The sequence below is a fragment of the Nicotiana tabacum genome, chromosome 4, assembly GCF_000715075.1.
Source record: "Nicotiana tabacum cultivar K326 chromosome 4, ASM71507v2, whole genome shotgun sequence".
Classification (NCBI taxonomy): Eukaryota; Viridiplantae; Streptophyta; class Magnoliopsida; order Solanales; family Solanaceae; genus Nicotiana; species Nicotiana tabacum.
In genome coordinates, this window is record NC_134083.1 from 22,856,504 (window position 1) to 22,926,525 (window position 70,022).

Genomic DNA, 70,022 nt, shown 5'->3' on the forward strand with positions numbered 1-70,022 from the left:
AATTATTTCTAGGAGATGTCAACTCAACAAGCACACGGAATTCACATAAAAATTCAAAGTAGCAATCACACTAATTTATTGTCACGACCCAAATTAACCCTCCGTAAGGTGTCGTGATGGCACCTAGTCTTTACGACTAGGTAAGCCTAACATTTGCGGAAAATATAAAGAAAACACAACATTTTTAAGATAAACAGTATATTTTAAATAGCCAAGAGTAGTACCACTCGGCATATACAAAATAATTTTCCAAGACCCGGAATATCACTAAGTCACAAGCTGCTATAATCTATGTAGCTCTATACAAAAGTCTGAAGATAATAACGAAAATCTCTAGACGAGGGAGTAGAAGGGGACTCCGAAGATCTGCGGACGCAAGCAGAGGTACCTTGAAGTCTCCTAGAATCATCAGCACGTACTAACCCCGAGGCTGATATCTCGCACCTGGATCTGCACACGAAAATATGTGCAGGGAAGGGCATGAGTACACCACAATGGTACCCAGTAAGTGCCAAGCCTAACCTCGGTCGAGTAGTGACGAGGTCAGGTCAAGGCCCTACCAGAGTAAATATAATAAATTAAACAGTAAAAGATATAAGTAGAATTTACGGTAACACAGTTAAAGAAATTCTCGAAAATTTAACAGTTAAGGGAGCCCTCGGCTCAAAACAAGGTAAACACAGTGAAAAATCTCTCGGGATACCGTCCCGTAGTTTCAAATGAATATGTAGTACAGGGGGATCTCCCAGAATACGTCCGTTGTCCCAAAGTTAATATGCAGTACTGGGGGATCTCCCGGAATACGTCCGTAATCCCAAAATAAATATGCAGTACAGGGGTATATCCTGGAATACGTCTGTAGTCCCAAAGTAAATATACAGTACATGGGGATCTCCCAGAATACGTCTGTTGTCCCAAAGTAAATATGCAGTACAAGGGGATCTCCCGGAATACGTCTGTAGTCCCAATTTAAATATGCAACGCAAGATGAAATGACAGGTATGACATCGAGTTATACAGTTTATACTGGACATAGATAAGGCAAATAAGGACTTAACTAAACATGACGCACAGAATATCAATTAGGCAGTTAAAACACGTAAGCATGCTTTTCTAGTCTAAACTACACAATTAAACATATTAGTACAATTAATAAGAGAAGAAATTTATGATTTAAAAAGGTTAAACATGATTTTTGCAATAATAGCCCGTGTACGTACTCGTCACCTCATGTACACGACGCCTACACACCAAATAATATCAAGATATCTTAAGGGGAAAGTCCCCAACACAAGGTTAGGCAAGCTACTTACCTCGAACCGCTCAAATCAACTTGACATCACATTCTTACCACGAGTATCCGACTCCCAATGTCCCGAATCTATTCAAAACAATACAATACCATCAATACGCGCTAATGGAATGAATCCCATAAGAAAAACTAAAAAATTAGGCCAAAACCCGAAATTGGCTCAAACCCGGTCCCCAGGGCCCACGTCTTGAAACCCGACAAAATTCATGAAACTAGAAAGCTCATTCACTCATGAGTCTAACCATATCAAATTTACTAAAATCCGACACCAAATGGTCCTCCAATCCACAATTCAAACTCCCAAATCCCTAGTCTCCAACTTCCAATTTTTACCTTAAATACACATTAACTAGGTGGGAAAATATATGGCAAGGCAAGATTATTGACCAAAAATAAGCACAAGGAACTTACCTCAAGAAATGCCTCGAAATTGCTCTCAAAAATCGCCCCAACCCGAGTTTTCAAAGCCAAAAATGATAAAAATCGCGAAGCCCTTCGGTTTTAATCACTGCCCAGGTATTTCCGCACCTGCGGGTGCGCTTGTGCAGAAAATGTGCGCATCTGTGCAACTCACTTACCCCCTCTGCCTTCGCACCTGCGACGAAAGGGCCGCATCTGCGCCCTCGCGCCTGCGGAGTCCCTTCCGCTTCTGCGCATGTGCGAACATCCTTGCGCATTTGCGGGCATCGCAGATGCGGAAACTTCCTCGCACCTGCGACCCCAGGCCAACTCTCGATTTATTGCATCTACACTTCCATCTCCGCATGTGCGGCTCGCGCACCTGCGGTCTCTTTTTCGCAGGTGCGAAAACGCCAGAACCAACAAAGTTCAGAAATTCCTCTAAGTCCAAGTTTTCACCCGTTAAGCATCCGAAACACACCCGAGGCCCCCGGGGCCTCAACCAAACATACCAACTAATCCTAAAATACCTTACGAACTTAGTCGAGCCTTTAAACCACGTCGAACAACACCAAAATCATGAATTAATCACGGATTCAAACCTAAGAATTTAAAGTTTCCCAAATTCTACAAACGACGCCGAACCACATCAAATCTAGTCCGGATGACCTCAAATTTTACACACAAATCACATATGACATTACGAACCTACATCCACTTTCGGAATTCCATTCCGAGCTCGATATCAAAATTTCCACTATCGACCGACATCGCCGAAAAACTAGCTTCCGCCAATTCAAGCCTAAATCTACTACAGACCCCCAAAATATATTCCGGACATGCTCCTAAATCCAAAATCACCTAATGGAGCTAACGGAACCGACGGAATTCCATTCCGGAGTCGTCTTCACACAGTTCTGACTACGGTCCAAATCCTAAGGCTTAAGCTCTCATTTAGGGACTAAGTGTCCCAAAACACTCCGAAACTCAAAACCAATCATCCCAGCAAGTCACAATAGTAGAAAAATATTTGGGGGAGACAGTTAATAGGGGATCGGGGCTATTACTCTCAAAACAACCGGTCGGGTCGTTATATTTATCATATAAAACAAATTCGACAACCAGAGAACAAGGCATGACAAATAAGGATTTAATAAGTGCCAGGAATTTCTAATTTAATACTTAAAAATGACTACGACATAAACCAATAAAATTTGCACATATAAGCTCGAGTACGTACTCGTCACCTCGCGTACACGGCTTTCACATTACACAAATGGCACATACAACTCAATACCTAAGGGGTAATTTTCCCCACTCAAGGTTAGGCAAGATACTTACTTTTTTGAAGTTAGGTCGATATTCCAAAATTGCTTTCTTTCTTGAATTGACCTCCAGACAGCTCAAATCTAACCAAATTAGTTGTATAACTTCATTAAAATTCATCGGAAACAATTCCGGATAACAAAATATCAACTTAAAATTTTACATTAAAAATTAACCAAAGGTCAATACGGGGCCCGCATCTCGGAACCTGACAGAATTTTTATGAAATCCTAACACCCATTCCGTTACGAGTCCAACCATACTAGTTTCAGTCAAATCCGACTCCGAATCGACATTCAAATCCCAAAAATTTGTTTTATGAAATTTCTATAATTTTTTCCAAATTTTCATCTCAAAATACTAATTAAATGATGAAAACAATGATATATTCTTGTATATTAACCAAACCCGAGTAAGAATCACTTACCCCGATGATTTTCTTGAAAATCCCACGAACAATCGCCACAAACCGAGCTCCAAAAGTCCGAAAATAAAAAATAAGATAAAAACCTCATTTATATGGTACCACATCTGACTTCTAAAGTGCTGACCGCACATTATTTTGTGCGGTCCGCACATTTAAGGTCTCTGCGGCCGCACTTCAGCAACCACTACACTACCTAGCTTTAGTAAACTAGCCATAACGTTTGGTACATATGTCCAAATGATAATTGGTTTACCTTTCTGAAAACTAGACTCAAAGGGCTACAACTTTCATTTTTAGATCATCTCCAAATTTCTGATAGATCAAAAGATTTAAACTTCCGAAATCGGACCATCTAATCTGCAGAAATCTCAATTCTACGGCCGCGAGAGGAATTCTGCGGTCCACACAATTCTTCTGCAGTATGCACATTTCCTCTGTGGTCCGCACTTTTCCTTTGTGGTCCACATGTTTCCTTTGCCTCAGCATTCCAAAATGTGTCCCCCGCACTTTCAAAGTTCCAGAACAACATCAGAGTGCCGAAATGGCCAGACTCGCTCAAAACTCACTCCGAAACACACCCGAGCCACTCGGGACCTCAACCAAACATACCAACAAGTCCTAAAACGTAACGTGGACCTGCTCGAGGCCTCAAACTACATCAAACAACGTCGAAACCACGAATCACACCACAAATCGAACTCATAAATTTCCACATCTTCCAACTTCCAAAACTCATGCCGAAATATATCAAACTAACCCGGAATGACGTCAAATTTTTCATGAAAGTTCCAAATGAAATAACGAAGCTAATCCAACTCTCGGAATCATATTCCGACCCCTGTATCACCAAAGTCAAGTCCCGATCAAACTTTTAAACCTTCCAATTCCAACTTTCGCCATTTTAAATGAAATTAACTACAGACTTCCAAATAAATATCCTGACACACTCCTAAGTCCAAAATCATCATACGGAGCTATTGGAACCATCGAAATTCTATTTCGGAGCCGTTTGCTCTAAAGTCAACTCTCCAATCAACTCTTTTCTTTTAAGCTTTTTAAATAAGAATCGTTCTTCCAATTTGATCTTAAATCGTCCGAAAACCAAACTCGACCACACACGCAAGTCATAATACACTTCACAAAGCTATTCGGGTCCCCTCCAACCTCACCTCGAGTCGGGTAAGCCCTTCCCCCATCATCCTTACCTCCTCGGCATCCATGTCAAAGCTCGTCTCGTAACCTTCCTCGACTACGCATTTTCCTTTTAAGTCGGCCCTCGAAGAAAGATTCTTGGCCGGTCGCGAGGCTGAGGGCTTGTCCTGCCACAAGTCATCAGGGACTCTCGCCGATGGCCCTTCAAATCTCATCACGATCTCAGGGAGAGGTGCACCCTCTTCAGCTTAAGACGATGGCGGAATCACAAGCGGCAATTCAGTGTTACCTCTAAACTCTTTGGTCGCCGATTCTCAGACGATGAAATCCTCCATCACTGATCTCCTCTTACGGGGAAGCAAGTTACCTCCACTCGGCGACGATTCCTCTTCATCATCCTCGTCTACTAGATGATGCAAAGGGGAAGTCGGGAGTTCTACTGCAGATGTAGTCGACGACCGGCCATACCTAGCCGAGGTAGAAAAAGAAATAGAAGCGGACAATCGGACGGGTCTGGTCGCGGTCATAATGGGAACAGGCCCCGAAGAAGAAGCAGCCTTTCTCTTACGAAATGAAGGAGGAGGGGCCATCAGTCTATTCGAAGGTCCTCGGGCTGAAAAAGAAAGATTAAGAGACTGTCACTTAGTATTCAAAACTATAACGAGCAAGCGACCATGAGGCCAGAACAGTCTAGATATAAAAATTAACAAAAAAAAAAAAAAATAGATGAACTTATCGTTCGCGGAAGACGCGGGCCCGAACCTCTTGAGAAAGGCCGGCCATTCACGAATCCCCACTGTGTGAGGCAGAACCTGACAGACCCAGTCATGAATATCCCCGACCAGAAGAGGGGGCGTAGTATCGGCTGCACAAAGAAGGAACGGAATGTCAGGCTACGACTGAAACAGGCAAACAAACGGGCAAAATCTCAGGGAATCCGCTAGTGTTGGCCACCACGTCCTCGGTTTTGATGAAAAAAGTAGTTGAGCCAGAAATGACGATTTGCCTTATCGTCCATCATCACCACTAGGCACTTAATTCCTCGGTGGCGGAGGTGCAGCATCGTCCCATTATAGAAACTGGGAGCGAAAAGATGCATCAGGTGGCGGAGTGTGACCTCGACCCCAGCCAATTCCGCAAATTTTGTAAGCATGCGGATAAGGGAGAGAGTTGGGCCGGGCAAACACCGTAATAGAGACAAAACTCCTCTGTCAAGGGGAGAAGAGGAAAGGAATAGCCAACGTAGAAAGGATAAGCATAAAACGCGCAATACCCGGGGCGATGTATTTGTACCACATCGGGCTCCGCTGGGATCAGATCGATATTGGCAGGAATTTTGAACTTAGCCCTAAGCTTGGCGAGATCGATCTCCTTCATCGTTGATTCCGGGACCTCAGGGTCATCCTCAGGCATCTTCGAGAAATCGAACCTAATTTTCTCATTACGGGGAATATTTCCTCCACCGTAGGGAAGTTCTCTTCCTCAGCGGCGATAGAGATCCTATCGGCGTGAGGGGGTATCAGCACCGCCAAAGGGGTAGGATCTATTGCCATACTAGGAGCAGAGGATGCCTTAGTCATGTTAATTAAGGGAAGATGTTCGAGTAAGGAAATTTTAAAAGCATCGAGAATCGTTAAAACCAGTAAGAAGTTTCAAACAATGGAGGAAGAAGAAGATGCAGGGTTTGCTGGGTACAAGAAATTTCGTAAATGTTAAAACGTTACCCACACACCCCTATTTATAAGGGTGCAGGCATCGAAACCAAGAAACTAGCCATCATTACATGACACTATAACCGAAGCGGCATGCCCTATCAGGAGGCGCGCGCGAAACGAAGCAACGTCTCGGGAAATTACGCCATAATGACGTCAGCCGCCATGACGTCACCTTGATTCGTGGGATTTGAAACCCCAAAACTTACGATTCACAATGGGACACGTTGCCTACTCACCTTAACCATCACGACTCATTCATCTCGTCTAAACACTTCGATCACGTTACGCAAAGTTCGCTCATCAAGGTCGTCTGGTGTCGGCCTTAATAAGCGGAGGGGCTAACTGTATAGGCCAAAATCCGCCCTAAGGATATTTAGCGTAATATAGCATTAAGAAAAGAATCGGTCGAGGTCACCCAAGTAGCAGCAAAGTCATTGGCCGAAGTGTCGACAAGAGCCATAGTCGAGATGTCGACAAGAACCGTAATCGAGATGTCAACAAGGGTCGAGGTCGAGGTTGAATATTGATGATAGGAGCTGTAACGGCTAGTTTGTCAGGATAGGATATTAAAGAGAATATTCTAGTGGATATTCTCTGCACTTATACTATTATGGTTTCTTAGAAAAATGTCACGTATATATATAAAGAAGAGACAATGCTAGGGGCATGTAATATTCATTTTGATAAGAACACTTTTCAGAAGAAGATTATTTCTCTCTTGCAAAAATACAAAGATTACCTTTTGATAAAGATTTTTACTCATGTCAATCCACACTTTTCCACCAGATCTGAGGATTGTTTAAACAAATCTTGGATCTTTCTGTCACTCATCATTGTCAGAAGTAACATTCGTCTAATCCATTTATTATTGGGTGAATCATTCTCCCTATTTATTTAAATATCATTTATTGCTATTTATTGCTAGTTACACCTCCAGTATTGCTCATACTTTAAGGATATTTTACACTTATTGTCATTAATTATTTATGGGATTTGTCCCCATTTCCCACACGTTTTCAAGATTTGTATTTAGAATTATTATCTTTAACTAGATTTAACTCATTATTACATAAATTTAATAGTTTAGCCGAAAGTTATATTTTTTGGTCAAACACGCAGAGGCGGGATCGTTTAAAAAACGAACTTGCGGCTTATCACTTATGCAATTTGCAGCCATCCTTTTAATTCTTGATAACGAAAGTTGTAGATACTAAAGTGATTTCATCATAGCGTGCCCCAAAAGACTTTACCACCCCGCCCTTAGAATTATATAAAAGTGATTAGTCATTAGAGTACGTAAAGTGGAAATGCAGGCCGAGAGCCTGTTTGAGCTCGGTGCTGCAATAGAAAAAATGCGCAGAAGGAATTACTAGTCAAAATAGGAAAATGGAAATCGGAGGTGCGGTGGGAGAAACCGGCGATGGTCCCGCTTAGACATTTTGGAACCATTTTTATACATTGTTCGATAGACGTTTGGCTATAGCAGGTGTAATTTTGTACAGCAATTCCACTACCATTATTTTAAACCAGATTCAATCTGAGATAACTTATACGGAATAGTGATAGCAAAATGGATTAAAAAAATAGTTATTCATTCATATTTTTCATCAAAAAATGAATTGCATAATGAACTTTTTAAAAAGTGAGTCAAATATATATGAATAAGATTCATATTATCCACTCAAACAAAGATGGATAATCAATGAATGACTAATGAATTTAACTTTTACATTTGCAAAGACTCAAAGTGAAATTTTTCAAGTTTGGAAAACTAGAAATTCTCTCAAAAGTGATATATTCAAGAAACCACGGATATTATCCGCCGGTAAACTCATTTTCTATCTGTATTAAATATTAGTCGGGTTTGATAATTATTTGTTTTTATGTTACTCGTTTTTTATTAATTCATATCTGATCCGGCCCGCCCATTTACCACCTCTATATCAAAATAAGGTTTATGAGAGAAAAATATCTAAAAGACCAAAATAACGTTAATTTCATCTTCCGTCCCGGCCCTGGCAGCAGTAACGACATTCATTAAGTTGGCGTTAATTAAATCGCCAAACACATGTTTGAGATGATCATACATGATTGAGGTCCCAGTCATTTACTTACTAAATTAACCATAGTTAGATCAATCCCGCCTGACTTGCAGGGAAATTATAAAATTATAACTTGCGAATTGTCATAAGGATTAATTCGGAAGTTCTAAAACAAATTATATAAGCCCAGTGTCACGACCCCAATTCACCCTCCGTAGGATGTCGCGATTGCACCTAGTCTCTAAGACTAGGTAAGCCTAACAAATTGCGGAATAACATAATAAGAGTCTGAAACTGAAACCTCAATAGTTGTAATAAATAAAAACTGCAAGTCAAAGAACTACAATCTCCCAAAACCCGATAGAAACAAGTCACAAGCTTCTAAGAGAAATACTAATGTCTCTATACATCAGAGTCTACTAAAACAAGGAAACAACATGATAAGGAGGGGGGGACACTCTGAGGTCTGTGGATGCTGGCAGATATACCTGGAAGGCTGGAAGTCTTCATTTACAGGTAGCTCACTGATATCGGGGCTGGTAAGCGGTACCTGGATCTGCACAAAAAAATATACAGAAGAGTAGCATGAGTACACCACAACGGTACCCAGTAAGTGCCAAGTCTAACCTCGGTAGAGTAGTGACGAGGTCAGGTCAGACCCTACTGGAAATAATAGAAAAATTAAGACAGAGGATATAATAATATAATGAAATAACTGAGGAGTGAACAACACAGCAAATAGAGGTAAGCAATAGGGGGCGCTCCCGAGATACCATCTCGTAGTCCCAAAAGTAAATGCTCAACAAGGGATCTCCCAAGATACCGTCTCGTAGTCCCAAAAGTAAATATGCAAGGGGATCTCCCGAGTTACCGCCTCGTAATCCCAAAATAAATATGCAGTAGAGGAAAATATCCCGAGGAACTGCCTCGTAGTCCCAAAATAAATATGCAGTACAGGGGGATCTCCCGAGGAACCGCCTCGTAGTCCCAAAATAAATATGCAGCAGGTAATCGGAGGAACAATAAATTTTCAGCCAGAGATCTTACAGTTAAAGATTTAAATCAAATCGAGGAAAGCATGTAATTCAACTAAACATATTGCACATATTGCAAGTAAGAGTTAAGGCACGTAGACATATGATACTAGGCTAATCATGATCACTACATATACTAAGGCAACTCAATTAAAGAATTTTAAAGAAGATTACTCAGTAAGAACCAATATTTCCAAATTTAGCCAGTGTACGCGCTCGTCACCTCGCGTAGACGGCGCTCACATATCACAAAATATTACAACAGTATCAAATCCTAGGAAAATTTTCCCCACACAGGGTTAGACAAGCCACTTACCTCGAATCACGCTCAATAAGTCAAGTAGAATGTCTTTCCCTCAATTTTCCGACTCCGACCAGCTCGAATCTAGTCATAATTAATTCGATTCAGCCAATACAAATTATAGGAATAAATTCCATATGAAAATACAAATTTTCCAACAAATATTCGAAATTTAACTCAAAAATCTCCCGTGGGGCCCACGTCTCGGAATCCGACAAAAGTTACAAAATATGAACGCCCATTCAACTACGAGTCCAGCCATACAAAAATTATCCAAATACGATATCAACTCGACCTCCAAATAATCAAATCTTATTTCCAAATCCCTAGGCCCAAATCCCCGATTTATACCTCAAAAACACGTAATCTAGTCGAATTATTCGATGATAATTCAATATTATGGAGTAAAAATAATCACAAGTGACTTACCTCAAGAATTCCCGCGAAAACCTCGTTCAAAATCGCCCATCCCGAGTTTGAAATGCCCAAAAATGAAAAAAAACTCAAAACCCTATGTTTTTGTACTGTCCAGGGGTTTCCGCTTCTGCGAGATTTTTAGCCGCATCTACGGTCTCGCAGATGCTAGAATTCCTTCGCTTTTGCGGCTTCATCGCTTCTGCGGACTCGCTTCTGCGAGAAGCTGTCCGTTTTCGCGAAGCCGCCTGGCCCCCCTCATTTCCGCTTCTGCGATCGAACCTTCGCAGGTGCAACGCCGCCTCTGCGCTTGCCATGCTCGCTTATGTGAGCTCGCACCTGCGAGCCAATTTCCGCAGGTGCGATTGTATCAGATGGCAGAAACTTTCAGATTTTCTTCTAAGCACGAATTCGATCCGTTAACCATCTGAAACTCACCCAAGGCCCCCGGGACCTCAACCAAATACACCAATAAGTCCTAAAATATTATACGAACTTAGTCGAAGCCTCAAATCATAACAAACAACGCTAAAACCACGAATCATGCCCCAATTCAAGCTTAATGAAACTAAGAACTTTCAACTTTTACATTCAACACTGAAACCTATCAAATCAAGTCCGATTGGCCTCCAATTTTGCACACAAGTCGTAAATGACATAACGGACCTATTCAAATTTTCAGAATCGGATTCCGGCCCTAACATCAAAAAAGTCAACTCTCCGGTCAAACTTCCAAACTTAAATTCTTATTTTCGTCATTTCAAGCCTAATTTAGCTACGGGCTTCCAAATAATTTTTCGAACACGCTTCTAAGTCCAAAATCACTATACAGAGCTATTGAAATCTTCAAAACTCTATTTCGGGGGTCGTTTACACATAAGTCGACATCCGATCACTATTTTAACTTAAGCTTTAAACCTTAGAACTAAGTATTCCAATTCATTACAAAACCTCACCGGATCCGAACCAATCACCCCGGCGAGTCACATAACAATTGTAAAGCATAAATAGAGCAGTAAATGGGGGAACAATGTTGTAATACTCAAAACGATCGGTTTGGTCGTTACACCCAACAGCATAAGATTTAAATGAAACATTGAATATTTTAAAGTTTTAAGAACAATGATTATTTAGGACTTATCCTTATTGTAAAAAGAATAAGAAAACGTCTTAGTCCCTTGAAATTTACGTAATTTCCAAGGAAAAAGATTCCGTCCACGCCTAATTCTTTTCAGATTTTGATTATCATTTGAACCTAAAATTCCTTTTTATTTTCAAAAAACAGGAAAAAAATTCCGTGCACGCAGCCTAATTCTTTTGAGGATTTGGTTGTCATTACAACATTGAATTCCTTTTTATTTAAAAAAAATACTTGGAAAATGATGGAAGCGGATGAAAAGAAAAAAAGGAAAAGGTCCAGATTTAGTCATAAAACAAGTAAAAATATAGAGAACGATTAATATTATTATTACTATTCATATATTTAATTTATGATTTACTTTTATTTTATTTGGTATAAAGATAATATGAATTGAGCTTAAATGGAGAAACACAGTCGTGAGTATTCATATAGTCAACCCCTAACTCTTTTAAAATTGAGGCGTAGTTATTGTTATATTATTTAAAGTTGTTCAATTTTATCCTCCGTTAGATTTTTGTTCTATTCCTACCCTTGTTATTAGTAATTTTATCTCATATTCTCATATTTGCTTTTGTGATTAACTGACCTCCAATCTGACCTGTTCAAGTTTTTTTGATAGAGAAGAATCACAACAACAACATCAACCCAGTAGTAATCCCACTAGTGGGGTTTGGGAAGAGTAGAGTGTACGCAGACCTTACTCATACCCGGGGGTAGAGAGGCTATTTCCGGGAGACCCTCGGCTCAGAGACAAAAGATCTGTAACAACACAGAAACCAAATAATAGAATCAGCACCGTAAAAGACAACAAATAAGTGGAAGGGCAATAAGTATGTCAATAATAAAATTGAAAAATAAATTATGGAAATAAAAATCATGTGATGAACAACAACCGCTAGCAGACCTAGACCAAACTCTATCAGACTAGCTGGAAAAATGCTCAACTACCCCCTAACCTACAACCATAATGCTCGACCTCCACACCTCCCTATCCAGGGCCATGTCCTCAGAAATTTGAAGTTGCGTCATATCTTACCTGATCACCTCGCCCCAATACTTCTTAGGTCGCCCTCTACCTCTTCTCATACCTGTCAAAGTCAACCATTCACACCTCCTAACCGGGGCCTCTAAGCTCCTCCTATGCACGTGCCCGAACCATCTAAGTCTCGCTTCCCGTATCTTGACGTCCATAGGAGCCACGCCCACACTCTCCCGAATATCTTCATTCCTAATCTTATCCAACCTAGTGTACCCACACATCCATCTCAACATCCTCATTTTTGCTACTTTCATCTTCTGGATATGAGAATTCTTGACTAGCCAACACTCAGCTCCATACAACATGGCCGGTCTAACCACCGCTCTATAGAACTTACCTTTAAGTTTCAGTGGCATCTTCTTGTCGCACAGGACTCCAAATGCTAACCTCTATTTCATCCACCCCACCCCGATATGGTGCGTGACATCCCTGTCGATCTCCCCGTCTCCCTGGATAATTGACCCTAGATACTTGAAACTCTCTCTCTTAGGGATGACTTGCGAGTCAAGCATCACCTCCACGAATGCTTCCCACGACCCCTCGCTGAATTGACACTCCAAATATTCCGTCTTGGTCTTACTCAACTTGAAACCTTTAGACTCCAGGGCCTGCCTCCATACCTCCAGTCTATCATTCACACTGTCTTTCGTCTCATCAATCAGAACTATATCATCAGCGAACGACATACACCATGGCACCTCCCCTTGAATATGGTGTGTCAGTGCGTCCATCACCAGAGCAAATAAGAATGGGTTGAGCGCAGATCCTTGGTGTAACCCCATAACCACCGGAAAAGGCTCTGAGTCCCCTCCCACAGTCCTTACCCGAGTCTTAGCTCCATCATACAAATACTTTATTGCACTAATATAAGCTACCGGCACACCTTTCACCTCCAGGCATCTCCAAAGAACGTCCCTAGGGACCTTGTCATACGCCTACCGGCACACCTTTCACCTCCAGGCATCTCCAAAGAACGTCCCTAGGGACCTTGTCATATGCCTTCTCTAGATCAATAAATACCATGTGCAAGTCCCTCTAGTCTTGGTGACTCTCGGAGTGCCCTAATTCCCCTAACTTGATGTTTCTGTCTCCCTCTTCATTCAGAAGTCTATGAAAATACGACTGCCATCTCTGCTTAATTTAGGCTTCTTTCATCGATACACGACCTTCCTCGTCTTTGATACACCTCACTTGCTCCAGATCACGAGCCTTCCTCTCTCTCGCTTTGGCCAGCCGAAATAACTTCTTGTCCCCACCTTTACCCCCCAATTCCTCATACAGCCGCCCAAACGCAGTCGTCTTAGCCTCCGTGACTGCTACTTTCGCCTCCCTCCTAGCTTCCTTATACCTTTCTATGTTCGCTCTCATCTGCTCCTCGTCGGTGCTCTCCACTAACTTAAGGTAAGCCGCTTTATTTGCTTCCACTTTACTCTGGACCACGTCATTCCACCACCAGTCGCCTCGGTGCCCACCTGAGTATCCCTTCGAGACCCCTAATACCTCTCTTGTCACCTCCCTTATACAATCCGCCGTCGCCGTCCACTTACCGCTAGCATCTCCACCACTCTTCCAGGCTCCCATCGTCGCCAACTTCCCCTCCAACTCCAGCGCAGTATCCTTAGTCAAGGCTCATCACCTGATCCTTGGTTGACCCCATACAAACCTCTTCTTTCTCTTTATCAAGATACCGATGTCCATCACCAAGAGTCTATGCTGTGTCGCGAGGTTCTCACTCGGGATCACCTTACAATCCCCGCACAACCCCTTATCACACCTCTAGAGGAGAAGATAATCAATCTGAGTCTTAGCCACCATATTCCGGAAAGTAATCAAATACTCCTCCTTCTTTGAAAAAAATAGAGTTCACGATCACCAACTCAAAAGCTCTAGCGAAATCCAACAGTGAAGTGCCTCCTCCGTTCCTAACCCCACAGCCGAAGCCACTGTGTACCTCACCATAGCCACTACCAGACGATCCAATAGAGAAGAACTAAGTTTGTCAATTTCTTACTATGATTTAAAACTCTCTCTCATGTTGAAACTTTATTAGGGGTCAAGGGTAAAAACAAAATAATTTTCTAATGGGATAATACTAGACCAAAAATTTTAATTTTAATTTTAAATAATATAGGAGAAATTGACTATTTTTCCCAACACACACACAAAAAAAAAAAAAAAAAAAAAAGAGAGAGAGAGAGAGAGGAGGAAAATGATGGAGGCAGCGCAAGTGATGGGAGATGGGCCCTTCAGGGTCTTAATGGCCCACAAAAAAGTGGTTTCCCATTTTTCTTTTCTTTTTTCTTTCCTTAGTCGAATAAAGGTTATGGCCCTTTCAGGAACACTTTCTGGCAATTGGCATGGCGTCTGCGTCAAAGAAATGGGCACGGGACGTCTATTTCGTCGCTTCCCGGCTATACTTTCTTCTAATACTGTTCCAAGTCCCACTTTTCAGGTTCTAATAATACCTTCTCATTTGCTTCTGCACCAAATATTTCGTGAGTTAGGGATCGCGATATTTTCCCTTATTGAATCAGTTGTCAATTTGAGCACATGTTACCTTTTCAGATGGACGCCCAATGCCTTTTCTCTTAGATTAATTTGATAAAAGCTCAACAAAAGTTCTTGATTAGGACAAGTATTAAAAGAAGCAAAAACAATATTAATAATGGGGATGCGGTAGATTCGCCTTATTATTTGGTTCTCCCTTCAATAAATGTACGTTAATCATTTTGTGAATTCGAGTCTAAACATTTTGTGAAAAATGCTAGCATGGTTACTCAAGTTCAAGAACAATTTATGACTTTTGATTGTAATGCTTTGCAGATTTCCATGTAGAATTGGTACATGTACCACACCTATTGAGGTGTCCCTATCTCTGTTATATGCAAATGGAATTATTCCTGGAGGTTTGGTAAAAGCCCTGCTTTACCCAGGAGCCGTAGTAAAGGCCATTTATAAGAACAACACCATCCCGAGTTATGACAAGCTTCTGAAAATCTACAAATTCACCAACATGAAGCAATCTCCTGTAACACATGACCTCCAAAACCTAGAGGTTGGTTATCAATTTATGCTGCTTCTTTGGGCAAGGGTGGAGTTAGTTCGGACAAGGGGTTTAATTGAATTTCTTTTATCAGAAAATTATACTGTGCAAATAGGATATATAAACTGTTGAATGAATTACGGGCTCCGAGTTGTTCTTCTTTAATTGTTCTGCTTTATGATACTTGGTTTTGGATGTCACAGGTTATAGTAGGAAGTTATTTGTCAGTGGCAGGAGCATTTTTTGGACTAATGAAATCAGGGAGATTCAGTCTTATTGGGGTCCTTCTCATCACATGGGGGCTTGAGAAGCAAGTCCTTTTTAGGAATTCCAAAAGTGTAGTCATATACCCAACCATGCTAATTGCTTTGCTTTCTGCCTTCTTTTCTATCAGAGCAGATGTCACAAAGCTGATTCGCTTCTCCAAACCTAAGGCCTCTCTCAGAAATGAACAAAAGCAGAGTTAGATTTGCTAGCTGATTTCATCACCTTTTTTTTATTAACGTTGTCATATATTTAGGTTGCAATACATTTTTATAAGCATATTTTTGTTCCCATGCTCTCAAATCTCAATTCCCGTCACCTGGCTTCCAAGAAATGAGATGTTACTTGTGGGGTTTCAACATTATTGTAGCCTGTAGGAGTGACATTGAACAGTTATTTCACAGTAGGATAGAAAAACGTCAAATTTCTTCTTCTTTTACTTCTAATCGTCCATTTCCATATCAGCATTATTGTAGCTTGTCCAAAAACAGTATGAAATAGAACAGCTATACATCATAAAGTTTTTTCTTTAAATATATATATTTTGGAACATTTCTGACGCATCATGCCATCATCCCAGCTTCATACATTTCTTCGTACAATTATTATATCACAGCAATTTTAATGCTGAGTCAGCGGCACTTGTAACAGTCATAGGTGTATTAATTTTCATACCTCAATCATGGTAATTAATATTGTTTCTATAAGATTATCATTGCTCCTTTAACAAAGAAAGAGTGATATTTTCAATAAAGAAACTACTGTGGGACTAGCCTGCACTTTGTGATGAATCATATGGGGGGACCCAGAAAGACAAGCACCAACCTACACTAGGTAACAAGGATTTCTGTCTTTTTGTTTCGTTCCATGGAATAATTATTTGTTCAGCAATAGAAAAGCGTGATAGAGAAAGATAAAACATAAAAAGAGATTCCTTTGAAGTAATTGATTGGTGAATAGTGATTACTGGAGCCGACTCACTTGCATATATTTCCTTCCAACTAGGTATTCTTCTCAATTACAAAGAAAAGTGATTGACTTTTCGTTTCATACCAGGTTTTGCATTTTCTGAATTTCTTTTTGGGAAAAGCTTGTTACTGACTTGGAAAAGTTGGTGCCTTTTAGATTAGATTCTTCTCTGGTACAAAGAATCTCGAACTTAAGAGTTCCATACACCCCAGCCCCCCAACTAGAGGAGTGTGCTACATCCATGGAAGCTGATATTAGCAGAATCATCAGAAGATTTGCATTTGCAGAGGTGTTTTTTTGCTTCTAATGGCTAGCCAGTGTAAATCTAGCTGATGTTGCGTAGTTTCTAAATTTGCTGCAGAAGTCCTCTTCTCTACCTTGAGGGTAAAGGAAGATTTTCTGAGAAATCCAAGATTTCTTTTTCAGGTAAAAGATTGGTAATTTTTACATTGAAATCAGATCTAAGAGGACTACCCCTTCTGCAGTTTTGCTAAGTTAATGTACATTTTGAACCAACAAGAAAGATTTATTCTCTTAGGTCTAACAGAGTTGGCCTGAACTTTGTAGAGAACAATGATGATGTCTTTAAACTCATTGAATTATTCAACATGTACATTGACTCGTATGAGCAGCCACCATAGCCATAACAGAACCAGAAAAGGTTCAGTTCTGGCCACACCACCTTCATCCATAATCTCACAAACTGAAGAAAGCAGCAATTTAGCCCATACAACGGAGAATTCTCCTTTAGGTGCCGCTTTAAAGCGTCCTGATTCTGCTGTTCTGCTCACCCAAGAAAATGCGGTAGGGATCATTGGGGGGTTATCCATTGGAACCACTCTCAATTTTGTGAGAAAACTTGTCACATGGAGTTCCAAAGATGGAGGCAATGGCCTTCCTTTTGTTCTTTGTTCTGATCCAGTTCTTAACAAAGAGCTTTCATTCCATGAAAGGGGACCTAGTTTGTTACTCGTTGGTAGAAATGAGAACTTACAAAAGGATCATGCTTTAGTTGTTAAAAATCTAAGTGACAAAAGGATCTTTCTTGAGAAATCTGGCGCTCGATGCATTGTCATGCCTTGTCACATATCACATTCTTGGTATGATGAGGTTGCAAAAGGTTCTTCAGTTCCTGTCCTTCATATGGGCGAGTGTGTGGCCAAGGAGCTCAAAGAATTAAATTTGCGACCACTAGAAGCTGGGAGTACTCTGCGAATTGGAGTTCTAGCTTCTGATGCAACTTTGAGTGCTGGAGTTTATCAGGAGAAGCTTCAAAATGAGGTATTGATAGTGGTTCTTGGAACTATTTATGTCATACTTTTATGTGATTGTTTCAACAATCTGAAAATGTCTCTCTTGTTTCAGTATGTGACTAGTGTAAGAAACACCCAAGTTTCCCATCGTCTGTGTTACCAACCATTATTTACCCTGTTTTAACAACCATTTAACTTGTGAATTTGTGGTGCTTCAAGAATTTATGTTCGATAATTGGGACTGTTGGGGTCTGGGGGATGGTATGTTATTGGATAAGTTGTCTGTCAGTCCTGTGCTTTGAGTGCCATGAGATAGGAAATATCCATTTAGCATCCCTTGTTATCGATCTGGTTGTGCTGAGATATATCAATTCCACTTGTCAAGATGAGATTCCTGTGATCCTTGTCAAAAAACCATTACAATGAAACTATTCGGCTCAGCATCTTTTACCATTCCGGCACGTAGTCTTATGCGCCTCTTCATGTGATAGTGTATAGGATACCAATATTTCAGCAGTTTCATTTCATTTATTTTCCTTCGGTGCTATAGAGCAGTATTTTGCAAGTTCATAGGATTTTCTAGTCCCTCAGTTTGTAGACTGCCGGCCCTGCATGAATCCAAGTATGTTTAGTGCCATTCAGAAAACAGAACCGAGTAAAAGTTAGTTTTCAGTGACCAACCCGCTCCCCTTTTTCCACTTCAAGTAATCAAAGAAGCAATTGCAGTGAGGAACCTTTCCCTGTTTTCTTGTATTCTTTCTTACTGCCGCTTCTGTTCCATTTTCGAACTTTTCTCCATGGGGTTGCTTCTTTGACATTCAATTGTATAGATCTGTCTAATGTAGGCATGTTGGTTAAGCAAGATTTTGTGTATTGTTGCTATGGACTGAATTCGGGGCATGTCTCAAAGACAAAAAGGAAAGCACACTCTTTTAGGTATCACAATGAAAGATGCTGGGATAGGTTTTTGGAAGACAGTGCTTTAATCTTCTTATCATTTACCTAATTATGAAGCTTTTAAGTTTTGGATATGACACTAATGTGTTAGACGATTTGATTTATTATTTCGAGTTATGACTGATTATCAATATCTGATGCCTCTCTTACTGAGTATAGGGTTTTGAAGTTGTGTTGCCTGATAAGGCGACCATGGAACACACTGTAATCCCTGCAGTGGAAGCCTTAAACAGGAAGGACATTGAAGGGGCACAGAATTTGTTAAGAATCGCGCTACAAGTTCTCCTAGTGAGGGCAGTTAACACTATCATAATTGCCTCAGATGACATGCGTGACCTGTTACCTCCAGACGATCCTCTTCTGAAGAAATGTGTCGACCCAATGGATGCTTTGGCTAGGTCAACTGTGGAATTTGCAAAATCAGTTGAAAGGAATGCATAAAGACACCCAAAACATATTTACGGATTAAATTATATAGAGATGCAAGTATAGTGTGTAGTGATCAAATCATGGTAGCATTTGTAATTCTTTAGTAATTTGGTTTATCCTATTCTGATTAGTGAAGTAATACATTCACTTCACAAGACGATAACAAAGCCATGTTTCTTCGAACTAAAAACTTAAGTGCTTATACATCAAACAAACAGAATCTTAAACTAAGGAGTTACCAAAACTCTCCCCTGCTTACACAAAAGGTCACCTACTAAACACCAGTTCAGGTTCTTCAGTTCTCCACTGCGCGTGAGTGATAACAGGACAAGCTGCACCCTTCCAATCCAGTCAACATAATTCATGAATATGTTTATATTTTTGATAAATCTATAGTGTTAGATTTGATAATTCAGTTTGTACTAATATCTTATATCAAATTAAAAATTTCTGCAACTCTCACACAAGAAAATTGCTGGTACCTCCTCATGATCATCAATGCCTGTGCACACTGTGTGGAACCATACTTGGCAAGCATCACAATTTACCATTCTCTCCCCATCATCATCCCTGGCCCCACAAATGCAATCCACCTTTAACTTTATGGGCCCACCTTCATACCTCAGTTCAGTATCCAAGTCCAGCCCACGCCCTCTAACCCAAACGTGTGCATCTCTGCCCACTGCGCAAGATAGCATCCTTTTATCCTCTATTCCTTTCAAACCACCAATTTGTGTTACTACAAAGTTTTGCATTATGCAATAAGTATCCCTTAATGCAAATTGTGCCACCCCCTTAAGCTCACGTATTGTAATCCAAGGAGGAACAAATACAACCACACCAGGTGACAATGGCCGAGTCAACTCACTCTCTAACTCGTCGAAACTCGGCAAGACTTTACATGTTAATGCCATTATTTGGCTTTCTTGATTCTCAAGCTTCCACTTTTTAACAAATTTCTTGCTGTCCAAGACAACCCGAGTAGCCAAACTCACTGAGTCTGATCCTGGGTAACTCAAAAGCACTGTTTCATACAAGTACTCAAGATCTTGATCAATATTGAAGTCTAACTCAATGTTGTCAACTCTGCTTGCATCAACAATATCTTCAAATGCAAATTCAATTCTTTTAGTAGACGGGTTTTTTGATCGAAAAATGATCTTGTTTCCCAACATGGATTTGTTAATGGATTTCAGCACGTAATCAATCAGCCCGGTGTCACGGATAATTGTCCTAGCTTTGTCACGCAGCTCCTGCCTAGACATTGCACCATCACCATTGTGTGCTCTCAAGATTTTCAAAATGAACTCCGCAGCTTTTTTCACCTTTCTCTCAGTCCACCTGCAATCAGAATCCTTGTCCAACAATTGAAACCTTATTGGTTCTGCTTCCTTATTAGCAGCTTCATGGATGGTGAATTCTAATAACTTAGTATTTGGGTTAATAGATCGACGAATAATTTGGTTTCCCAATTGAAAACATCTGATAGATTTCAGCACAAAATCAATCAAACCAGTGTCACCAATGCATTTTCTTGCCTCATCTCTCAAGTCCTGCCTTGTCATCCCATAATTTCTGTTCACATTTTCTTGATTTTCTTTCAGCAAATTCACAATCACTATTAGCACAAATTCTAGCCTTCTAGCAGGCCATCTACAATCATTGTTAGCCATCAAATTCACAAATGTATCCATACTAATTGGCCTATTTTTCTCTCCTATATCAGGATCACACCAATAATCATCACTATTTTCAAGCTTCTTTTTACTATGAAATGGAGCTTTAGACTTAAAAGCAAGCATGAATTGAAACAAGTCACTGATTGTGATCAATGGAACTTCACTCAATTCTCTGTAGGTACCGATAATCTGCTTGATTTTCAGTCTTTTCGGATTATCCTTTTTGAAATCATTCAAAATCTTATCAAGTCCTAATGAGCTTAGGAATTGAACAGCAATTTCATATTTCTGCTCTGTCACTCCATAGCTTCCACGTCCAAATCTGTAATCCCATTTCCCAAACCAGGATTGTCCATATGCAACACCATGAAGCAACCTCAAATCCATATCTCTCTTCTTTGACACATCATTCACTGAAATTTTCCTGCCAAAATGATAATAACAATAATGATAGAAACGGTTCTTCAATTCCATGTACTAAGGAAAAACACTACAAATAATACTACTGAATGTTTTAGGAATATAGCTTTGTTTACTTCAAATTTTACTAGTATGTATTGTTAGTACAATTTCTCACAGGAAAACTATGAAAAAGGATTAAGATTAATCAGTATGATGTTTGATACCTGGTTTTGAAGATAGTACATAGACGATCCCAGAAATCCATGAAATCAGTTCCAGAGAGCAAATTTGAATCCCCTTTAACAACGCCATTATTAATGGACACCAAATGGCCATAACCATTGCAATGAATCAAACCATGCAAAACGTGAGTACTGATTTCAAAAGAATCGCTTCCCAATGGCTTTTCCCAGTTCTCATTTGCCGGTATTACCAAATGGTACCTTCTATTTGACACATAATGGTGACCCCATCCTTCAACAACCCCCAAAAAAGAAAAAATACAATCAGCAATAATAATAATAATAATAATAATAATAAACAAAAAAAAAGTACAAACAAAATTCATTACATATTTGCAGAAAGAAAATTGAGTGTTCATATTATTTTACCAAAAAATTTGCAGTGATCACAGAAAGGTTGAAGAGAGTGTTGAGTGGTTTCTTCAATGGTGTAGAGTGGGAAAACTGCACCGGTTGAGTTAGAAATCAACCAAGTGGACCAAATTGGAAAACCAGAGACAGTGTAATCTTCAATATTAGAAAATTCTTGGAGGAACATTCGGATATTGTCTTTAAAAGGTCCTGAAAAACCGTCAATGGAGTTTCCTGTTGCGAATGTTTCAAATACAAATGGCTTTCGGTTTCTCTTTCTACTCTTACAGGCTTCAATAATGGTGGATGAAGCCATGGCAGAAACTACACTGAGTCGTTTTGCTGGCCAAATTGTTGAGAATGTCAGTTTGGATTTTGGGAGTGTGTTGAGATTATATGGTTATGTTCTTTTACGTTTTGGCGCTTATATTGATGATGCCACTTCTGAGTTTACATATTTAGCCCTGGGAAAATGCAGAGTGAGGGAAGTTTGGATGTGGGGTTTTGAAGTTTTTTAAAAGGGTACTGTGGTAAATGAGGTTCAACAGGTTTTGAATATTTGATTTTGCTTTCACCTTTTTTTTTTTGGTTCACGTGGTTTGGAACAATGCTTGTTTCGTGTTCGTGAGAGTTTCTCACCTTTCCCAACCGGGTTTTGGGGGGGGGGGGGTTGAAATAGTAACAATGCTTAAGTTTTTCAGACTTTTCAGTTGAAGAAAGAAAAAAGATTTTTTTTGAAGTTGAAGTTAATAAAAAATTGTGGAAATTTTGTTTTTTCTTTATGTGTGCTTTTAACTTAGAGCTAAAGGCTGTCGATTAATGTTTGAAATGCAACAAATTCGCGCACCTACTTTGATGATATAAAACATATAAAAAGAAATGATTAATCATGCATGTGAAATTGTGAAACTTGGGAAGATGATTAATCTGTGTTGGCTTGTTTTGGGATGAGTCATGGTCTTTATCAATGCTCTAGTCTATTACATTCCCATCTTGAGGGCCTATTAACTCCTTGAATGCAGTTGAAAAAGCTTGTAATTGCAATCTTGGACAGCTCTTTCCCAGAAGAAAAAGAAAGAAATGTATTAAGTATTAAGCTTCCAGATTCCAAAAGGACTATGAAAATTTGAGGATGCAATCAAAAAAGATCAATGAGACTAGGAAAAATTGGAAAAATAGAAAACTCCATGGACAGTGCTAAACAACAAGACATCCCACATTCACGAAGTCCTCTTCCGGTAGATGTGTATATCTTTGCTGAACCTATTGTTGTAGAAACTGTACTTTTGACTTGCATCATTCACCATACATTGCTGAACCTATGAGCCAATTCTGATTTGTGACACTATACATTCACTTCACAAGACAAAAACAAGGCAGGTTTCTTCAAATTAAAAACGAAGTGCTATGCATCAAGCAAGCAGCATTTTGAACTTAAAGAGTTATCAAAACTGTCGCCCCTGCATACGTAAAAGGTCACCTAATTAACCACTTCAAAAATTGATCAAAGTTCCACAAGTTCAGGTTCTTCAGTTCTCCACTGTGTGTGATGATAACGGGACAAGCTGTACCCTTTCAATCCAGTCAGCATAGATCTGGCTGATCTTCTGTACGTTAGTCCACTTGAATAAGAATCTACACTCGGATGCTGCATTTTTGGCTGGAGCACAAATGCCAGCGCTTCCCAACGACTCCAGTGTATTGGAAGATCCAAGAGTCTGCAGTTCTGTCAATATTGAGAAGCATCACAAATTAGAAATGGTCTAAGGAAAACAAGATGAATACAATCAAAAAAATAAAGAGAAAAAAAGCATATATAGAAAGAAAAATTGTTGCATGGCTCTACCATCTTATGTTGAAGTGCTGAATTTCACACAATAGCATCTTCAGGAATTCTGAGATATAGGTTTTTGACTGAGGTCTAAACACAGCACATTGCATAATTAACAAACATAAAAACTTGTAACACAAAAACCATTCTAATCCTCTACACCTAAGACCAAAACTTAAGACTCCACCTCCTAATCACACAGCAATTTACAATGTCAGCACCTTATAAATTCTGGCAGCAGAAGTCACAATTCATTTTAGAAATATCCAAGAAAAAACTGCAGCAACATGTGTTAATAACTATTCTCATGAAATTTCCAAAAGAGCAGCTTCACTAGCCATTAAATGCAATAATTGAATCTTCCCCTGCTATAAGGAATCGAGTATTAGCACCAAGTCAACAGCTGAGGCCAGAAACTCGAGACAACTTAATCTGGTGATCTTTTCAGATAAATAGATAGCAGGGCGAAGCCATATAGACAGGACTGTCCATGAAATGATGAAAATAGATTCAGCATATATGTCCATCTTTATAGTTGACATCCAATTAAAAGTATATCTACCGACATTTAGACAGGCAGGTACTTTGGTAATAGAATGTCGGTCACCAATATGTATGGTACAAAAAACATGCCTAACAGAAACGAAAAGAAGAAAATGGTCTGGCAGAAATCAAAGAATAGAACAGACAATTTCTTTTTAGAAATATCCAACAATAAACTGCATCATTATGTGTTGTATTAAATAAGCTCAAGGAATTTCTAGAAGAGAAAGCTTCAATAGCAATTCAATGCAGTATTTGAATCTTCCCCTGCTATATGGGAATCAAGTATCAGCATCAAATCATCAGCTGAGAGCAGAAAGCATATGCAGCTTAGTGTGATCTTTTACATAAATAGATAGCAGGTTAAAGTGATTACTTGGAAGACAGACATGAGTGTCCATGACATGTTTGAACATAGACTCGTAATACATGTCCATCCTTATAGTTGGCATCCAATAAAAGTTCATCAACTGACATATAAACAGGCAGGTACTTTGGCATTAGCATGTTTGTCGCCAAAATGTCTTGTACAAAAACAAATTAAACAGAAATTTAAAGAGAAAAAGGTGCCTGTTAGAGATCGGAAAATAGAAGTTGGAAACCAGGAAATTGCACATTAACCATGTGTCCTAAGCTTCTTATTCAGATCACCAAAATGACTCTTGACAATTTGCTTTATGCATATCATTTTGGAAGTGCCAAAAGGTTTGAGGAAAAAATCCAACACCTAATATACATAATGAAAGAACTTTCACATGTTGTTCGTAATAAATCATTAACTGACATAAAAGTATTTTCAGAAACAGCTTACGGACAAAGACATGGAATATCTACTAACCAACTTGAAAATCAACTCAAGCAACTAATCAAATACTGAACAAAAAAACAGGGGCATAAGCATTCAATAATGAACTAATAGTTGTGGAAAAACCTGCTTTCCCATGAGCAAATTGACACTTTGAACCATATGCACAGGTACCAGTCCTTTCCCAATTGATGCAAAACCTGGTCTTCAGCAACTTGATACGTAAATCCACAGCATCAGAAGAAGTGTTGTTTCTCACTTCACGCCCAATAGTCGCAATGCTTATCGCAGAGCTGATCCTGCAAAAACCTACGCCCCCCTCAGGTTTTTGATTACGTTCATGAAGAAAATGGCATTTATTTCCATAAGGACACTCCTTACCACTACCGAAAAAATGACATGATTTCACTTTACTGAGATTTCTTTGATCCTCAACCCTAATGCCTTTCAAAGGCCCAGTAATATGAGCATAACGACACTCGTCGCCATAACTGCAGCTACCCCACCTTTTGAATTGTAAGCATGGTGGTTGAGGACCAACGGTCATAGCCACATTTGACCTGTTGTCTTCTAGCCCCATTTTTGAATTCATCATTTTGGGTCTCTTAAAAGCTTGATATTCGGCGTTAGAATTAATCCCACATTTTTGGCCACTCGTGATAAACCGAGGCCAATGGTTAGAATAATTCTCCTCATCCTCATGTTTATAGGAAATTCCAAAATTATTAGCAGGCATACTCACCCGGGTTTTGAAAAAATCAGAAAAACTTGCTTGATCGCGTTTGTGGGAGTTTAAAATCGAGTGACCCAGATGGTCGTTGTGCTAAACTGTACTTCTATCTAAAAAGGAATAAAAATTTGAAACATAGAGAATGACTGTTAACATGGGCGAAATGAGGCGATCGGTAGTGGGACTGTGGCAAATCGACTGAACAGGTGTTATTATACTCTTCCCTCTTTCTTAGATGACCAAAACGACGTCGAAGAGGTCTTCTTCATATCATTCTACCATTAACCATTTGCTTTGGAATAATAAAGGGTCTTCTTTGTCAAAACTGAGCAATATTTAATACCAAGAGACTAATAAAATTTCTTAAATCAATCTAAGCAACTAGTATAACTTGAGGCTTAGTATTAGTATTTAATATCACAACTATTATACGTGTAACTTATGGTTTAGCCTTTATTGAATATTAAAAGTGTCATCTTGCTTTTGAATCCGCCGTGACCACATTATCATCAAGAGATTTCCTAACAGGTAAATTTGCAAATTCATAGATCATAATTGTGTTGTTACTTTTATCACTATTATTTTGTCAAAAGCCCTCCATCACTTAATCTAAATCTATTTTTGTTCCCAACTAGTTAACTTGTGATTGAGTTGTACTAGTATAATTAATGTTGTGATTGTTGTGGGGAGGGGGGATCGAAGGAGGAAATATAGCAAGGTTCAAAATAAAAACAAACGTTGCAGGTCAGGTACATCTTTAAACAAATAAATTAACAAGGATATAAATAAAATTAGTAGGTCAATCAACATTTTTCAACTTGACAACGTATTCTTTCAGGGGGGAAAAAATTGAAGCTTATTTTATACCAGGGAATGGAGGATTGAGATTAGAAGAACATGCCTCCTCCAGTCTGCAATCTCCCGTAAAAAAAAAAAGAAGAAGAAAACAAAACAGGGAAGAAAAATTATGAATCGCAATAATCAAAACTATGACAAGAATTCTCGAATGACAGTTTAAATGCCGGTGCTGGGATTGATTGAGTTGGTAGGAAAGTTCAAGCTGCCAGGATAATTTGTATCGCCTGGAACAGTGGTGTTAGCATTTGCATCATTGTAATTGATGGTGCCGGGATGATTGAAATAGTTGGTGTCAGTGGTGTTGTGGGAATCAGGATTGATTCCTAGAGTATTCTTGACTGCATCAGCTGCGCCGTGTGCCATGTTTGCTGCACCAGTTGCAGCTCCTCGAGCCATGTTCACTGCACTTCCTGCTGCTCCTTGAGCCATATCTGCTGCTCCTTGTGCTATGTTCTTCACTTGTGTCCCCGTCTGAAACATTAATAACATCACAACTTAATTATTCTTTCAATTTCCATCTTAATCTCTTAATTAATCAGCAAGAAAATTTAGAAGTCTTAACCTCTTGAAGCAAGTTGGTTGCTTGGCTTTGGTTATGGATGTCAGATGGTTGATTCAACAAGTCTTCCCTTCTCATCTACAATTAATTAAAAAAAAAAAAAAGTTAGTACTAGTATAAAGAATTAAAAGGCAGAGCTTCATATGGGTAAAGGAAGGTTAAGAATTTAAACGAAAACCTGGGCTTGGCCGGGGATTTGGATGCTATGAAGGTTGTCACGTCCTTGGCTTGCCATGTTAATTGGTTTTTGTTGCTTAACTTGTTTATGTTTAGAAGTAGCAGTAGTAATTGTTGATCAAAATGCAAAAACGGAATGGATTTTGAAATGGTTGGATTGGTGAATTTATAAGCTTCAAAAATGCACAATTGGTTACCTCAATGAATGCATATTCTAACACATGGCACAATGCAAGAAGTATTGATCTCTCCTAGCGTGGCGGATGGTTTTGCTCGGACAAGAATGTCTCAAAAGAATTATTCATCCGTTTATTTTGGGGAGAGTTTTGATGAGAAATATAGTTACTGACCAAATGCTTCGGTGAAGAGCCTTATAAAGACTAACAAGCCAATAATTTCTCTTAGCTTCTTTGTACTTTCTCTTTATAGTTTATGTTTTCTTGGTAATTCTCACGTACAACAGTCTGTGCAGAGTCAAAGGATAGCACAAACTTGTTGACTCTCAGTAAAATAAGTTCAATTTCATTTTCGTTTACAACAATATTCACATTGGCCGTTGGTCTATTGTTACGTTGACTGTACATCAAAATTCTCTTTTTATTTCAGTTGAAATGATAAAGAGAGTGTTTTTTTTTTTTTTTTTTTTTGTCATTTTACCATTTCGAAGTAAAAGTTAACGTCATTAGAATTCTTCCCAAAAGTTGTCATCTCGTCGTGAAATAAGAAAGAAAGAAACATGACAGGGAGAGCAATGCCCCGTTGTTTTTTTATTTTGTAGGTAATTTAGCACTGGTAAAGTAGGAGCTAATAAGTCACCCAAAAAAGGGGAAATATAAACGACCAATAAAAAGCAGATCTCAATCCTCAACTAGATAAAACTTGAAAGCAAAATTGGGCACGTCCATGAATCCGTCACGGCAGTCGGTTCCGATATCAAATAAATTAATGTCAAAACCTTTTTTTAACTCAGTTACTAATTATAATCAGTGTTTTAAAAGGCGTGGGCGTAAGGCGAGGCGTTTTATATTTGCCTCATCGAGACGTAAGCCCCATAGGTATTTAATTTTTAATATTTTATTAAATAATATAATTACAGTAAATATTTATAGACAGGTAAAATTGTATAAAATTGAAGAAAACACTATATATATATATATATATATATATTACATTTGCCTCAGCGAGGCGTAAGCCCCATAGGTATTTAATTTTTAATATTTTATAAAATAATATAATTACAGTAAATATTTATAAACAGGTAAAATTGCATAAAAATTGAAGAAAACTATAAATATGTGAAAAATATGTATATAGATGTGTTCCATACTCACAAAAAAACTAGTCTGTGTGTGTGTGTGTGTGTGTGTGTGTGTGTGTGTGTGTGTGTGTAAAAAACTAGTCAAAACAATCTATTATACTCTACTTACAAGTAAAAGTAACTTGAGTCTAAAAGAATAAAATTTTCTACATGGAGGAACAAAAAAGATGACTAACCTGCAATTTGAACTTTGAACTTGCTGCTATGAAGGAGAATGAAGTTCTCTTTGTATTTGTTAAAAAAAAAAAATTGAATATTTGTTCTACATGGAGGAACAAAAAGGATGACTAACCTGCAATTTGAACTTTGAACTTGCTGCTATGAAGGAGAATGAAGTTCTCTTTGTATTTGTTAAAAAAAAATTGAATATTTGTTGCTTTTGGGATATACTAGCAGACTAGCGGACAAGATAAAGAATTGTGAAAGACCATGAATTAGGACTTCAATCTTGACTTTTAAATTTAATACATTTCAGTTCCTTTTTAAAACTTTTGAGTAATTACCAAGCTGACTTTTGAAAATTTGGGTATTATATGAATGACTTATCCAACAAATTTTGTTTTAATTTGAAAAAGTCTCTGGGACTTACGTCTCACTAAAAAAATGCGCCTCAAACGCCGGGCGTACGCCCCGAATTGTTGGGTGTACGCCTCTTGAGACTTTCGCCCCACACCATCGCCTCGGGGCGTTTTTGGTACGCCTCGCCTCAGAGCTCGCCCTGAAAATGCCTTTTAAAACACTGATTATATTAAACTATGTCAGAATTTACCCAAATAACAATCCACTCAACCGCTTAAATTAAAAATAGCCGGTGAAAGTATAATATATACATGACTTATATATTATATGTGTATTATTGTATAATATCAAGGTATAATCTATGTATATAACTAGAAAAAGTAAACAATAAATATGACCGTCTATTTGTGTAAAGGTCCCGTCAAAACCTTTTTTTAACTCAGTTGGTAATTTTTCCAAATAAATTAATGTCAAAACCTAACCACGGAATTGTTATCGACTTCATTATTAAGTCTAAATTACATGAAAACAACGAAGAGAAATTTTTTGCAATGACTATAAGTGGATTTTCATGCTCTACTGTCCGAAGACATTCATCCAATTATTGTCAATTAGAGCGCTTCAATTCATATTCCTCGGAGATTTCTTTCAATGGAAAAGGGTTGTATATGTCTCTCTATTATTAAATATTTGTTCTAATTGATGAGATGCAAAGCGGCGTTAATGATGGTAGGCTATACTTGCATATTTTTTGTCATTAATTGCACTCTAATTTGCTGCACTTTACTAATATTTGAGCCTTAAATGGTATTATTTGGCGTTGAGTGTGTGTTTTATGCCTTGTAGGAGCGATTCCGAGTTACGATGAGGTCGTGGAGCTAATTCGAGCTATTTTGGAACTTTGAAGTCTGAGTAAAAGCCGAAGGATTAAGTTGGGATCGTGTTCGGGGATCAACGGACAATAGTGCACTTAGCGAGAGAAACGAAGAATTGAGCAGGAGGCTCACCCAGGTGTGCGACCGCGCATGAGACCCCTCCAGCGCACAAGTAAAGCAGTATACTGCCAGAGGTGCGCGACCATATGCGCGGTCACACCTCCAAGTGCGCGGCCGCGCACGTCCAGTTTCGGAAACTTTTCCCAAGCCTATTTTCGTGATTTCGGAGGCGACTCCTTTTGACCTATATGAAGCCTAGCTCGTCTAAAAATACGGTATCTGGGATTTTTAGAGGAACTTTTGGGAGAAAAGAAGGCAAGGAAACACGGAGACTCATAATACTCCATCCAATTCATTCAATACGGAAGTTTGCCTGATTTTGGGGAATTGTAATGTCTTCTTGTTCTTCTAATACTCCTGTGATGAATAACTTCTCCACTATGGTGTAATATTTCTTAGGGTTATTGACGGATATTGTGATTTGACTATTGTTTTGGGTTTTACTCTCTGTTAATTTCTCAAATTCATTGAATGAGTTATTAACTGAATTGCAAGGCTAATTGTGGTTCTACTTTAATCGAAAGAGAAGTGTTGCTGCAATTCACATTGTGCCATATTGTTTGGGTTGATTTTACACATCTCATAGGTAATCGAAAGAGCTTAGAGAGTTATCAATTAACCCAGTTTAGACGAATAGTCGAGAGGCTTTCTTCGAAAGATCATTCATTCACTGTATTTGTGCATATGTTCATAGGACCTGTTATTAGGTTGATTAAGGGAACTCTCATTCATTCGGAAGAAGAATTTGAATCTATAAGGTAGCCTAATCATCTGTTAAAATCGAAGGAGTCAATAGAATTTAAGAGTGAACTTAACACAGAGTTACCCGGAATAATAGTTGATCACATATCTTGTCACAGCCCTTACTTCTCACCTTGATATTCAATCGTTGCTACTTAGTCATTAGATTGCCATTAGTTTCTTACAATCAATAATCTTAGTGTTATTAGTGGTCGATAATAACATAAATCAAAGATTTATTATCCTAGATAGTGTTGAGGTGAAGATTTATTAGAATATTATTTAAATCAATCCATGTGGAGACGATTTAATACTATACTATCTTTGCCTAGCGAGCCTAAGTTTTATACACCAGTTTCGCGCTCGTCAAATTTTGGTGTCATTGCCGGAGATTGGCGATTAATAGTGTTTAAATTAATTTTTGGTGCTAATTCAGGAGCAATTTTATTTTATTTTCTTTTTTTACGCTCCTCTTATCTGTGTGCAGGCAACGGGTTAAGTTTAGCAGTGTATGACTCAATCTTTTTCCAAGGAATTGGTGCCATACGATCCAGAATTAGACAAGCACCTACGGTAGTTGAGAAGGGAGAAAGGATCGAGCGGATTACTGTTGGGTCAGCCTTCAACTCAGAATACAATAGTGAACAACGAAGAGGAGGTGAACCTAGCTGCGAGAGAGACAGCTCAGTGGCAGGAAGCACGGTTAGCAGCTGAAGCAGCCCGTAGAGTTGCGAATAAAACAATCGACGAGGATAGAAGGTTCAATCTCAACCGAACCATGATCGAAGATGAATTTGAAAATGCAACCCCTAGGCCTGGGAGGTCTATAGGAAATTATGCCAGACCGGTGTACAACCAACAACAGTCTAGCATGAGGCCCCCGCCCATTGATGCCAATAATTTTGAACTCAAACAGGGAGTCATACAGACCATTCAGAATAATTGCATATTCAGAGGGAAACCCAATGAAGATCCCAACAACCATCCGATGGACTTCGACGAAATTATGAACACATTCCGCTACAATGGAGCATCACATGATGCCATCTACCTCAGAGCATTTCCGTTCTCATTTAAGGATGATGCAAAGCAGTAGTTGAGAAGACTGCCTACAGGATCAATCCGTACGTGGGAAGACATGACTTCCAAGTTCTTAGATAAATATTTCTCTGCGACTAAGACTGGACGGATGAGGAAAGAGATTCACAATTTCAGCCAAGGTGAAGGGGAGACAGTGTTCGAGGCATGGGAAAGATTTAAGGAGTTATTGTGGAGGTGCCCTCATAACGGAATGGAGCAATGGATGCAACTCCAGTACTTCTGGGACGGGTTAAACCCGTCATCAAAGAGATTGTTGAATAGTGCGGCTGCAGGTCCTTTGATGAAGAAAACTCCCAAAGAGATTGTAATTCTTCTGAATGAACTATCTGAAGACGCAGAACAATGGTCCACTGACCAAGGGGATCGAAGAAGATCAGCAGGGGTGCACTAAGTAGAATCGTCGGTAGCAATGCAGGCTCAAATTGCAGCTATTGTTAAGCTACAGCTGAGAAAGTCAACGCTGTGGGGAACCAAGTAGAATCGTCGGTGGGATATGACATTTGTGGATTGGGACACCCTACACATGAGTGTCAAGCTACAGCTGAGAAAGTCAATGATGTGGGGAACTTTAATAGAGGAAACTACCAAGGTGGGAACAACTATAATGCTATGGATCAAAGACATCCAGATTTTTCGTGGAGTTCACCTAATGGGAGCATGAACTCATGGCAGCAAAACAATCTCAGACCCCAGGGTCATGGACCACTAGGTTTTCCGAACCACCAGAAGCAGCAATACCATCCACCACAGCAAATTCATTCAAGTATGGAAGATCTCATGAAGGCATTCATCAACAAAACAAATGAAAATTTTGAGAATCAGGGCACGACTATCCGGAATTTAGAAAGACAAATGGGACAGATTGTGAATTTGTTATCTGAGAGGACTCCCGATACTCTTCCCTCTGACACTGAAAAAAATCCAAAGGAAACAATCAAAGTTGTATCTCTGAGAAGTGGCAAAGCATTGACTGACCCAGAGGTGAAAGCTAGACCTGAGGTGGTTAGCAAGCAGATTGAAACACAGCAGAGAAAGAGAGTGAAGAGCAAAAGAGCCAGAGTAGCGGGATACAAAAGGAGATTGAAGAAAGTAGACATATGCCAACTCTACCATTCCCTCAAAAGATAAAGCGGGAGAAACTTGACAAATGTTTTGGGCGATTCCTGGAGATGCTCAAGCAACTTTATATGAACATTACTTTCACAGAGGTACTCACTCAGATATCTGCTTATGCCAAGTTCTTAAAGGAAATTCTGTCTAGCAAGAGAAAATTAGAGGAAATAACAGTGGTCAAGCTAAACGCCCACTACAGTGCCATCTCGCAAAATAAAATTCCCCAAAAGTGTGGGGACCCAGGAAGCTTCACTATACCATGCTCGTTGGGGAGTGAAACATTCGATAAGGCCCTCTGTGATTCTGGTGCGTCTATAAATCTAATGCCTCTGTTTGTATTTAGGAAACTGGAAGGTGAGTTTGGAGTGATCAAATCAATACCAGTCTCCCTACAACTGGCTGAACAAACCATCATTCTACCTGAGAGAATCATTGAAGATATTTTAGTGAGGGTGGAAAAGTTTGTGTTCCCCGTAGATTTTATTGTGGTGGATATGGAGGTGAACATGGAGGCGCCTCTAATTCTAGGGAGGCCATTCTTATGTACAGTCAAAGCTATCCTTGATATCTATGAAGGGCAGTTTATGCTTAAAGTGCGCAACGAAAAAGTGGTATTTCAGATGAAGAGGATGATGAAATACCCCAGTGATGAGGCGTCCGTCTACTCGTGTTTCAAGCTGGACGTTGTTGGAAAATTGGATAAAAAATACAAGTTCAACAAGCTTGTGGGGGATACTATAGAGAGGTGTATTACTCAGTCTAGCACAGTGGAGAATGAAGATCCTGAAATAAAGAAAAAGGCAGAAGCTCTTGAGACTGAGGATCAAGTGGTTGATGAGGAGGAAACTAAAAGAGGAAGCTGCTAAGCCTAATGTGGAATTGAAAGTCCTCCCCACTCACTTAAAATATATTTTTTCTTGAAACTAACAATTTTCCTGTGATTATTTCTGCGGACTTGATAGGTACACAAGAGTGAAAGCTGGTGGAGCTGCTGAAAAAGCACAGAAAGGTCGTGCGATAGAGTATAGCTGATATTTAAAGAATCAGTCCGGCCATTTGCATGCACAAAATTCTGTTGGAAGAAAATAGCAAGCCAGTGGTGCAGAGCCAACAAAAGTTGAACAAAAAATTAGAGGAGGTAGTTCACAAGGAGATCATCAAATTGCTAGATACTGGAGTGATTTTTTCTATCTTTGATAGCTAGTGGATTAGTCCAGTACAAGTTGTACCTAAGAAGGAGGGCATGACAGTAGTGTAAAAATGCTCGAGAAAGTGGCTGGATATGGATGTTACTGCTTTTTGGATGGGTACTCAGGCTACAATCAGATACACATTGCTCCGTGAAAATATTGAGAAGACCACATTTACTTGCACGTCAGGTATTTTTGCTTACAGGAGGATGTCGTTTGGGTTGTGTAATGCACCTTCAACTTTTCAGAGGTGCATGATGTCTATATTCTCTGATTTAAACGGAAAGTATATAGAAGCATTCATGGATGATTTCACTCTCTTTGGTGATGACTTTGAGGACTGCCTAAAGAATTTGGAGCTCGTGCTTGAACGTTGTGAAGCCACGCACTTGGTCCTTAACTCGGAGAAGTTTCACTTCATGGTAAAGGAGAGAATTTTCTTAGGCCACAAAGTAACTGCACAAGGAATTGAAGTTGATAGAGCGAAGGTTGATGTGATTTCTAGGCTCCCTCCACCGACTTCTGTGAAGAGCATAAGGAGTTTCTTGGGACATGCTCGGTTCTATAGGAGGTTCATCAAAAACTTTTTCAACATTACCAACCCATTGACTGCATTGCTAGCAAAAGATGTCAAGGTTGTTTTCAATGTGGAGTGCTTAAGAGCTTTCGAATTGATAAAGGAAAAGCTTGTAAGTGTTCCTATTATGATGACACCTAATTGGAGCCAGCCATTTGAGATAATGTGTGATGCCAGTGATATAGCTGTGGGGCAGTTCTGGGGCAAAGAAAAGATAAAATTTTTAGGCCCATCTACTATGCAAGCAGGACGTTGAATGATGCTCAAGTCAACTATACCACTACTGAAAAAGAGTTCTTTGTTGTGGTCTTTGCTTTTGACAAGTTTAGATCATACCTGGTGGGGAGTAAAGTTATTGTACACACGGATCACTCAGCCTTGAAATATCTGTTGAGTAAGAAGGAGTCCAAGTCGCGTCCGATGCGGTGCGTGTTGTTGCTCCAAGAGTTTAACTTGGAGATTAAATATAGGAAAGGCACAGAAAATCAAGTCGTGGATCATCTATCTCGATTTGAGAGACCTCCGGTTGAAACAGTTGAAATAAAGGAAGAATTCCCTGATGAGCAGATTTTCTCCATTGTTGCGGTCTCCGAAAGGCCACCTTGGTATGCTGATGTAGCCAACTTTTTGGCTGGTGGATGGTTACCTCGTGACCTCTCTCGTGATCAAAGAAGGAAGCTTCAAGGTGAGATAAAAAGTTATTTTTGGAATAACCCTTTATTGTTTAAATTGTGTGCAGATGGTGTAATTCGAAGATGTGTGCCTGAAGGAGAGATGGCAAGCGTTCTGTCTCATTGCCATGATGGATCAGTTGGAGGACACTATGGTGGAAATCGCACTGCAGCAAAAGTCATGGAAGCCGGTTTTTTTTGGCCTACTTTGTACAAAGACGCAAGAGTGTATGTAGCTGCATGTGACAAATGTCAAAGGGTAGGTAATATTAGCAAGAGGGACAAAATGCCTCTCAACTCCATTATGGTATGTGAAATTTTTGATGTGTGGGGCATTGACTTCATAGGTCCGTTCCCATCATCACATTCTTATGAGTATATCCTAGTAGCCGTTGACTATGTCTCTAAGTGGGTCGAAGCAATCCCTACTAGGACCAATGATGCTCGGGTGGTGTGTGAGTTCTTAAGGAAGAAAATCTTTACCCGCTTTGGGATACCTCGAGTGATTATCAGTGACAATGGGTCACACTTTGTGAACAAGCAGTTTGTTGCACTGCTGTCTAAGTATGGGGTCACACACAAAACAGGAACCCCGTACCATGCCCAAACTAGTGTGCAAGTTGAAGTGTCTAACCGTGAACTTAAATGAATCTGGAAAAGATGGTTAGTGCTTCTCGTAAGGATTGGTTTGTAAAGTTGGAAGAAGCTCTATGGGCGTACAGAACTGCATTCAAAACAACCATAGGGACTTCACTATTCAAACTAGTGTATGAAAAATTGTGCCACCTACCTGTTGAGATAGAACATAAAGCTTATTGGGAAATTAAGATGCTTAATCTTGATCTTAGTCTTGCAGGTGAATATAGGTTGGCACAGATGAATGTATTGGAGGAGTTTAGACTGGATGCATATGAAAATGTGCGGATTTTCAAGGAAAAGACTAAAAGGTGGCATGATCATCTGATTAAGTCAAAGGAGTTTCATGAAGGGGACAGAGTCTTACTGTACAATAGTAGACTCAGATTGTTCCCCGAAAAATTTAAGTCTAGATGGACGGTACCGTATGTGGTGAAACATGTATCACCATATGGGGCAACTGAGATTCAGAACATTGACGGAACACAGAGCTTCAAAGTGAGTGGGCACAGGCTAAAACCGTATCTTGCTGGAGGATTTGCTTAGCAATCCTCGAGCATCAAAATCAGTTGAGGATGCCCGGTTGAGTCAAGCTAACGAGTATAACTCAGAACTACCTCTAACTCTTCTACTAGTTAGATTTTTCACTTTTGTTTATAGCGTAGAATAGATAGAAATTAGTGTATATATTACTACGTGGTAGGTGCAGTAAGGTACATGTTGCGGACGGTTGGAACTGAGGTATTTAAAAGGCCCCTTTTGAATGTATCTGTGCGCGACCGTGCACCTGGTGGGGCACCTCACACATATGGTCGCACAAAAGATAATGTCAGCCGATGCGGCATGTGCACGGTCGCGCACCTGAAGGGTTGACCTCGCACATGACCGCGCACATTCACTAGTATACTACCAAACATTCGCGGCCGCGCACGGGATGACCCGACCGCGCACAAGTAAGTTTTCTGTTTTCCTTCTAATTTCGGACCCCCCTCAAAACCCCAAATTCTAAATTTTTCCTTTTCCTCCCCCTACACTAAACGAACCCTAACTCCACCCTCCTTCTCTCATCTCCCCTCTGTAAAATCAATACCAAAACACCCCCTACTCTTCTCCCTTCACCTATCCTCACAAGCTTTCTTCCTCAGAGACACCTCAGGTTAGTGAGATGTTTTCTCTCTCTTTTATTATTTTTATTTTGTTTTATTTTGCTTGTGTGTAGCAATTTATTTTTGATTCTTTATTTTTGTTCTCCTTCTCATGTGGGTGAAGGTTGAGTTACAGCATGGAAACATACCAGATAGTTACTAGGAGTGAAAGCGAGGTATCCTTATATAGTCCAGCTAGAGCTAAAATTGCTTTGTGGGAGGTTAGGACCAGCTGTGCATGTTAAGTGTTTGTGTAAATGCCACAATGAGATTGAGGGTGTGATTTTGGTGATCAACTGTGAAGGTGAAGTCTGAGTAGCCTCTCTTGGTTCGCCAAGTGATTCATTAGTTGATAGTTGGAGGCTTGTTACGGGTACTATGGCGCCCTACAAGAAAAGAAAAACTGCAGGTGCCTCCACAAGTAGTCAAGCGGGCATGTCCCGGTCGCGAGATTCTGCATCCGCTCGCCCGTATGATCAAAACAAATTTGTCTCATAGGAAGCCCAAGAACGATTTAAAAACAAGGCAAGCAAAAAGCCCATACCGGAAAGGGAAATTGATATTGGGTCTCTCCAAAATGACTGTCCCACAGTGTATAATGAATTGGTCAGGCGAGGCTTGGGTGTATTCTTTGAAAAACCTGATGAGGCAAACTTAATGGTTGTTCGGGAGTTTTATGCAAACTGCCCGGCACATAAAGACCATGTTTGCACAGTCTCGAGAAAGAGAGTGGACTTCTCCAAGGAGGCCATCCGAAGGGCGTATCATTTGTCGGAGTACGTGGAAGACCCTTATACAGGTGACTACTACTCCACATACAGCAGAAAACCATACATGTGGTGCATGTTCTTTGCAACCATTTGTGTACCTGACAAGGAGGTAGTGTGGCAAAAAGAGGGGCACAAATTTCACTCGGCTTCACTTACCTTTGAAGGGAAGTGCTGGCTCTACATAGTTAATAATAGCTTGCTGCCTTCAGGCAACACCACTGAGGTGAATGGTCCCCGGGCTGCTCTGATTTGGTGCTTCATCAATGACCACGATTTTGATGTGGCTTAGGTCATTCAAAATGAGATGACCATTCGTTGTCCTGTGCAGAGGTATGGGTTCTTCTTCCCCTCATTAGTCACTCGGTTATGCCATGAGGCACGAGTGCCGGAAAACAGGGCCACGGATGGGAAAGTCAAACGCGAACAGAAATTTCAGGCTGATAAAGTGGTAATTGAGAAGGAACATGCTGGGCCTGCTGAGGCGGATAGTGAGGAATTTGATGCGCCTGACGAGGGAAATGAGGTGCACGGTGAGGATGTCGCTGCTTCTCCACCGCATGAGCAGGGTGTCGGGAACCTTCAGGCGGCAAATGGGAAACGAGAATGAGCATTTTAGAGCAAGAGATGGCGGGGGTGCGTACTTCCATCACTGATTTTGGAGCTCAAGTGGACGCCCTTGCTACATAGAATGCCAAATCCGAGAAGAAGATCATGGCATGGCAGCGTGCACTTAGCCGGGCTTGTCATCTGGACCCCGACACTAAGGTGGGGAGAGGTGATTAGGCAGGACATGGCGTGGCTTCAGATTTCTGAGAACATGGCCCTTGATAGGAAGGTGTGGTGGTCGAGCATTAGGGTGGTAGGTTAGGAGGTAGCTGATAAAGTTCGTCCGGGTGGGAGGCTAGTCTGATAAGGTTTTGTCCTAGGCTGCTAGTGATTATTATTGTGTCCACACTATTCTTTCGTTTTTCATAGTACCGGGCCTTATTCACTGGTTTTTGTTATTCTTTTTCATCTATTTTCTGGTTCTTATGATGTTGCTATTATTCATATAGTTTTGTTGATGGTACTGATATATTGTCTCTTTTGTCCTCTTGAGCCGACGGTCTTTCGAAAACAGCCACTCTACTCTCTGGGGTAGGGGTAAGGTCTGCGTACACTCTGCCCTTATCAGACCCCACTGTGTGAATTTATTGGGTTGTTGTTGTTGTTGTACTATTAAATATTAATTATATATACCCCTCATTATACTATTTGATACTTTCTACCCCTGTCGTCACCCATTTAAATATATTTATCTCTCAATCTAACAGAACCCTAGACCACAGCCTTCATGTTATACGTGGCTTTATCTTAAGCTCCTAATCCTTTTTTTATTTTTTATTTTGTAAAGCCCCATCTTAATATTTATTACCCAAATTAATACCTCTTAATAACCCACCCCAAAGACCCCAGTAATTGAATCTCCAGAGTAGCTCCAGTACTTGAGGTTCAAATTAGCTCCAGTCTTAAATTTTAAAGGCCTTGATCGTATTCCTCCACTCCGTTCATTTATACTCAATACTCAACAGAGAAAAATATATAATGCACATAATATGCTTTCTTTTTTCACTAAATATGGTAGCTTCTCAATTGATCTTCTCTTCCTCCTTGGTGCTTTATTTAGCTACTTGCCTACTTGATTTTTCATATTCAAAACAAAGTTATTTAAATCGTACAAATGTTCAAAGTTCTATATACGCCAAACTCTATTTTCTTTCCTTTTCTATAATACCTCTTTGGTGAATACAAAAAATAATTGTATTAATGGAGACACAGATTCATCGTGGAGAATTTGAAGAATCTTAAGATTTTGATTTGATCACTTCGGTATGGGTTTATTTCGGAACGAAATGAGTGCGATTATAATTTGTTTAGTAGTTGTAGATATTCTGTGTTTTCTAAGAAGTTGGAATTAGAGTATAGAAATCAAATTTTCCGATGATAGTCCATGTTGAAGGTGATGAGAGGTCTTAAGTTTCATCGCGGGAGAGCAAGAAGGTTGTTGGAGGGATGAAAATAGAAGAGATAGGAAAGAGAGAAATTTCATTGCGGAGATGTTGGCGGTCATTGAGGCGGTGGCGTCGGCAAGTGTTTAATAACCTTTAGGATGGATCTTGGGGTGGGTTATTAAGAGGTATTAATTTGGGTAATAAATATTAAGATGGGGCTTTATAAAATCGAAAATAAAAAAAGGGGTGGGGGCTTAAGATGAAACCACGTGTAATAGGAAGGCTGGGTCCATAGGTCTGTTAGATTGAGGGGTAAATATATTTAAATGGGTAGCAATAGGGATAAAAAGTGTCGAATAGTATAACGTAGGATGTTAGCCGTAATAGTATGGAACAACTTTAGTATATTTTCAATAAAATCTCCAATTTTTCAACCAAAAAAACCTTGCCTAATTAGTGGGCGTTTGGACATAAGAATTGTAAAATTTCGAAAAAGGTAAAAGTGAAAAAAATTTTTAAGTGAAAATGATATTTGAAAATTAGAGTTGTGTTTGGACATGAATATAATTTTGGGTTGTTTTTTAAGTTTTATGAGTAATGTGAGTAAAAATTTTAAAAAATAACTTTTTGGAGTTTTTTAAAATTTTAAAAAATTCTAAAATGTATCTTCAAGTGAAAATTAAAAATTTTATAAACAAACGCTGATTTCGAAAAAAAGCGTTCGGAAAAAAAAAAAAAAATTTCTTATGTCCAAATGGACTCTTAATGTCTGAAAAAGTGAATATAGAAGTCTAGAGAAGAATTTCCATCATAATCCTACTTCCTAAGTTATCGTTGCTTTTCAACTATAAATATTTCCTTTATATTTTTGACAAGCTGCTTTTAATTAAAACACAACGAATATTTTTTTAAAAAAGTTTTTTTAATAACATAAGTCTTACACCTATAAGTTGGAACAAAAATCAACTTTTTTTCCTGCAAATTTGTAAATTCAGTGTGTATTAATTCAAAATATACTGCGTATACAAAGATTTTAACGTACGTACGTTAATAAAAGACAATCAATTGTAGTAAATTAATTTAACAACTTCAAAAATATAGGAATAGTAAATAATTTAAACTATCAATTCCCACTTTTTTAGCAATAGACCAAACGTAAAAGGATGTCAACCTTCTAATGCATGGAAACAGGCAGGAAGTTATCCGTAATCATTTTCGTCATTGGTATTGATCCTCATGGAATGAACCGAAGCTAACTAAACGGTGACACGTGCCTTACACGCGTCAGTTAACAGGATACGTGTCAACAATGTAACAATCGACCATGTCCTTATAAACCATGCAAAACTATTGCTCCAATCTCACTTCAACCAATATTCATTGATCTTTCTATTTCTATCTACTTTTGTGCACTTACATCCATATCAATTTACTTTTGTAACTTTAAGAATGGCTTCCCACGAACAGAGCTACAGAGCTGGTGAAACCAAGGGCCGAACTCAGGTATCTCTCCCTTTAGTTTCTATAATAATATATATTTGATTCAGAAGAACTTAAACAACCATTTTATATCCATGTAATTCTATCTAGTTATCGTTATAGATTTTTGACGAATTATGAAGTTTTTGGTGGTTCTTAATATTTTTGTTTTGAGTGCAGGAGAAGGTTGGTCAAACAATGGAAAGCATGAAGGACAAGGCGCAAGCAGCAAAGGACAAGACTTCTGAGACGGCGCATTCGGCCAAAGGAACGGCTCACGATAAGACAGGCACCGCCAAATATAAGGCAGCAGATGCAGCTCAGGAAACCGACGAGAAGGCTCGCGGAGCAGTTCAGGCAACCAAGGAAAAGGCCAGTGGAGCAGCTCAGGCAACCAAAGAGAAGGCCAGCGGAGCAGCTAAGGCTACAAAAGAGAAGGCCTCAGAAATGATGGAGTCTGCAAAAGAAACTGCACAAGCTGGGCAAGAGAAAACTGGGGGAATCCTTCAAAAGACTGGAGAACAAGTGAAGAGCATGGCTCAGGGTGCTGCTGATGCAGTGAAGCATACCTTTGGCATGGCCGATACTGATGAAGATCCTACTGCTACAAAAAGCAGAGAACTTTAGACTTGGATCTCTTTCTTTCTTGAGGGATTCCTGTACTCTTTGTGTTTAGCTTGTTTTTTGCTTTGTAGTTTGCTTCCCTGTGAGGAGGTAAAGGTTTATGTAATAATAAAAAGGTTTTAGCTTTTGTAGTCTGAACTGTGACCTCGACATCAAGCTGCTAAAAATGTAATCCATGTGATGTGGTCTGTATAATCGATACCGTGGAATTTCGAGTTAAGACATCTTGATATCCCTTCAATTTGCTTTTCTTAATTTATTATTTTCCGGAAAGTGTTTAGATTATATTATTTTTCATGCAGTAAATGGGGACGTCAAATTCACCTTAGTAAATTACCTCGGAGTAGGTTGTACAAGATTGTTGAACTGCTACGTATATGCAGTCGATCAGCGTTGCGTGGCGGAGCCACCAATTTGCACGGCAAATTTCGGGTATGTCATTAGTTGTTACCAGTTCTGTTTGCTAAATATATCGTCATTGTGATCGTCTACTACGTACCAAATCGGCAGTGCAGATTCCACGAGGACTTGTCGTTGGTTCTCTTGTTTCATTTCAAATTATCCAGGGTTGAAGGAAAAAAAAGTAGATATAAATTTGGTTAATTTCGTTTCCCATCCAAAATTTGAACCAAGAGATGGTGTAAATCGTAATTTGAGCTATATATTGAGCTAATTGAAAGTCATATCCAGGGTCACTTTCATGCAAATACAGAATACTGCTGAGCGACTCGAAGTAAATGAGCTTTATCAGCCCTCACAATAAAAATTCTCATTAATTATGTTCTAACGTGTCAGAGCTTTTTACTTATTGATGCAATTAAAAACTCCAATTTAAATTCCAAACTACTAACGAAGTTCGATTCACAGCACAATTATTAATTTAATTGCTAGTTTATCTTTTTGGTTTTGAAAATTTCATTCATGTTGATGTTGTATGTTTACACTAACCACAATGTGTTATTGGCTTTAATTTAAACTAATAAACATATAGCTCAGTTGCATCTGATTTCAATTCTCAAATTAAACTATCGATTCTCACAAACGTAAAAAAACAGACTTGAGGCTCCACCGACTTGACCTCGGCTCAATTACACTTAGGCCATTTGGTTAAACACAGCTCAAGCTCGACACTGAAGTTGTTCAGTTGACTAGCTCAAACTCGGCTCTACTGGATACTGTGACAATCTCCATTTGGACTTGATGCCCAGAATAATGCACGACAAATAAACAAAAAAGGAACGCTTTCGCACCGATTTCCTATCTCTGCTAAAATAAAGTACAAAGTTGCTTAAAGAAGAGGGAAACAAAGAATACAACTTTAATTTCATCTACGCCTGTACATGGCGGGTAGATAACTACCAAAAGCCCTCTCTGAAGCCTTAAAGTCAGATGATATTCTCTAGTATAATTTATAAAAACAAAATTTTCAGGTTACAGATCTCCTGTCTGGTCCCCTATCACCTCGTTCTTGATCTCACTCAAAACTTCCCATCTGGATCTGCTGCCCATTTTCTCGGATTGCACATTTGTCCAGAAATTGCGTTCTCATAAAACGGCTGAATTCTAGGTCAGAACTCACTCGCTCATGCCATCACTCAATCCGTGATCACTAATGTCACTAAAAGCCTCTGGTTCCTCAACATCTGGGTTGCTTTCCGTTTCCATAGCAACTTCAGAACCCTCCTCGTCACTTTCATCTTCATAGATGATAGGCTGTATGGCACCATCTTCCTCATCACCATCATCAATAGTCTGCGAAAAATATAAATAAATTAGTCAAGATTCCATGGAAAAGAGGTTTGAGAGGGGCAACATTTTCACATGTTACCCTTACCCCTGCATAAAGCAATTCTAAGGAGCTTGATAGCTGAAGAGCTTGGTGGAGAGTTGAAAGTCTGGCATCAATAAGCTGCACAACGACCAACAAAGGAATTTTTAATACATTCTAACAGTCGCTACAGGTGCTATCAACACATGAAGAGTTACTCCCTGACCTGATATAAAGAGTTGAGTACAAGCAAAGAGGATTCTTGAGACATTATTCCACTAGCGTGTTGAAGAAGTAAACTTTGCAACCAGGGAAGGGCACAAGCCAATACAGCGCCCCTGTCAAGAAAAAGTACCATAATAAACATTAACTTGACCAATCTATGACAATGGAGGCTTAAGAGAGAAGCCAACTGCACTTTGCAAATGTTAATGGCAAAAAGGTTTCGTTATGTTAATAGAATTGGTGGAACAATATTGGCTGACAATTGGAACGAGGTAATCCCTGTCATGATTAGCATTCATTCTTTTGGTGCAATCTAACTCGATATCTTAAGTGTGTGGTCAAATGCACAATTTAGACAAAACACTGTATATAGGATCAACCAGATTAATGAAATTCACAATCTCCATTACCTTGACTGGATAATTGACAAGAGTGACTGTAAAAGCTTGAGAACATCTGATGGATTTAAAAGAGATACTGAATTTGCAATGACCTGCATAGCCAAGATACATCCTACCCATTAGGAAATAACATATCAATTCAGATGCTAGAACCTTAGAAATATTTCAGTACAAACATAACCTTCTCATCTTGTCTGTATAAGCAATCTATCAAAAGTGCTCGATCATCAGCATGAAGGGCTTGCTTGAGCAGAACATGAACTGAATCAGCACTTGGAGGCTTTGTTTGAGGAGGAGATTCTAGATCCTCATTGCTTTTATCTTCATTGTTGTCTGCCAAATGGAGCCTCGCGAGTTTCTCACCCATGGTCGGCTCGTTTAGATCATCAATCTGAACTCCATCTATAGGTTCACCATTACCTACACATCATCAAAAAGGTTATCCTCTAGGTAGCAAAATGTTATTCATACCAAATTTCTGAATCAAGTCTCAAATATCAAATGACCCCACATCCTAATGCTCAACAGACAGAAACAGCAGAAAGATGATGCAAAAAGGCACTGCCCGCTAAAGACAAAAAAAAGGATCCCTTTTAAAGGGAATGAACAGGTTTTCTACTGAACACTCGAAGGACTAACCAGGTTTCAAACAACTCCACAAGTCTATTATAGTGGAAGCAGTTAACTTGTGCATAATATCCTGCATAACACAACGTCCATCTACGAAGCCATAGAATGTTTATATACAATTGCATGTTTGAAAAAGAGAATACTACTTGTGTTTTGATTTTTAATACGGTCACTACCTTAACATTTCAACTTCCAAATTCAATAAATATCAGGGTCAAATACATTGACCACCCCCTAGATATTCTCATAATACAACCGACCTTCCTGTACCCCTGATATATGACACCCCGACTTCAATTCTTCCTTTTGCTAGTCAACACTAGGATTGACTATTAAGTTTCTGAAGCAATATCAAGTAAATGGACGGATACAGTTTTGTTTTTTAGAGAGACCGGTATAGATTATCTATCCACTGAATTTTCCTTTAACATTCTTAGCCATTCTCCAAGATATAAATATTAGTCATCTGTAGTGGAGCAACAGCTCCAGGGAGCATCTAACATATGTTGAATTTCTATGTGAGCAATACAGAATCATGCAAGTATGTCATACCATCATCTGTGATTGTCACTGGTGGAGTGACATCCAGATCAGATGCTGGTCGTTTATTCGTCACTTTGCTTTTCTGGATTAATTTAACACCTTCGTTTTCCATATCTGCACCTGAAACAGAGGGAGGGGCAATCGGAAAGACAGATTATAAGGATAATTCTGTTCTGGGAACTGTTCTCGGCATAAATCAAAAATGTCAATTTATCATAGACAAAATGTATCAGTGTTGTGATGCAAGAAAGTTTAAAAATCTTTGATAAAACTAACAGAGTGATGGCCTCGTTTGCAGAAGAGTTGGTCAATTTACAAATTAATTGATCTCTCTAACAGTGACTGTATCACATCATCTAAAACACCAAGACAAGAATTCGAGTTTCAAAAAAATGCAGCTCAGCACTGCTTGGCCGAGTCAGTAGTACAAATGGGATAGGGAAGGGGAATGACAGTACCACAGACTTCTGTAACGAGTCCTGATTTTTCCACAAGGAGACAAGAAAATGTAAACCACTATTAACAACACCTTTTCTGGCATGACCATTTTCTTGAACTGCAGCAAGCACTTTCTCGGCCTGGTCTACTGCTGCTATGACGATATCCTCCCCTGGACTTGAAATGTCTACTGATGTAAACTCTGGGGATTCCACAGAGCCATATGCAATCAAGGCCCTCAAATGAGCATCTCTGTCCAAAACATGCAACCTGGCAGCAATTATGGGCGCAATGTTCTTTTTTGCTCTTCCAGTTTTCTTTTCTGTTTCCCCTTTGCTAGCTTTTACAGTGATCTTAATTGGCTTTACAACTTCATCAGTGACAGACTCAAAGTTCCAAACATAACAAACACCCTTCTCTGATATTGCAAGGACAACCATACCGTCTTCTCCCTTGCAATTTTTCCTGCACTCAACAATTATAGGAGGATGTTTCATGGAAAGAACCTGCCCATAATCTGCAGCCCTTTCACCAAAATCAAGTTTCCACACTTGAAGTTGCCTCTCGCCAAGCCCAGCAGTAACAGCAAATTGGGCATCATCAGATAGCCATAAACGCTGTGCAACAGCCTGTTATAGCAGCTTTTGATGTTTATGGATCTTTTCAGACTTTAAAAGAACATCACATGATGAAGACAAAAACTTAAGACAGCTTACCGAGGCAGGAGACAACTTCAGCAACTCTTTCCCACTTTCTAAACTTAGAAATCGTAACTTATCACTGGCTGCAGCTATAATTTTCTCGTCTTCACATTGAGAATAAAGAAGTCAAATAGAAGTACTTAAAGTAAAACAGAAAGTGTAGACATAAGTTGGATACAAACCAGTTGAATGAGCCACTGAGGAAAAGGGCTTCTTTGACACTTTGAACTCTTTGATGACTTCTCCAGTGTCAGAGTTCATCTCAAATACTAAACCATTCGCAGCAACAGCATGAATCTTACGGGCTTTGTCCACAAAAAACAGACCAGCAGCTCCACTGCATTTCAAAAGCAACAGATTTCTTATTTACGCTTTTCTTAACTGTCTTTGGTGATAACTAAGATAGACATCATTCATGGTAGTCCATTAAATAGTTTGAACACTTCATCCATTTGTGATCACAATAAACCCAGCTAAGAATTATAAGACCAGCTAAATCTATTGAAGTTGAACAGCCCTCCCAAGATTTAATAAATGACAGGCTACAAGTGCCCAGAACATTTGCAAGTAAGTGATCAACTGCCCGAGACAAAATTGTATTGCTATGTGTCAACCACTTAAAAGATGAAGTCGTCCAATGACTTTTTACCAGCCCTGGTTCTCAAACCAATGCAGTTTGTGTTTTGATTTCAGAAATCAAAGAAGGTTGGATATAAATTACATCTCAGATACTTTTGGAATTTTAGATAATTTCTCGACCTCTATATGAACCTTCCCCCAATTATCCTGATGCGTCAGAGGATTCCTGATTGGGATTCCGTCCTCAAACTTGTTGGAATTTTCTGAAGATTGATGATATAAGAATCCATTGTAGTGGAAATTTCCCATAACAAAATATCTTTACAGAAACTTCTGAATCACGTGGCTATTTGGAAACTCTTGACCAAGATCACTTGATGAATAGAATAACATAGACACGGGATTTCTGGAAGTAATAGACGGCTTTAATGGAAAAAACTCATGGTTGATTTTTCAAGTAAATACCACAGAATATCCCAGATCCCACCTATAGAGCTAGAGAGAGAGAGAGAGAGAGAGAGAGAGACTATAAGACAATATCCCAGATCCCACCTATAGAGCTAGAGAGAGAGAGAGAGAGAGAGAGAGAGAGAGAGAGAGAGAGAGAGACTATAAGACAAACTTCTAAAAAAGGTTCAAGATTTACGAGTTATCAAGTATACTAGCAACAACTTTCAAAATGTCTCTATAAAGCATACCATTAGACATAGAGGAAAGGGGCCCTATGGATCTTTGTTTTGACAAGGAAGGGGCTCTACAGATCTACTCATAGGGTAAACAAAATGTGGAGAAGTATCTCATTCCTGCCATTAGAACAATGCAAAAGCAGCAAGGAAAATTGAACTTTTAAACTTGCAGAATATGATGATACTTTACATGACATGCAATTAGTAAGTCATAACTTTGCCTGTCTTAAATGATGTGTTATAACTTACAAGTATGTCTTAAATTTTAATCCCACATCTGACACTCAAGTAAGGGTATTCATTACTGTCTAAGTGTTTCCTGACAAGTACTTCTACATCCTACATAAGAGCAAAAGTACATTCCATCAAAAGAATAACATACCTGGAAAGGGCTCCAGCTTTTCTCCACCTCATTAATTCAGCAGAGATATCAACTGCTAAAACAGTTCCATCATCTGCGCCAAGGGCTATTAATAAACGTTGTTCTTTTCTGCGCTAAAAATTCAAAACAAAAAGATGCCACATAGTAATTAGATAAAAATAACCTAAGAAAGTGGTCATAATTATCAAAAGTGTTACAAATATACAAGTAGTGGTGGCTAAATATGAAAATCTTAAATTCTTCACAATTAGGGGTGGAGAGATCAGTTTTTTCTTTTTGGGATGAGTTGGTGGAGAGATCAGACGTTCTTCAAAAAACTTTGGCTGGTCTTTTTACCACTCCATCATCACAATAATCAGAAGCGGGTTTTCCCAGTTTCCTTATCTTACCTTCTTTCCAACAAAACCGCAAGCCATGTAAGAAAAACTGTCTCCAGAATTCTCCGGTTTCCACTGAGCAAATAGGCTTCCACTACTTGTGTTCCAAACCTGAAGAATAGGCAACAATTAGTCATCTAGAATGCAATAAGTAAAGCAAAAGAATACAACACAGGGTAATAGCAAAGCAGAGTGGGAATAATTATGTAAAAACGCAAGTGCCGGCACAGCAACTAGCTGGTCACTGGTTCTTTTCATTAACTTTGACCCCGAAGTCTAGAAATGAAATATGAAATAAATGAGAATATATGTGTATATATACACACACACACGCACACACGTATATATATATAGATATATATATACACACACACACACACACATACACATACAATTGAATAATGGAATCAAAAGTGTGCCTTATCTAATCTCGATGATTGTTGAACTTCTTTACTTCCTACTTCCCGTAGCTAATTTACAATTTTAGGCTGTCCCGCTTCAAGAAGAACTTGCAATACACAGTAGCTTTAAATATCAAAGTTACGTTTTGCAGAAAACTCCAATAAGAGGATACAGTATATCTTCTTAACTATTTTCTTGATAAATAATGAGAGAAAACAATATTGACATGGTAGAAGAACCGGATCATGACCTGCTGCCACAAGGATACATTTAATGCTTTACAGGCATAACATATTTGTAGAGATTTCCCTATATCATATTCTTGTCTATCTATATTTTAACAGAGAGAATACAACACCCAATATAAGTGATCTTCTGAGATGTAACTATTTCCATGAAGACTAATACACATCCTTTATAAGGTTCCATGTAGACTATAACACTTCAGTTGATTAAATGTCCAGAAAAAATCACATTATCTTGTGTTGTACTTACATGATAACCTATGTAAAGATTAAGGAGCACAAGCTTGTAACTAATATTTATAAGATGGTTGTTATCTCGTCTTTCATCAGCAGTGAGTTGTTCATTTCACCATTTTAAATGTTTATTATCTTTCCTGCTTCCCAGCTTCTTACAATATTCTGCTGAATAAAGTACTTTTCGCATCAAATAAAGAATGAGTAGGCTGCAAAGCCGTGTTAGGGTGAACCAGCAACCAAATATCTACGCCCAAGTCATGTAATATATCTGCTTATCGGTTTCAACATCACTTAGCCAACCAATCCGTAGAAAGCCATGCACCTAGTATTTCCAGCCAAGTAAAGCAAATATTCTCCTAGAGTTGACAAAAGCTTTTCAGGTAGTATATAAATTGAGGTCTATCCCGTATCAACTGGACATTATAATCTTTTTGCTTTTTGTGACAAGTAGATTGCAAAAATATCTAAGTTGCAAAAAGAGGACGACTGATATTAGGCAACTGTTGCAAGAAACAATACGATGGATTTGCCTATACTGTCATCAAACAATGTAAATAAACATGACCACGTTATAGTGTAAGACTACAGAGTGGAATCTTTTTTTATATTGTCACAGAGGGGTCTAGAGGGAACCCTCCATCAGATACCTATGTCGAGGAGATTCAATAGTATATATATGCAAAGAATTTTGCTTTAACCCTTTTGGACAGTGTAATATTTTCTGAAGATAGATACGCCCATGCCCTGCATAATGCGGTGCTATGGATCCATAAACACTAAAATTCAACTACTCGGCTTCTTTTTTTTTATAACTAAGAAATCCAAGGGATTCAAAACTCGGTGGACAACGGTCCACATCTCTACTCTTCTCCACTTAGATACCAGACTTTTTTACTGCGGTGGGGTTCGAAGTTGTGGCTTCATCTAAGAATAAATCATCTCTCCAACCCAAAGATATTCTAACAGTAAAATATCAGCAAACTCACAAATCATTTACATCAAGTAAAAATCCAACCAACGTAAGGCAAAAAGTCACTAATACAAATCTTCCATTCTCTATCAAAGTTATTATTTTTCAATTTTATTGGTCAATTAGGTTAAGGAATAGTTAAAAGAAATACATGGGAACAACCTTTCCTTGAAAACCCTATACAAAATTGAAATATGGCGAAATGTAAATTTTTCTAATTTCTCAGTTAACTTAGTTCCCAGAGTAATTAGCCCAAAACTACATTGTCCGAGAGGCAGTTTGAAACCAGCGGCAAAATAGTACCCCCCAGCATACCAAAAGGGCAGCCCGGTGCACTAAGCTCACGCTATGTTTGGGATCCGGGAAGTGTCGGACCACATGTGTCTATAGTATGTAGACATGGCATGCATTTCTGCAAGAGAATATTTCCACAGTTTGAATATGTGACCAACTAGTCACATGGTGTCAACTTTACCCGTTACGCCAAGGCTCCCCTTCACCCCAAGTAAACCGGTATGCGAAAAAGAGCGCCGTAACTAAATCGGAAAACAAAAAAGTGAACTCAACACTATTAGTAACAAAAATAAACTGAGTGTTCCACAAGTGGAAAAAACTCAGCTGGCTGGTTCAGGTATAGAGTAACAGAGCTTACTCTAACGGTTCCATCTGGAGACAATATGGCGAGATATTCACCGCCCGCAGTAAATGACGTAACTAGCGATTTTAGCTTCTCCTTTCCCATGAGAAATCAAAGATAACAAACTCTGAGTATAATAGGAAAGAACCGGCGACTCCGACACAAAGGCAGAGGACCGAGAGAGAAAACCACAACTAATAATTTGATTTTGTCGGAGAAAAGCGTCGGCAGGAAGGAGCAAACCAGTGGAGAGGGTTTTGGCGAAGGTTTAACGCAGAAAGTCATTTATATTTGGGCTTCAAGGGAGTTGGGCTTGTAACAATGTCTTCCTTTATAACTGGCCCAAATACTCTTTTTATGAAAACGGATATAATAGGGATTTCACATAAAAAGTGGAATGAATTCACCGTTTACTTTTGTCTAACAGTTATACATAGATTATATAATAACTATACATAATTATTTATATATTTTATATGGATTATATGCATATTTTATATCCATCAATTATTTTTAGTTTAACCGGTTGGGCGAGCGGCTATTTAGGTTAATTCTTCAATTTAAAATGAGTTTATAGCTAATATTAATTGTCAGTCCAGTTAATTATTCTTATTATATTAGTACTAAAAGATAAGTGATCTCATATTTAGAATTGTATTTTTATAAACAATAAACAAATTCGACATAAAGGTTAACAAAAGACTCTTTTAGTCTATTATTTAATTCTATTATAAATGATTTAAATATAAAAAATAGAGTTTTCCTTCTAATACTTGGCTTATTGATTTTAATCCTAATACGTCTCTGAAAACAAGGTGAGCAGTACTAAAGAATTTTGATTTATTACTGATACTAATTGTAATTACTAGGTAGGTGGACAAAATGATAATCATATTGACAAATTTTAAGGTTTACCTTTTTATTTCAAGTTGTTTATAAATAAGAAAAATTTCTTTTGTTTTCAATTTTTACTTTTAAACTACACAAAATATACTTTTATACTAGTTTTATTCAAGTTCCAACTATTTCGTTATCTTTATTGCTATGGCAGCCTAAAAATAAAATCGAGTATATGACCCTATTGAGCTGCCCAAATTTCTTCTAGAAATGACATCAGGTAGCCATTTTAAAAGGCTGCTATTTAGGAATTAACCAGTTTGTCATAAATTTTAGTCTTTTAGTTCAAATTTTCAGGAAATTTTTGTTTTTGGTTGTCCTGAAATTAAGATCTTTAGTTTAAAATTTCAGGACAAAATAAGTACTAGCTAATCTCTAAATAGCATCCCTGAGAATGGTTATATGTGCACTTGCCCCAAATTCCTCTTACTGCGTCAGCCCAGTTTTGGCCCAAGTAAAAGTTCACTTCCTAGCAAAATGCAAATCATGGTTACAGGTTACTTGCCATCTCTCTGTCCCATTGTAGTTATTTGAAGTTTCGACAAAGGAATAGCAAAGAACTATAACTTTTAACTAGGAGGGTATTTTTGAACTGTAATTATGATCTTAGAAATGCACGATAACAATTGCCAATGGCTATTTTGCAAGAATTGAGAATTTGAAAAACTAACCGGCTATTCTTAGCCCTTTGAAAAACTATAAATATACCCCCCATCTTCTTCATTTCTTCATTCATCTCTCAATTCTCAAACCCAAATTCTTAATTGTCATTCTCTCTCTAACGACCCGGCTGGTCATTTGAAGTATTTCAGCCCCGTTTTTCCCATTTACTGCTCAATTTATGATTTACAGTTGTTATGTGACCTGTTGGGGTGATTGGGTTCGGGTCCGATGAGGTTTTGGAATGAATTGGAACACCTAGTTCCAAGGTTTAAAGCTTAGGTTAAAAATAGTGACTGGATGTCGACTTATGTGTAAACGGCTCCGGAATAGAGTTTTGATGATTCCAATAGCTCCGTATGGTGATTTTGGACTTAGGAGCGTGTCCGAAAAATTATTTGAAAGTCCGTAGCTAAATTAGGCTTGAAATGGCTAAAATAGAAATTTAAGCTTGGAAGTTTGACTGAGGAGTTGACATTTTGATATTGGTGCCGGAATCCGATTCTGAAAATTGAAATATCTCCATTATGTCGTTTATGACTTGTGTGCAAAATTTGAGGACAATCGGACTTGATTTGATAGGTTTCGACATTAAAGGTAGAAGTTGAAAATTGTTAGTTTTTCATTAGGCTTGAATTTGAGGACAATCGGACTTGTCTGATGTGATTTGAGGGCTCGACTAAGTTCGTATCATATTTTAGGATTTGTTGGTACATTCGGACGGGGTCCTGAGTGGCTCGAATGAGTTCCGGGGTGAGTTTTGAGCGAATCCGGGCATTTCGGCGCTCTGGTGTTGTTCTGGAACTTTTGGAAGTGCGGCGGCACATTTTTTAGTGCTGAGGCACAAGAAAAGTGCTGACCACACAATTCTTCGCGTGGTCGCACTTCAGGAGGTTTTGCAGGTTCGATGGTCCGACTTCGGAGGCTTATATCGTTTAATATACAACGAATTTTGAGATGATTCAAAACCAAAAGTTGTAGCCTTTTGAATCTAGTTTCCATAAAGGTATAGCATTAATCATTTGGATATTTGTACAGAAAGTTATGGGTATTTTACTGAAGTCTGATAGTGCAGAGTTGCTAAAGTGCGGCCGTACAATTTGGAGTACAACCGCAGCTCCTGGGATGTGTGACTGCACAAGAAAATATGCGGTCAGCACATTGGGAGATGAGACTTGGTACTATATAGCCGAGGGTTAGGGTATTATTTTATATTTGGATTTTGGGAGCTCGATTTGTGGTGATTTTTCTTGGAATTTTCAAGAAATTCATCGGGGTAAGTGATTCTAACTCGGATTTGGTTAACATATATGAATATATCATTGTTTTCATCATTTTGAGATGGAAATTTGGAAAAAATTGTATAATTTCATAAAAACGAATTTTTGGGATTTGAATACCGATTCGGAGTCGGATTTGAGTGAAATTAGTATAGCTAAACTCGTAATTGAATGGGTTATCGAATTTTGTAAGTTTCATCGGATTTCGAGATGTGGGCCCCCTGTCAATATTTCGAGCGGAGTTAGAAATTTTTATAAATTATTAATTTGTAAGTATTGGAGTAAATTATGATTTATTTGCACGTTATTTGAATAGATACAGATCGTTTGGCTTGAATTGAGAAGATAGGAAGGTGTGTGGAGGTTGATACGCGCAGAATAGAATTTCGGAGTATTGTTTATCTTGCTCGGCATTGGATTCGGCTTGTTCGAGGTAAGCAACTCTTCTAATCTTAGAGCTAAGGGTATGAACCCCGATTATACGTGATATGTGTTTGGTGTTGAGGTGACACACATACTAGGTGACTGACGTGTGGGCCTGCACCGTTTGAACCGTGACCCCGTTATTCCTGTGGTACTGTGTAGTTACCTGAACTTATCTGTAATCATGAAATCTCTACATACTAGAGTTATCGAGTTGTGACACATGTCAGAAATAATAGGCAAATGTTGGTATTATTGGGGACCCACGGAGGTCATTTCTATTGTCGATTTATTTGTTTAAATTGTAAATTCATACTTAGTCATGTTCATTCATTTCATATCATCTCTCAGTCTCTGTTGCTATTTATTGATTCCTCATATCATCATTTTGGTCTAGTTTCATGACATTGTGAGCATGAGAGACTGGAGGGATTGATGACTGAGTGAGGCCGAGGGCCTGATTGTGAGGATAATTATGGGATCGGGCTGCACGCCGTAGCATGCCATATTAGCTTTATATACTTTATTATTATGGGATCGGGTTGCACGCCGCAGCAGGCCAGATTGGCTTATTATAGCACTTGAGTTGTCCGTGCGAATATATATATTGATACTATAGCACGTGAGTTATCCGTACAGATTATAGTGCTTGGGCTGAAGGAGCCCCTCCGGAGTCTGTACACACCCCTAGTGAGCGCAGGTACCTACTGAATGCGAGTGTCGAGTGCCGAGCGATTGGGAGGACTGAGTGATTGTAAAGGGTGCGTGACTGTGAGGACTGAGTGATTGGGAGGACTAAGTGACTGGGAGGACTGAATGAAATGATAATCTAAGAGTATGCATATGGTTTTATCATTGAGTTGCATCGCAATGATATGAACATTTGACATATAGACATAGAGATGCATTTTTCTCATGTTGTACGGTATCACGTCATTCATGACTTCTCACACATATTAGCATATGGGCATAGTGATGCATTTTCCACTGATTATCTAGAAAGAAAATGAAACATCTTATTTATTGTTGAAAGGAATTTTGTGAAAATTACTATATTCAAATTTACTCATATTTTTAGAAATTTCGGTAAAAGACTTGAGTTTTCACTTATACACTTGAGAGGCAGAACTCTTTTCAGAAATCATGATTAAGCTGAGCATTTAACTATAAGTTACTTCTTTTATTACTTGCTTTACGTTGTTATGGACTGTTGTTGGCTATTGGTGTTGGACTCGACCTGTATTCTAGCTCGTCACTACTTTCAACCTAAGGTTAGGTGTGTTACTTATTGAGTACATGGGGTCGGTCGTGCTCATACAACACTTTTGCACCTTGTGTGCAGATATTGGATGCCGATGTTGATGGGATTGACGTGAGTTGGATTTGGAGACGTACCTGTATTCCGGTCGCAGCTGCCACTTGTTCATGGTAGCCTTAGATTTATAAAAATCTATTTATGTACATTTCGAACAGATGATGTATTTATTTCATACCAACTTTATAAATTATAATCTTAGAAGCTCATGATTTGTACTACTAGTCCTTGAGAAAGTTTTGTATAAAAGCGGTGATTATCATTTCTTATCTTAATAAATCTCATTAAGTTGGACAGTGGTTAATTGGCTTACTTGACGGATTAGGTTAGGTGCCATCACGACTAGGTGGATTTTGGGTCGTGACACTCTCATTCTTCACCTAAATTGCAATCAACTATTTGGCTCTTATTTTTTTGGAAATTTTATTTATGGTATTATTTGAAGTTTGAACTTTAAACAATTGAAGTTTCTTCATGGCAATATCGGAGTTGGGAAATTCAATTTCAAGACTTCAAATATCATCAAGTGATCAATTTATTGCGGAATTTGGTGCACTCCTTCCAACTTTTTCTCTTATTTAATCTTTTATTTGCATATTTAATTTTTATTAGTAGTTAAATTTTTACAATATGTTTAATGCTACAAAAAAAGTTTGTAATAAGGTTGCTAATTGGGGTAATCGGGGAAATAGAAAAAGAGGTAGTGCTTCAACTTCTAGTAGTAATTTAAATGACTTTACACATGTTTCTGAAACATCACCTGATAATAATATAGATTATGAACAATTACAGAAAAATTTCGGTATAGAAGATAATGAATTAGAAATTGAAGATGAGACACTACTTATACCTAGTAGTGTTAGAGTTTGTAGCAGGGGTGGTAGTCGTGGCACTAGTAGTAGACCACCTATGGCCCCGACTACTGATCGGAGAAAAAGAAGTAAAGTTTGAAAATATTTTGACGAAATAGAGAATTCTGATAGAGTTAGATGCAAACTTTGTAAAGATAATTTTAAACATAAGACTGGAGGAAGTTTAAGGGGACTGGAACACGGAGGACTGGGATACTTAGTAGACATATGTGAATTATTCATCCTATAGAATGGGGCTCTAATTTAGATGAAAAATAAGGAACTCTAAACCCTAGTATTTGAGAACTTATGAAATATGATAAAATGAAGGATCGTGAGGAGTTAGCAAAAATGATTGCTTTGGGTTGTCAACCTTTTTCTTTTGCTTCTTCATCATATATTATTATGTATATTCAAAGGATTTATAATCCTTTATTTAAATGTATCCCTAGAAGTACTTGTAGATCTGATATCTTTAAACTCCATGGACAATATCAGACATACATACGTTATTTGTTTAACCACCTTCCTTGTAGAGTTTCTTTAACTTTGATATGGCCATGTTGTTAATGAAAATGATTATTTGATAATTACATGTCATTGGATAGATGATAATTATTGTATGCAAAAACGTATTATCGCTTTTAAATATGATGAAGATCAAAGTCATACTGGTATTTTTATAAGTACTACTATTTGCTAAGTTGTTGCATTTTACAATCTTAATAAAAAAAATATTGTGTATGTCTTTTGATAATGCTTCTAACAATAATGTCGTTATTTCAATATTAAGACTGCATTTGAAGCCACCACTTGACGAAATTTATCATGTTAGGTGTGCATGTCATATTTATAATTTAATTGTTAAAAGTGGCCTTGATTTATTTTCGACTAAGATTACTCATGTTAGAAGAGCAGTTGGTGTCATTTAAGGAAATAATAGACAATCTAGAATTAGCGAATTTAAGACTAAGTGTACCGAACATAATCTTTACCCCAGATTCATGCCAGATAAAATTATTACTAGATGAAATTATACATACTTATTTTTAAAATATTGCTACAAATATAGATTGCCGATATCTGAAGTTGCTAATGTGCACTGTACTGATCCAAACCGTATGTTAACAACTAATACTTAGGAGACCATTAATGGTGTTATTAAATTTTTACATAAATTTTATACAGCTACTGTTGAGTTTTCTGGAGCATATTACCCTATTGTTATTATGGCTTTAGTACATATAGCTGAAATTTTTTTTCTACTCTCTAAATTTAAGAAGAAAGAAAAATATAAATATGTTGTTGAAAAAATGCAAGCAAAATTAAAAAAAATATTTCTTTCCAATTCCTCTTATTTACTTAATTGATGATATTTTAAATCCTTCTATTAAGATGTCTAATTGTCACCAATTAATCAATGCTTTATTTACTTATAAGGAGATTGACCAACTGAAACCCCAGATATATATAGTTGTATGAACAAGCTACATAATTATTTATAATAATTATATAATTATTATGCAAATATAATTGATGATGTTGTTATTAATGTAGGCAATGTTAATCCCACTATGCATTGTACTACTTTTACTGCATCTACTACTATGGATGAAGATAAAGGCCTTGATGGTTATAATATTTGGTCTATATTTTCTTCCACTCAAACCAGTAGCAGAAATATTGATAAACTTCAATTCTACTTGCAAAAGTAAACAGAGCCTCGCACAAAGAATTTTTCACCATTAGGATGGTGGCATGAGAATGAAAAGTAATTTTCTGTTCTTTCCGCTATGGCTCGGGACGTGCTAAATATGTCAATTTCAACTGTTGCATCAGAAAGTGCATTTATGCAGGCAAGACAATAACTAAGAGACACCCATCACTCATTGGGAAGCAATGCTTTGGAAGTTTTAGTATGTTTCAGATATTGGATTAGACCGGAACGAAGAAATTATGGATGTGAAGATGTTGATAAACCAGAAGACGAGAAACTTGGAGATATATTAAAACATGGTAACCCATCTGAATTTAACACTCCAGAAGATGGCCAAGAAGTTCATATTGATTATGAAGAACTTACTAAGGCAATGCAAAACTTTTGAAGTTCTTGATTTATATTTAATAATTCAAATTTGAATTCACTATTTTTTTTTTTAATTTAGTTGTGGTAAAATGTAAACTTTAATTTGCAAGTTTGAATTAAAAAAAGAACTTGCAAATTATAAGTTAATTTTTTTCCATCTTCATTGTATTATCTTAAATTCTTAATGAAATATTCAAATATAAGGCTTTTAAAGCCTTTGAAATTTATTCAAACACTCTTTTTATAAGATTATTTTTATGTTTTACATTTTTACTTTATCTTAATAGAAATTACGATAGTTATACAAAAATCAAAATACAAAAAAAAAAATAGCCTGACCCAACCAATTAGGCCCAGAACCGTTCCAGTTCAAATTTTCATCGGCCAGGCATGGTCCCGGTAAAACCGGTATTTAAAATCGGTAACCGGCCCGGCACGAAGACTGACCGATCTCCTTTTCCAATAATTCGACACGGAGACCGGCCGGTCTCCTTTTCCAATAACCCGGCCCGGCCCCTTGACACCCTTAAGTTCATCCAATAGAGATAATGGACTGAAATGTTTGAGTGAACATAAGTCTTTCATATCTTTTCTCCCCAACCTGCAAAAAGTATATTCAATTTTTCTTGATTTATGAAATATATCACAAGATGGAGATATTTATACATATATATTTATAAAACTAATCTAACATGATAAATTAAAGATAAGTGTCAACTCCCTTAATTAAATATGACTCCTTAGTTTACCATCCACAAATACTATATTAGAGCCATTATATTTTACTCAAATTATAGTCAAATACATATAACATAATGGAAAATGAGTAAAAGTTAAGGTTTTGAGAAGAGTTTTATTATATATTTGGAATATGTATATCTCAATAGGTTCTTTTCCTACGACTTTCATCCTTGTATTTTATGAAGGGGAGGGGAATGATGAGCAATGTATAAAAGTTGATAAAGTACAAAATAAAGATTCAACAACTTGATATATTTACTTGGTTTGGGATTTGAGACTGAGGAGAGGCGGGCAAGTACTAAGAGCGAACAAAAATGTTTTGGCAAGATTTGGACGGAAAGTGCTTTATACTTGGGCTCTAATTTTTGTTTATAATCTGGGCTGCTACATTTGTGCGTAGAATAAGGTCTTTTTTTTCCAGCTAGCCCAAATTACTAATATATATAGAAATGTCAATTACAGTGTACGAACACTGCAACAAATTATTGTACAAAAAGTAGTGTAGATTATACTTTATACTTTAGACATATATCATTGGTTGCTCTTGAATTGCAGTTCTTCATTACTACTATAGGGATATACATGTTTGTCTATTCATGTTCTATCTCCAATTCACCTTTTTCCCTTTCTTCAATTTTTCCTATTTCTCCTCCTATCTCTCTCACTTACATCTTCACATCTTCTTTGTTGATTGTTTTCTCTGCAAAAAAGTTGATGCATGCTATTTGTCCCAAATTAGTCTGCCTTATGGATCGTACCTCCAAGCTTTTGGATAACTCTGGTGAGTATTGGTTGGACTTTTTATGGTCTATCTTGTTATTGATAATCACAATTTGGTACGTATATGTTAGTTTATAATTCTTTTACACGTAATTTCTTCTTAGAATTGTTAGTACATATTAGTAATCATACCTGATTTGCAGATGCATTATTTCTTTGATGAATTTTGTCTTTGTTATCAACTAACTAGTGTAAAATTAAATTGTGGTATCAGAAATCAAAGATAGCAAAATTGACTGAATATTTTGAAGTAGACTATGCACCCAGGGTATTTGATGATATGCCTGAGTCATCTTATTTGGAGTATTCTATTATTTTTATTCTTTTTTGGTTGTAGCAGCAATATCTCTATGAATGACTAAGAAAAGACACTTCTAGAAGAAAGTTAATTTATCTTAGCTTGATGATTCAAGGACCACTATCAAGATTTGGGTCTCCATGTTGGCTATTATCATCTAAAAATGTAAGGTTTGATTATTAATTACTTATTATTGATATTCTTTTTGCTTTGTTTTGGTCAAAAATAAAAGAGAAAATACAAAAAGACCTCATTCAACTTGTCTTGAAAAATTATTTACACACCTAAACTTTACGGGTGTCCTAACACCCCACTATTATTAAAATAATTGTATTTACTTACTTCCTCCTAAACTCTGGCCAACCGCGTGTCATAGACAACGGAATTGAGCGCGTCTTTGCTCTCTTTTAATCGTTAAAAACACCGAAAAAAGAAAAAAAATTAAATTTTTAACTTCAATATAACCCCCAACCAACGGTAAAATCCATTCTTCTCCCATATTTTACCAAATCCAATTGAAGAACCCTAATTTCTTCTTCATCTAAATTCTGCCGAAATTGCATCAAATTGCCCTTTGAAAGCAAAGGTTAATCTTTCTCCTTCTCAAGAACCCTATTTTCTTTCTTTTATTATTGTTATGTCTTTCTCCTAAAATCAAATTTCTCTCGGTTAAACATTGTAATGTGGCTTATATTTCTAATTTTTTCGTCAGCAAATTATCTGACTTTGGTATTGTCTGTTTGTGTTGTAATTGTTGCAATACCTTCCAAAGGCTTGAATTTGATAAGGCTTTGCACAAAAGAGGAAGAAAATGAGTCAAGTGGAGAAATTCGATGCAACCATGGCTATGTGTTGCCTTTGTTAACAACTTGGACCCCTCGAAACCCAAGAAGAAGATATTGGATTTGTCCATACTATGGGGTAAATGATAGTAAAAATTCTTTCAATAATTGATTTGTGAAAAATTATCATTGATTAATTTTCTTTTGTTATTCATCTTAGGGTCCACAGTCTTGTGATTTTTGGGTTTGGAAGGATTCCAAAATTGATCCTAGGTCCAAATTTGTTATTCCAAAAATGCTTGACAAAATGGGTGAACTTGAGACTGCATTAGAAGGCTTTGAAAATCTTGCCAAGCCGAGGGAAACTTTAAAGGTTGAAAACACCATAGAAGGGGAGAATATGAAGAAGGTTGAGACTCAATTGGTGAAATTGAAAGTTGATATGGAGAAGATGAAAGAGAAGGAAAAGAAGCGGAAGAGCAAATTGGTTAAGTCCAAGGCTAGGAAAAATGTACTTTGGCTCATTATATTGGGGATGTGTATTATACTTGTTGCTTGTAGGTATCCAGGAATGTCATTGAAAGAAGATGCAATGAGGTTGCCATTTTGAATTTAATTTTGTCATCTCAATATGTATGTAGTTATTTTTTGTAGGTATTATTTTGTATGTTTGTAATGGACATTTCATTTGAATGTAATGAACCTTTCAACGGAATGTAATTAAGTGTTGTAGGTGTGTTCTTGTTGTTTCTTTGTATGCCCAGAACATGGCAATCAATCAAGCGTGTATCTTTATATATCTATTTTTAGTGTTTAATATTAACAATAGACACACAAAAGACTTAATATGGCAGCTGCATGAACTGTATTAAGACATATATTTGGTCTCATTGATCTAAAAGAAACAGACCTAATAAACAGTCATAAAATGAGATAACACAACATCTATTTGTTCTCATTGTGGCAGCAGCAAAACATACACCATAAGATAACAAAATGCGAAATGAAGTCTATAGCTGCCTAAAAATCCTTGTCATAATACAGAATTGCAATCTATAGCTGCCTAAAATTTTATCATAATGCAATCTATACTCTATTGCAATACAATCATCCACAAAACAGTATTTTGATCAATTGGGTGGTTTTGCAGTGGTGCTTTCCTGGCTCAACTTAGCAGCGACCTTGTTTGAATAAGCTTCTTGCCTCTCAATTGTTGAAGCTGCCTTGATGTCATAGCTTCTTTGCCTTTCCATTTACTACCTCGTGTTGGTTGATAGCCTAGATCTCCAGTTATTTCTGCTGAAGATATCACATTCTTAAAGTTTGTAGAGGATATTCCAGGATGCCAAAATCCAACAGAAAATCAGACAATGAATTCACCTAAGTATGAGAGGTTGTGTTAGAAATTACATTTTGAATTTTGAAGCCACTTTGAGTGTGTAAAACTTCCATCCCAATCTTCTTTGGCCTGTTATATTGTGTTCTTACATCACTGCTAGTACCAACATCCTACATCAACCAATTAAAAGTAAGAATTTGTTAATATTTAAAAAAGAGAAAGAAGAGACTAAAGGGAAGAACTTCACTTTTTCTTTAGAACCTTTTGGCCTAACCCTTCCTATTCTAGTACTTTGCTTTGATGGCTTTGAACTACCAACACTTGCAGACACAAAACTTACTGATGTAGCAGCAATATTACTTCCAATAGCTTTATGACACCCTCTCTTGTTATGATCCTTATTATTACAGTTGCTACATGTCATTTTCACTCCACTTTTGGTCAATTTTCCTGTCTTATTTTCACCTGGCTCTTTTCTTCTAGCCTTTTTTGGCTTGCCTGTCATCTTCTTGACATGAGGTGGTATAACAATTGGGTTTTGTGACTCTAGCCACATATTCATACTCAAAACATGCTGAAGAAAGTAACTGTGTATTTTCATATAAGTGGCATTATTGTACCAATGAGAAATATAGTCCAAAGGCTACGGATTTTTATAATGCAGGGCAGCAACTGCATAAGCACATGGTATGCCTTTTAACATCCAAGCTCTGCAGGTGCATGCTTGCATGTTGATATCCACCAGATACTTCACTTCACTTGTACCTGATCCTTGCTTTACTTCAAATCTAAACTCACCATTCTAGGAAATGTTACATTTCATTGACCTTTTTGTGTTCTCTTCCAATACTTTCATGGCCATTGATAAAAAATCAGTAATCCAAGTGTTTCCAAACTGCCTGAGTTGACCTATTTTGTTCATCATCTTCACCCTTATCTCTTCAAGCATTATCACTATAGTCTTCTGCCTTGTTGCCAAAATCCAAGCATTGAAACATTCTGCCATATTATTGTCAACATTGTCATACTTGTAGAATGTGTTGAAATACACCTTGCTCCATCTTTCTATGTTATAGTACAACAGTTCATCAACTATCTTATTACCCAATTTCTTCATTTCATCCAGATTTTTCTTCTCAACTCCCACTGATAGGTAGACCTTGCACATAAGTTTCTTCTCTCTATGCCCCTCCATTTCTTAGACCGGTTAGCTAGGATGTGCCTTGCACACATCCTATGCTTAGAATTTGAAAGTAGATCTGTTATAGCATTCTCAAGCCCCTGCAAAATGAACAATGATAATTAGTTTTAAGTTAAATAACAGTAGAAAAATAACAATAAATTACAAGTGCTTACCTTTTGCATGTCTGCTATAATGGTCATATTTGTACCATCTCCAAGATGAAGATCAATCATCCTTTAAAAGGTTGACAAATCACCTCCAAGTGTGCATATTTTCAATCTCAACAACAACCCAAACAAGTGGAGGCATCTGATTATTTCCATCTTTGCAAACTGCTACAAGTAGTTGGCCTCTACATACCCTTTTTAAAAAAATTCATCCAACCCAATGCATGGCCTATAACCAGCCAAGTATGACTTCTTTATTGCATCAAAACAAATAAAGAACCCAACAAACATTTTCTTCCCACCTTCAAAAGTTTTATCACTAACCTTCACTACACATGTACTCCCTGGATTAGATCTAAGCAACTCATCCCTGTAATCTAATATTCTGCCATACTCCAGTTTATGATCACCCATTATCTCATTCAACACAATATTTCTTGCCCTCCTATAAACTGTCCTCCCAACATACAATCCCAATTTCTTTCTAATCGACTCCTGAAACTTGAATATTCTAATGTTAGGTTGTTCTTTTATCATCTGAATAGTAATAAGGCTCATCACCACCTATCTTACTTTTTAAACTCTTCTTCTTCCTAGATTCATATTCATTATACCCCACATCTGGCCCTTTCTTACCTAATTTAACATGTTCTTGTTCATGAGCACTTTCTTTCTTCTTCCTTCTCTCTACAGTCCTTTTTTCTGCCCTAAATGCCCTATACTCCTCATGTATATCACTGACATAATCAGCTTCTCTTTTTTCAAACAATTCCTCATGCTCTGAATCTGAGCTATTATCAGTGCTGCTGCTAGATTCAGATGAGTTTGATTCAGATGAGGAGTTTAAACTATCATCAGTAGTAACAGTTGTAGGCACACTTTTATTGGCACTATTTTCAGCAGCATTGGATGCCTTTTCAGAAGTTCCTAAACCCTCACAACCCCCCAAATCTTGACCAGATTCTTTCTCAAAAGTAACATTACTATCACCCCCACTTGGTTGACATATCTAATAGAGGGGGACCACTAAAGCATCATCAACCATGTGATCTACATATACCTCCAAAATATCCCTATTTTTAACTCTTCACAAATATCCATAAGGTCCCTATCAACCTTAATTATTACTAAACCAGGACAATTAGGTGGTCTAACATAAATAACAACAGAAAAACTTTTGTACCCAAACTCTTTCATATAACCTAGAAACTCAAAATATGAGAACATATCAACATCGACATCAGCACAATCAGTAATCATCCCACTAACATAATCCTCCATTGAAAAGGAATGTAACTTATCTCAGTCCACCAACATAATAATCATCCCAACATGGAAAAATCTCAGTGTAACAAGTACAAAAAACATTGAAATACCTGAATATAGTAAAAAATAAACTAATTAAGGATTAATAGTTACTATTAGACCCCGGTATAATAAGTGACAACACATGCAACAAGAAAAAACTGAAATTTGGTTATTATTACACCTTAAAAATTGTATTTCTGTTACTCGATTTTACATTGAAAAAGTTACAGTGAAGAAATTTGAAGCAAGTTCAAACCCCTAGTTACGGATGATATTAAACAAACTAAAACAGAGATAATGTTTAGGGTTGATGATATAAAAGGCTAGGGTTGATGGATTTACCTCCAAACTAAAACAGAGATAACGTTTGAACTTGATTCTTCAAAGACCTTCAGCTTCGAATGCGTTTTACACCAACTCGTCAAATGAAACAATAACAACAAACAGAACCATAAAATATAATGAAATCAAAGGATTTTGCAACATGTCCCTTCAATTTTGGTGAGGCAAATCGAATCTTTGAAGTTGGGCATTAGGGTTTTTTAATTTGAGAATTTTTAACTAACGGGGAGAATGAAAGTGTTAGTAAATAGTGGAAGACTATTATTTTTATTTACTGAACATTTTAATTACGTGGCTTCATAATAAAAGTGCGTGTTTCCCACTCAAGTTATTATAGTTGGGCCAGGGCTTAAGTGGGAGTAAATAAATAAAATTATTTTAACAATAGTGGGGTGTTAGGACACTTATAAAGTTTAAGTGTGTAAATGATTTTTCAGGATAAGTTAAATGAGGTCCTTATGCATTTTCTCAAAATAAAATCTTTGGTATTGTTCAATAATACTGAATATTTGCGAAGTAGTAAAACTGCAAGAATCATCCAATGTAATTAAGCTGATTTTCCGCATTTAATAAAACTATAGTATTAACTCAGTTTTGTCCATTATAATTGTTTGATCCCCTTTATTATTCTTTAAACTTAAAGATCTGAGAAATCTACGGAATGTATGCATACTGAAATATTAAATTATGAATGATATAAAAGACTCTCTTCATCCTTTTTGTTCGATTGCTCATATTACGAATGATATGCAATTATTTTTTCCTTTCCATTCTTTCCTTTGGAATCGGAAGGCTACAAGCTTCAACTTCTTTTGAATTTTTATGTATTGCATGTCAGAAATAATTATTTGTTTCATAAAAATTTCTCTGCTTATTTTCATTTAAAGTCGTTTATTGTAATCAATGATTTATTGTATGCTTTTATCGTTAATATGTTCTTAATATGTAAGTAAGTGATTCATTTGCTTTATTTTGCTTCTTCCACACCGATGTTCCAAGCCAAAAAAATAGAAATTTGCTTCCTGCTGGTTAAGAGTTGACGATGAATGTTGTTCCATCAAATTCTTTCAAAAGTTTCTTAAATTGAGAGGTTTCTTCCATGCTATTATATTTAACACTTGACATGTATTCATTACAGAGAATGAACTTCTGAATAGGGTGGTAACAGCACAAAGAGAAGCTTAATTGACCTAGCTGGTGATTATATAAGATATGACCATTCAGTGTCAGCGTCTGTTCGCCTTGTATGTTCTAAATTGCACTTTTCTCCTTAATGTCTGTGATCTTGAGCTTAAATTTTCTCGTGTTCATATCCGAAGGATGTAGTTGAGGTTTCTTAGAATAGTTCTCAGGATTTTTTCTTTTCTACATTCAGGACAAGAAGTTATGGCAATTGTTCCTGTCTTCTATGTTTTCAAATGAAATCGAACTCTCTACTTTGTGCGGATAGGAATTGAGACTTTCAATGGTCCGCTCTTCTCTCCTCGTGATCGAAGTCTTTTCTATAGTAAAAAATAAGTTATATCCATTGAGTGGACAAATAAAAAAAATGACCTTTTCTCCTGTAGTATAAGTAACATGTATTTTGCATGTATTTCTACCATGCAATGAACAACAGAAGAACTGATTGACAAATTCCAATTCAGAAATAAATGTAAGTAAAAAAATGAAATTGCTTTTACCTATAATATTATTGACAAACAATTGACCCTCTGACTGATAACAATTACCCTATGTAACAACATGAGGGAACTCACACAGGCATGGCATAATAGTCTAGCATCATATTGCAGAAGTCAATAAGTTGAAATACCGAGCTATTCCCTTGTCTCTATTGTTCTATTGGTACAAAGTTCAGATGGATTATAAGTGTGTAAGTTCTTGAACACAATAAGTAGGTGGTTGTTTCTCCTCTATTGAGCAATATCAATTATTCCGTTCCTCAATAAGATCAAAACCCACGAGGAGGAATGTTACATATAGGAAAAGTAGGAAGTGAAAGTGGAGTTCGTGACTGTCAAACATCTTGCAAGATGTAATATTTATATATCCATGTGTTTGGTAGGATACAAGAACTACATATTCCTATAATTCAAATTTAGTAGTTTTTTGTAAAAGCTATGCTGAGTGATATTTTTTAGATCATGATGATTCTATAAGAACTCTCTTTGTGTGTGCTGCTTGATATTAAGTTTGTACATGTTCTTGCTATCAGCCAATTCCCTTTTCTGATTCATATTGCATCTTTTATGGGAAGAATTTCTTATTTGCATCAACCATATTGCCTACTCAAGTATTTGACAATTTATCCATTTTGAGATGTAGGAATTAACATTAATCTATGAATACGAACGTGCATTGCCATGTTAGTGAAGTTGCTCTTAGGTGATTCAAAGTTTTTTGAACTTCAAAAGAATAGTATGTCTCCTGTATAGTGGGTATTGAAGTATATTAGCTTGCTTAGAATTACATTTCTGATATTATTGCTTTTGCAGCACAATGAGAAGTTATTTTTCATTGAAGATAATCATGTGCTATTACACAGAGTATGCTACTTGCTTATCTTTTGTTCCTTAGTTTCAAGTCATATCAATGAAAAGATCAAAGTGAACTCTGTAGAGATGCGTCAACTGTCTCTGATTTGATGTTTATTTTATTAATATAGTAAATGAAGTATACCTTCCTTCCATCCATTCTACATCCTGAAGATTAATTTGTATAAAGGTTAATGGCTTATGCAGATCAATCTATTCCATTATTGATATCAAATCATTTTTTGAAAGGACAATCACTTAAGAATATTAGTCATCTCGCTTTGCTTCCATCTAAACCATGTATTGTAGGACCGGCCACCACCAAGTCTTCGGGCAAAAGAAAAGAGTGGTCTAGATATTACTGAGTGTAGCAGAGTATGCAGTACCGACCTACAACAAGACATGGCTATGTAATAACAAGGTAGTCCTGCTTTGAGCAACAACAAGTGTGGAAGGGCACTGATCTTATGTCATTTTTTTACACTCACTGTAAAAGAAGAGCCATATTATACTCATGTTGGTTTATTTTGGATTTCAGTACCAAACTGTATAATTACTGTCACCACAACTGAAAAAAAATAATATGTTGGGCCTGTGCATAGCACGGACATCATCCTTCTAGTACTTAATTTATTGTAAAAATAGAAATATATTAACTAGAAGTGTTAGTTACCTTTGGGACGATATTCAAAGTTTGATTGCCATTTGAAATATAATTTAGAAATCTTCGCTTTTCACCTTTGTGTTGGAGTTCGAAAACTCCCTGTATGCCAAGATGAAGTTTCAAACTTTTATGTGAAAAAATCAAAATTATCATTTGGAATTTTGATTGTCAAAGGATCTCATATAAACATATCTATAAAATGAGGAGTAGCAATAAAAATTATTAATTATAAAATTGCATGCGAGTTAAAAAATATCAACTCATTAACTTAGTTTTGTTCTATCGAATATTAACTTAAAATCATGTGCAAAAACCAAGTGAGTAATCACGTCACAAATTCGCTCATTCGAGACATCAAAGAGTATGTTAAGCCATTCATATTATACCTACAAGGCTACAACCAAGGGCGGATTCACAGCCCAAAGTATGGTACACGTGAACCATGTTCGCAACTTGGCTTGCTTCACTAAAACCGTGCTTCAGAGTAATATTTTCTTGATCCTTTACTTTTTTTTAATTCTTCTACCTTTTCCATAATTCTCTAGGGAAATCTTATTAATCCCATTCGCATTGTGTTTCATTTCTTAGTTGCTCATGTATGACTTGTGACACTAGATCTGAGGTTAGTTGTATTAAATTTTACGTTTTTACTTCACTATTTATAAGTCAATCTTCTGATCTTTCCGTCAAACTAGATATTTTATGTATATATATTTTTAGGGTTGATCTAATATTATCTACTGGCTCCATGCTCCAAAAAGGTTAAATAATACATTTGGTTGAATGTTGAGTTATTTACGTAAAGGAATATAGATTGATACCCACTTAATACTTTTTTTAATCCTTTTTTAGTAGTGGTGCACCCATAGTTCCATTTCCGCCAAACC

The 70,022-nt window shown here is 37.6% G+C and overlaps 9 protein-coding genes across 13 annotated transcripts; 4 read left to right on the plus strand and 5 right to left on the minus strand.

Moving 5' to 3' along the window:
- Positions 1-13,442: 13,442 nt before the first annotated feature.
- On the minus strand, positions 13,443-13,883 carry LOC142179826 (uncharacterized). The gene has a single exon (XM_075250709.1). The coding sequence runs from the start codon at positions 13,881-13,883 to the stop codon at positions 13,443-13,445; it is 441 nt and encodes a 146-aa protein (XP_075106810.1).
- Positions 13,884-14,596: 713 nt separating this feature from the next.
- LOC107782657 (uncharacterized) lies at positions 14,597-15,958 on the plus strand. The gene is made up of 3 exons (XM_016603558.2): positions 14,597-14,754; positions 15,126-15,357; positions 15,549-15,958. Exons 1-3 carry the CDS (start codon positions 14,660-14,662, stop codon positions 15,810-15,812), a joined length of 591 nt encoding a protein of 196 aa, XP_016459044.1. The 5' UTR covers positions 14,597-14,659; the 3' UTR covers positions 15,813-15,958.
- A 707-nt stretch (positions 15,959-16,665) lies between these two features.
- Positions 16,666-19,373, plus strand: LOC107782655 (uncharacterized). Its single transcript, XM_016603557.2, has 3 exons — positions 16,666-17,004; positions 17,146-17,859; positions 18,948-19,373. The coding sequence occupies exons 2-3, from the start codon at positions 17,152-17,154 to the stop codon at positions 19,227-19,229; spliced, it is 990 nt and encodes a 329-aa protein (XP_016459043.1). The 5' UTR covers positions 16,666-17,004; positions 17,146-17,151; the 3' UTR covers positions 19,230-19,373.
- Positions 19,374-19,657: 284 nt separating this feature from the next.
- LOC107782646 (PHD finger protein At2g01810-like) lies at positions 19,658-22,207 on the minus strand. Its single transcript, XM_016603540.2, has 3 exons — positions 21,910-22,207; positions 21,523-21,772; positions 19,658-21,320 (listed from the first exon to the last, which is right to left on the minus strand). The coding sequence occupies exons 1-3, from the start codon at positions 22,205-22,207 to the stop codon at positions 19,658-19,660; spliced, it is 2,211 nt and encodes a 736-aa protein (XP_016459026.2).
- A 903-nt stretch (positions 22,208-23,110) lies between these two features.
- LOC107782654 (zinc finger CCCH domain-containing protein 39-like) lies at positions 23,111-25,980 on the minus strand. 3 transcript variants are annotated; one of them, XM_016603554.2, is made up of 3 exons: positions 25,452-25,980; positions 25,197-25,379; positions 23,111-23,617 (listed from the first exon to the last, which is right to left on the minus strand). In XM_016603554.2, exons 1-3 carry the CDS (start codon positions 25,804-25,806, stop codon positions 23,421-23,423), a joined length of 735 nt encoding a protein of 244 aa, XP_016459040.1. In that variant the 5' UTR covers positions 25,807-25,980; the 3' UTR covers positions 23,111-23,420. The 3 variants fall into 3 exon arrangements, with proteins under 3 accessions (XP_016459040.1, XP_016459039.1, XP_016459038.1); XM_016603553.2 differs by adding an exon at positions 24,642-24,735 and having other exon boundaries at positions 25,197-25,980; XM_016603552.2 differs by having other exon boundaries at positions 25,197-25,980.
- A 602-nt stretch (positions 25,981-26,582) lies between these two features.
- Positions 26,583-27,701, minus strand: LOC107782647 (uncharacterized). Its single transcript, XM_016603541.2, has 3 exons — positions 27,396-27,701; positions 27,221-27,295; positions 26,583-27,129 (listed from the first exon to the last, which is right to left on the minus strand). The coding sequence occupies exons 1-3, from the start codon at positions 27,450-27,452 to the stop codon at positions 26,815-26,817; spliced, it is 447 nt and encodes a 148-aa protein (XP_016459027.1). The 5' UTR covers positions 27,453-27,701; the 3' UTR covers positions 26,583-26,814.
- Positions 27,702-33,237: 5,536 nt separating this feature from the next.
- LOC142179827 (uncharacterized) lies at positions 33,238-34,047 on the plus strand. The gene has a single exon (XM_075250711.1). It carries the CDS (start codon positions 33,238-33,240, stop codon positions 34,045-34,047), a length of 810 nt encoding a protein of 269 aa, XP_075106812.1.
- A 7,462-nt stretch (positions 34,048-41,509) lies between these two features.
- On the plus strand, positions 41,510-42,505 carry LOC107782653 (uncharacterized). Its single transcript, XM_016603551.2, has 2 exons — positions 41,510-41,664; positions 41,821-42,505. Exons 1-2 carry the CDS (start codon positions 41,611-41,613, stop codon positions 42,265-42,267), a joined length of 501 nt encoding a protein of 166 aa, XP_016459037.1. The 5' UTR covers positions 41,510-41,610; the 3' UTR covers positions 42,268-42,505.
- Positions 42,506-43,488: 983 nt separating this feature from the next.
- On the minus strand, positions 43,489-51,747 carry LOC107782652 (uncharacterized). Of its 3 annotated transcripts, none has more exons than XM_016603549.1 (12): positions 51,501-51,747; positions 49,007-49,105; positions 48,618-48,730; positions 47,153-47,307; positions 46,986-47,074; positions 46,361-46,898; positions 45,841-45,945; positions 44,840-45,078; positions 44,668-44,750; positions 44,259-44,370; positions 44,099-44,173; positions 43,489-44,016 (listed from the first exon to the last, which is right to left on the minus strand). In XM_016603549.1, the coding sequence occupies exons 1-12, from the start codon at positions 51,588-51,590 to the stop codon at positions 43,840-43,842; spliced, it is 1,875 nt and encodes a 624-aa protein (XP_016459035.1). In that variant the 5' UTR covers positions 51,591-51,747; the 3' UTR covers positions 43,489-43,839. The 3 variants fall into 3 exon arrangements, with proteins under 3 accessions (XP_016459035.1, XP_016459034.1, XP_016459036.1); XM_016603548.2 differs by having other exon boundaries at positions 45,841-45,951; XM_016603550.2 differs by having other exon boundaries at positions 45,841-45,951; positions 48,618-48,725; positions 51,501-51,665.
- Between the last annotated feature and the right edge of the window lie 18,275 nt (positions 51,748-70,022).

Bases quoted from the DNA above. Each gene is read 5' to 3' on its own strand.
- LOC142179826 (XM_075250709.1), bottom strand. From the start codon at position 13,883: ATGGGAGCCTGGAAGAGTGGTGGAGATGCTAGCGGTAAGTGGACGGCG.
- LOC107782657 (XM_016603558.2), top strand. From the start codon at position 14,660: ATGGCGTCTGCGTCAAAGAAATGGGCACGGGACGTCTATTTCGTCGCT. The intron at 14,755-15,125 runs GTTCTAATAATA...AATGCTTTGCAG, and splicing joins TTCCAAGTCCCACTTTTCAG to ATTTCCATGTAGAATTGGTA. The intron at 15,358-15,548 runs GTTGGTTATCAA...TGGATGTCACAG, and splicing joins ATGACCTCCAAAACCTAGAG to GTTATAGTAGGAAGTTATTT.
- LOC107782655 (XM_016603557.2), top strand. From the start codon at position 17,152: ATGATGATGTCTTTAAACTCATTGAATTATTCAACATGTACATTGACT. The intron at 17,860-18,947 runs GTATTGATAGTG...TACTGAGTATAG, and splicing joins AGGAGAAGCTTCAAAATGAG to GGTTTTGAAGTTGTGTTGCC.
- LOC107782646 (XM_016603540.2), bottom strand. From the start codon at position 22,207: ATGGCTTCATCCACCATTATTGAAGCCTGTAAGAGTAGAAAGAGAAAC. The intron at 21,773-21,909 runs GTAAAATAATAT...GGGTTGTTGAAG, and splicing joins TGATCACTGCAAATTTTTTG to GATGGGGTCACCATTATGTG. The intron at 21,321-21,522 runs GTATCAAACATC...TCATTTTGGCAG, and splicing joins TGTACTATCTTCAAAACCAG to GAAAATTTCAGTGAATGATG.
- LOC107782654 (XM_016603552.2), bottom strand. From the start codon at position 25,806: ATGCCTGCTAATAATTTTGGAATTTCCTATAAACATGAGGATGAGGAG. The intron at 23,618-25,196 runs GTTTTTCCACAA...CAATATTGACAG, and splicing joins ATTTGCTCATGGGAAAGCAG to AACTGCAGACTCTTGGATCT.
- LOC107782647 (XM_016603541.2), bottom strand. From the start codon at position 27,452: ATGGCAAGCCAAGGACGTGACAACCTTCATAGCATCCAAATCCCCGGC. The intron at 27,296-27,395 runs GTTTTCGTTTAA...AATTAATTGTAG, and splicing joins AAATCCCCGGCCAAGCCCAG to ATGAGAAGGGAAGACTTGTT. The intron at 27,130-27,220 runs GTTAAGACTTCT...TTAATGTTTCAG, and splicing joins CAACCAACTTGCTTCAAGAG to ACGGGGACACAAGTGAAGAA.
- LOC142179827 (XM_075250711.1), top strand. From the start codon at position 33,238: ATGCTCAAGCAACTTTATATGAACATTACTTTCACAGAGGTACTCACT.
- LOC107782653 (XM_016603551.2), top strand. From the start codon at position 41,611: ATGGCTTCCCACGAACAGAGCTACAGAGCTGGTGAAACCAAGGGCCGA. The intron at 41,665-41,820 runs GTATCTCTCCCT...TTTTGAGTGCAG, and splicing joins AAACCAAGGGCCGAACTCAG to GAGAAGGTTGGTCAAACAAT.
- LOC107782652 (XM_016603548.2), bottom strand. From the start codon at position 51,590: ATGGGAAAGGAGAAGCTAAAATCGCTAGTTACGTCATTTACTGCGGGC. The intron at 47,075-47,152 runs GTTTGTATCCAA...CTCAATGTGAAG, and splicing joins CTCAGTGGCTCATTCAACTG to ACGAGAAAATTATAGCTGCA. The intron at 44,371-44,667 runs GTAATGGAGATT...TTTTCTTGACAG, and splicing joins TTGTCAATTATCCAGTCAAG to GGGCGCTGTATTGGCTTGTG.